The sequence below is a fragment of the Ixodes scapularis genome, unplaced genomic scaffold (genome assembly GCF_016920785.2).
Source record: "Ixodes scapularis isolate PalLabHiFi unplaced genomic scaffold, ASM1692078v2 PGA_scaffold6__148_contigs__length_123643588, whole genome shotgun sequence".
NCBI lineage: Eukaryota > Metazoa > Arthropoda > Arachnida > Ixodida > Ixodidae > Ixodes > Ixodes scapularis.
Genome location: NW_024609881.1, coordinates 88,759,834 through 88,831,922, shown reverse-complemented (window position 1 = coordinate 88,831,922; position 72,089 = coordinate 88,759,834). Strand labels below are relative to the sequence as shown.

At 45.6% G+C, this 72,089-nt stretch overlaps 1 protein-coding gene across 1 annotated transcript; it reads left to right on the top strand.

Annotated features, from left to right (window-relative positions):
* The first annotated feature begins 12,261 nt into the window (after window positions 1–12,261).
* On the top strand, window positions 12,262–61,044 carry LOC115332805. The gene is made up of 5 exons (XM_040209024.1): window positions 12,262–12,460; window positions 23,396–23,562; window positions 58,592–58,674; window positions 59,690–59,767; window positions 60,812–61,044. Exons 1-5 carry the CDS (start codon window positions 12,272–12,274, stop codon window positions 60,949–60,951), a joined length of 657 nt encoding a protein of 218 aa, XP_040064958.1. The 5' UTR covers window positions 12,262–12,271; the 3' UTR covers window positions 60,952–61,044.
* The last annotated feature ends 11,045 nt before the right edge of the window (window positions 61,045–72,089 follow it).

The window sequence follows — 72,089 nt, the reverse complement described above, 5'->3', positions numbered from 1 at the left end:
ATTTTACAGCGGAGCTGTTAAGGGCTAGTTTTTCCAGTATGGTGTCCGTGGGCAAACAAATCTCGACACAAAATTCTGGACAGCTCCCGCCGTCGGTCATAGATGGCGGCGACCTTTCCAGCCTTTCCACCCTGGCATGCCGACTGGCGGCCGGCCATTATTTCATACCCACCATAGTACAGCTTCGCTGGTCTTCCTTCTTCACCAGAGTGGAATGGCTGAAGTTTTCTTTAATCAACGTAAATTGAAGTCTTTTTTTTAATATCTGCTGCCCCTATCGGGAGCCTGATTTGGAGTGCATTGGTATGAAACTTTGAGGGCCTCAAAAAAGGAAGAATTAAGAAGCTTCTTTGCACGAACTTCTTTGCACGAACTTGGGGGCGAATGATAATCTGCAGAAAAGCCAGAATGCGTGGAGTGACGCAGTGACTCACAGGCCACTACATCCAGGAAGAAGGGCCTAACCCCCATTTTCGGGAGGCAGTGGCTTATTTCGCTCGAACACACAATCACGTGTTTTCATAGAACTTTCGAACCAGCGTCTGCATGGGGCTGCACATGCGGAGACGATATTTGCCAAAATCGTGGACATCTTCTCGATAAAATGAAATGAAGCACCAAAAACAAAGAACGGTTTCCATCCGTATTTATCAACGTCGCTCCCCCACCCTTCTTGTATTCTCCCTCCCCCCCCCCCCCCCAAAAAAAAGAGAGACAAAAAGAAAATACTGCGAAGGTATAAAGAAATATTACACCTTTTTAATAAAGTTCAGTTGATAGTGAGCGCTCTGTCTGTCTACGTCTTCTCTTGTCCCTCGTCTTGATCTTGCTGTTTTTAATTCTTCAATATGGCAAAACCAACTAGCCCAAGTCGTCACCCTCCTGCAATACCAGTGTAGGGCACTCTGACTAAAAACCTGGACTAACGACAACAGCATTGTAACTCACGGATCCAAGGCAGTGTGTCATTCATGTTGGGATTACTCCTTTGTATCGTTACCTTTTTTTTTTCTAGTTGGAGTTTATGGCTTAGACGCCGCAGGATTACCGGAGTAGGGGTAGGGGACGAGGGGAGGGGGGGGGGGGTGGCAGGAAGAAACAAGCAAACGTGGAAAGGGTAGAACAAGGGAGACGAGGAAGCGAGAGAAATGCGGAAAGAGCAAAATGGTCGTTCGGATTTCCGCGTCCGGAAGATTTTAAAGGACTTTAAAGAAGTGTTTTTAGACAGGAAGCATTCATGACGCCTAATTAGCGCTTCTCATCGAGACGAGAAGTGCTTAGTCACCGGGTTGAGGCCGATGTTCACAGCCCAGTACAGAAATATAGTAGCGCGCAGATGATGTGCATTGGTGTGCTCCATTGTTTTTACAAAAAAAAAGGTTCGGTTTAGTTGGGATATTCGAATTGTATAGAAGGCAAAACTTTTCGTAAATTATCGGCTCTGGGGATTGAAGCGTCTCTTTTAGAAGCATCCCGTCTTTCAGTGGCTGCCAGAAATGTTATTATCCGAGTAGAAACACCATATATAAAGAATTGCGGTGGCTTTGCTCGGCTAGGCCAGGATGTACGTAGCGTGAGCCAATGCGCAAAAAATGAGAGGCGCTATAAAGCAGCTCCGGTGCAGCGTCAGACTTAGCTACTGGGCAACGGAGGCACACAGCTGGGCACGCGGGGGCGCCAGTGCGTCTGCCGCGGCTATGACGTCACTCCTCTGGAATGCGAAGACCGGCGAGGCGCGCGCGCAGTGGCGGTTCAGCCCGCGGCGGTGGCGGCTCCGGCACGCCAGCTGTGCGCCGTGTGACGTCACTGCTGCTCGCGCTTGCGCAGACCGGCGAGGCGCGCGCGGTGGCGGCGGAGCCCGCGGCGACGGGTCCTCCGCGCCGCCAGCTGTGCGCCATGTGACGTCACTGCACCTCGCGCTTGCGCAGCACGGAGCACGGCTCATTATGCGAGCCACGCGAAACTGCGCAACCTCGGCCAGTGTAGCTTACGCTACAAAAACGGGTAATCCTCAGGGCGGGTTTAAGTGACGGTACGACGCTAATATTGCTATAGCCGAATGAGCTCTCCGGATATAACATAATTAAAAAAAATAAAAGTACACATCGAGAAGAACCCAGGCAGCACACGATATTGCATCAATATTGGCGTCGGAGCGGGGGAAATCGGGTCAATATATTTTTATACTGCCGATATTGGCGCTGGATCGTAAAAGCCAGGCCAGTATTACCGTGATGTGGTCGATGTCGGTGGAGCATCACTTGGGCCGTTCAACGCCATGCCGATTACAGTATCCAGCGCCGTTTTCCGGTAATTTGTCGGGTCTGAACCTCGCTTCTAAAGCGATACTGAATCGCGGTCAATCGCGCCGGCCAAACGCGGCGGCCGCCGCTGTTGCCACGGCCCGCGCCCAGGAAGCGCCAGGCAATCAGCGACTGGAACTGGGTTTTTCCGTACGAACAAATAGAAACAACTCTTTTTGTAGTAAATTTTATTGGAGATTAATACAAAACGGGGAGGGGGGGGGGGGCGTGATGTTTTCTAAAATCTTTAGTTTACAAGGTTTGCGGCACAATTAATATTCTTTTTGTACAACCATGCCTCAGCGGTGATTTCAGGTAGCGCGTCCCGAGCTAGGCGCATCCTAATTTCGGCAGTAATTTGCTGCACGTCGACGTGGGAGTCGCGGGTGCACCCTTGAATCCCCTTCCACCGCACCTGTTTCGGAGCCAAAATGACCGATTAAAGCCAAAATAGAAGTCACCTGCAGTTCCTCGAGTGGCAGGTGTGGGAGATATGGCGGCGTTGCGATCGCTATTAGCTCGGTTCTCGAGAACGGGTCGGTGCCACTTTTCAGAGCAGGCTCTGTGGGAGTTTCCCAACTGTTCGGTTAATTCTATATAGTAACGTTGGCTTGGCCAAACTCCGCTGACACCGCAACGACCGCGGCCATGCATGTTAACCGATATTCGCCCATCTCTGCCCAGAACTCGAATGATATCGCAGATTCTGGCCCATTTTTAGAACGTTAGTTAACCGATATTGGCCCAGTTCTGGGCCGTGGTGGAAAACGGGAAACTGTGCCGATATTCCCCCGACGCTGGCCCAATGTCGGCGTGCTGCCTGAGAAGTCATTGCAGATTAAACATAGTTCTTGTAGATTTAAGTAGCTTTTGGTTTTTAACCGCCCGTACGAATTTTTACCAAAAGATAATAAATAGTTTAAGTAGAAACAAAAGCACACGCACACGCACGCACATATAGGCCAATACGGGAACGCATAAATAATGTAGTCGTATTCCTGGCGCTTAACGCAGAATGTTTATCGACTGGATTTCTTGAAAACGTTTCACACTCGAGTGAAGGTTACGTCGAATGAGTCCTAGAGCTCTTGATGACCCAGCATGAACGGTTTCAATATGGTTATTCCGTGAAAGTCTGATGCAAGTGACGATCTGGTCAGGGTCGATGACATACTGATATGTTAGAACATGAATTTTCTTAGTGAAGAGGATTAGTTTACATTTAGACTTGTTTAACGACATGAGCCGCCAATAGTGTTTGAACCATTCGTTAATTTTTAGAAGGACATCTTTAAGCTGGCCTTAATCGTGGAAACGTGTTACCTTATTTGACTTTTTGACAGCTGTACAATCACTACAAGTAGTTGTTGAGCGAGAGCGCTAGCCACTGAACTAAGTTTGACTCACAGCTGACCGTCACCTGCTGTAGCTTGCGGCTGTACGCGGCGAGTGAAGCTTCGTACAGCTTTCTCAGCCCGCAGTCGACCATCGGAGGCGAGTTATAGTTGCACGCGGCGATCGATCAACTCCTTCGTGCAACACTGTCAAAGCTAGCCTAACATTCGTGCTGCTTAAACTCAGTGAAAGCTATTCTCGGCGTCAACTACTTCGTGCTACATCGTTTCTTCCGCTCTACTCCAATTCGGTCAGAGCTATACTTTGTTTCAACTTAAGTTTACATGGAGCCGACGCTACTACAAGCTAATAGTTGCGGTTCTCGGATCTGTACTTCCCGATTGCTTTCAAATACCATCGCCCTTACTTGAGGATGTCATCTCTCTCCATTAAGAGAAAGTTGCGAATCCGCTTCTGTGTTTGGAATGACATGTCCTTCAGCACGCGATACAGGGTAGTCTCGGAAGAGGACAGCAGCGGGTCGTCTTTTTGAAGACGAGCGGCGATTTCTTCAGCGTCGAAATCTCCCCCCGATGGAAAAAGTTGTGCAAGCAACTTCTCAAGGCTGTTAACGTGCACATTACGTGATTTGACATTTTCTTTCGTTCGTCATCAGATTTCAGGCCCTTCTTGGAAGGAGTATTTACAACTCTGTTCGCACGTTTGAAGCCACGCTTGATCTCCATAGACCGAGCTCTAACTGTTCCCTGTCGCGTCGGCAGTAAAGTTGACGACTTCCACCACATTTTTATTTGGTACTGTTGCCGCATTTAAGAATAAACGTTAAAAACACAATGGCTTGTCTGGCTCGACAGGATATTTGCACTAGGATGACGGCTGCAGTACACCTGGGGGGAAATGCCTTCAGTAGTGAGTGCTAACAAATCGGACCGAGCAGCCGGTGTAGCCATTTAAGTAAGCGAGTGAGAGCGGCTGGCAACGAACATCGATCCTCATATTTTACGGGGGCGTTCAGTTAGGCGGATACACGTGTATGTAGGAAATATCTGGTTTATCCTACTGGGAATGACGAATATATGCCAGCCTAATTAACGATGGCTTCTCTCAGAGCAAACTTTTGTCGGAACTACTTTGGAGCACGGCTTGATATCTGTGACGGCATGTGACCTTTAGGCATTCGACGAGAGGACACATCCACTTTTCCTTGAGGTGAAAACGGGTATTGTTGGTACATGGTGTTGGAACCACGTGGTTCCCTATCTAGGCCTAGTGAGGCAGGTCGTGGTGCGTCACCATGACGGGGCTCGTCCCGTATGTGAAACAAGGCCGAATTCCCATCTGAACGGCTCTCCCTCCCCCTTCTCGGGTAATTTTCTATAGTCACACTTCTCGGGATCTTGATACTTGGACTTGTCCGCCCCTCCGGGGGGCAAACCTAATTCCGCCAACATGGGTGCGTCCATTCTCGAAGGCTATTCGCAACTTTCACGACCTATAGTGGGCGCACTGGCGCCTGTCAAAATGGCTGTCATCTGGATGCTCGTCGCAGAACAGCAGTCCGAAGCTGGGGCTGCGACGCGTAAGTAAATCCAGTTTTGCTATATATGAGCAGTATCAGAGCCTTTTTTTTTCACGTCAGGAAGGTATAGGCGAGCACCTTTATTTTGAAACCGATAATCCAGGAGCTTGGAAGCGCGATTCTCACACCGCGGTACAACCGTCGCTGAAAGTTGCGAATATAAGACGGCCATAACCGACACCAAGGGCGACTTTAGCAGGGGAAGGCTCTGCTTGACAGAGCTTTGCTTTCTTGTTACGACCCTTCCCCTCCAGTGGTACTCTCAATACAGGCAGCGCGGGATCCGTGTGGGGATACTATAAACAGGGACAGCGCCGTTATTTCGGACTTTGTTAGCCCTCGGGAAAATGTGTGGCGTATTCGTCAAGTAAGAGCGTCATTATATCGACCCAAGGAACATCCAGCGTTTCTACGTGGTAACCCAAAAGAAGAAACCCACATCTGGCGCCCCAACGTGATGCCTGTCCGGTCACTTTAATCAAAGCCGCATTTTTGCAATGACAGCGAATTAGACCAAACTCCCGTCTTGGACTTAGTGGCTGGAGAAAGAGAAAAATGCCGGGAACCCGACACCACTCAGCGGCTTTGTTGCCACGTCAGCCACGGACGGACACAACGAACAAGTGTTATTTTAGCCGAGCTTCTCCAACAAAGTTCACTCACAATGCCCGGACTGCAACCGAGCCACTCTTTCTCGGAGCGCGCCAGCCTTAATCGCTGAGCCAAACAGAACCGCGACTTTCGAAATCAACACGGATCCGACGAGATAAGAGACGATGACAAGACAGCAAACAATTGCAGCCTCTTACTGCGTTGATCTCTTCGTCCCATACGCAGCACAAGACAGCTGCTACAAGCGCGGCACACCACTCTGCAGGCCACATGGAGGGAACAGCCCAACAGCCGCACATGCGGAAAGCGATTCTCATAAAAGAAAAAGCTACGCTCGGCGCATATCACCCCCTGCTGGGAAATGCAGCTCAGGTGATCGCGAGCTTCACGGGTGCCCTGCAAACAACAGTCAGGCCCCCGAGAGACTATTTGGAGGACCTGCTAAAATACTAACACGCCATGGGAATGTCAAACAACGAGATACTTGAACATATCGGAAAGGCACGCACGTTTCGCTGTAGATCGGAGAACAACGGTGTGCGCAGATGACACTGGGAACACGTCTCGTCCTTCTTAAGTGTGATTTCCTTTCTTGGCTTTTGATTCAGGCAAATTTTGTATATATACTCGTTGTCAGATCGATTAAAGCTCAATTGCAAATTAGCGCCTTGTTTGTCTTTCGTCTTCTACTCTGTCCGTGTTCCTGTGCAGTTTGTAGACCCGATAAAATGAACTACCAACAAGCCCATTCGTCCAAGCTACTAGGATAAAGTATAGTTCTCGTGGGTTCATGCTAGAGCAAACCAAATGCATTTTACCTTTTTAACCTTGCTTAAGGTCGCAACGTGCGTATGTGGGACAATACGAATAGAATCTTATAGAAGAGAAATCTACGAAGATTTTCATATTTCGCATCACTGTAACGGGGCACTGAAATATTATGGTTTCGTTGTCCTTCAATTAGCTTCTCTCTCATGAGCACCCTTTTAGTTTGGCCAATTAATATGCATTACATTATGAAACAAATGTTTTGTAAATATTTGCTTACTAATGTTTCTTTTCTGTTGTCTCTATTCTTTGCGTATGTTGCTGGTTTTATGCTGGATATTACAGCATTTTAATGCAGTCAATATAGGAAACAGGTTATGGGTTCATGCGATTCTTCAGTATCAAAATTAACTCGTGGGTCAGTTAGAGGACAAGTAGAACAAAGACAAGGAAAAGACTAGTCGAGCTTTTCCCGTCTTCTTTTTTTAATAGCTATGTTTTTTTTTTATTTTAATGTGTTTTCTAAATAATTGATGTATATTTTTTTTGTCAGTCAAAACCTGATTGGAAAAAATTAAACGTTTACAAATCACTAATTCCAACTTAGAGCGAAGCTCTTGAGAAAGAGGAGGGGAGGGCAGGGAGGGGAGGGTAGGCCCCTCCTCCTTCGTACCCTCCTCTCGTCCTCCGCTCCGCGTCTCCTCCTCCCGTCCTCCTCTTCTTCTCCACCACCCTCCTTTCCTCCTTTCCCCTCTCTTTCTCCTCTTCTTTTTCGTCGCCTCCTCTCCACTCCTCCCCCTCAACCCCTCCTCCTCCTGCGTACCCTCCTCCCGTCCTCCTGTGTACTCTCCCCACTCCCTCCTCCGTACCCTCCCCTCCTTCTTCTCCATACCCTACCCTGCTCCCATTATCCCTACTAAATTTAGCTGGAAAATTCATACCACTTTACCTCAACACCAATTTAGTTTCCCTGCTACATTTAGAGGGGAAAATGACGTCACATGACCTCAACCCCAATTCAGTTTCCCCGTTAAATTTAGCGGGGAACTGAAATGACGTCACATGACTTCGTGCCACGTCACCCATAAACAAATTCAGTTTCTCGGCTAGATTTACCCGGAAAATTGACGTCACGTGACCTCTGTACCAATTCAATTTCCAGCTAAATTTGGCGGGGCGGTTGCGCCGACGGAGACGGCGATGGCGAGCAATCTCGCTATATGCGGAAACGGGTGCCTAAGATCTGCGCTCTGAAAAGTCACGGACCACTTCCCTTCTCGGATATTCACTTATCAAAAGCCAGCAGTACTAGACACGCAATACACCTCAAATGTCAGCAGCTGTGCATTATGCGCACACACTCTCCAGACGATCAAACTGCCGACAGCCAGCAGCTTTGTCCGATTGTTCGCGTAACACGAATGCACGTCTTTCTGCCACGGTAGTTCTTCTGAGGGAGGAGGGTGCGCTTGTGCATGAGGATTTCGGTCACACATCTGAAAGATTCAAATGTGGGATCTTAATGCTCAACCTATCAAGAGTGCAGAATGTCCACTTTACGAACCGAAAATTTATAATACCTTACTTTACGACAAAGCGAAAAAAAAAAAAAGAAAAACCTCTCAACAGCACAATTAGAAATTTTATATTCTGAGTTAAAATTTCTTAGGCACAAGCTTGACTAACTCACGTATGCGCAGAAAAAATCGATCAGTTCTCACTGTTGCGTCAACTATAGCAACCACGTTTCGCCTTTAGTTCACAAGTGTGGGAAGACTGATAACATTATGTTGTTGTTTTTTAATTCAAATATGATTTTTTTGCATTTAAGACGAGCACAATTTGATAAAATAAAGTGCATCTGGTGTCACTCTATGTTTGATCGCGTCATGTGGCCCTCGATAGTAACTCGTATCTACTCGAGCAAGACGTTCAGCCGATGTCTAATTAATGGAGGAGACGGGCGTTGCATTAGCGTTCGGCTGGCACTCACGCTTCCTTATTCCGAGAGTTGAATCGAAAGTAGAAACTGTTATGTGGGAACCATTTCAAGCTTTGTCGAAACCTGGACACTTTAGAAATCGCGGGACGACACAACTCCGTCAAAAGTCAGTCGTAAAATATGAAGCGGGTGAAGTCCGACACTCCAATCTGTTTGAATACCACAAAGAAAAAATCATGACTTTCCTCCTCGCTTCCTCTGCTTTCCAGTAGACCTTGGTGCTTGTCAGCCTTGACGTTACACGCCGCCTGCCAATGCTGTCCATCTGTTCCGCCTGGCCCTCGTATGCTTGGCCGTGCCTTAAAGTCTACTCGATTTCACTCCAAAAGCAAATTGGTGTGTATATGGTTATACAGCCGGAAGTTAGTCTGCCTCACTCGGCGTCTGGTGTCTCAGCCATACACGAGCAATTTAGCCACTGCAGTACGACTGGAAGCCTGAGGTCTTTAACGTGCACCACGCAGTAGTAATACACGACCGCACACCGGTACGATGTTCAACCAGATTGAAACGGGCAGGAGTGGAGATTGATCCCAGGATCGCTGGGTTGTGCAGGCGAGCTTAAATTTGCTCCATGTGCTCTGAGCTGGTGTGCACTAGCCCACTCGGCCACCGATCCCCCCGATCTTACTTTAGAGTTTGAGTTTTGTACCTTTGCGTTCAAAAACCTACCCGCGTCCTGCGTCGCTCTATCTGTGTTATCACGTGGCACGAGCGCACCTGAGTAACACGGATCTAGTTGGGTAAGGTTTAGAACACAGCCCTTCCCTTTTTCGATTTCGGATTTTGAAGAGCAGAGGAGCGCTTGAGCGATTGACCCACAGCCAACACAGCATGTGAGTAGCTCTCGGAACTCACGTGATGAGCATGCTCAAAATCCCCGTGAAGGACATGAAGGAAATTTTGGCGGATGGAACTTTGCTACCCAGCAAAAAATACCGACGGAAACGGAACGCCAACGACTTACGGCGCAGTTGTGTCACCTCACGATTTCTGAAATGTCTTGGCTGGACAGGCATTAAGACGTTTTGTGGTAAACAGAAAGGGTTTCATGCCCCTTTAGAGCTGTTTCCTACGAATCTCTTTTTTTTTTTTTTTATTTCTGCGGCCAGGTGTCTTCAACTTAGCCGTTGGGGAAAGGAAGCTGATGAAGATACCGGTATTTCACTGCATGGCGTCACCGGTCAGGGAGCCTGATTTTGTTAGTTTGCCTTCACAGAAGGTGCAAGTGGCGGTTAGGGCGAAATCAAAGATACGACCACTCCAACAAGAAGCGACACCTAGCAAGGGAAAGCATGCAGTAACTCTTGACGCTCCCACAATTTTTCCTTCAAATTGTTCGACGTCGCGAACGAACACGTGTGCTGCTTTGCTTGGCGAAGGCTTGGCCCTCGCACCCGGAAGCTGTTAGGAAACCTTCACGTTGGGTAACCCTTTGAGTGCCACACCCGACTATACCCAGCCGCGTTCCCGTCTGGTTTCAGATAAGGTTTCCTTTGTGCCCCGCAGGGTTACATATGGGAAACACATCTGGACGCTGTTAATTATATAATTTTTTAATTCCGTTCCTTCAGTATATGTTTCGTGTTATTATGAAAAGATAATTTTCATAATAAAACTAAAAGAGAGGCTCGATTTTCGATTTTTTCCTAAATGGAATAATAGCTCTGAAATTTCCTTGTTACTTTATTGAAAACTTTAAAAATTAAAGCTAATAAGACTGCCGTCTAAACTGAGACTGTAAAACTTGTTTGATTTTGCATAAATGTGTTCTTACAAAAATTAAGTTATTCTGACAAGCTTATTTTCGTAGCCGCGCCCTCAAGCTATTCCACACGGTTTCAAACATTTCAATTTACTGATCGCCTTTCTAGCCTCAAAAAATGCCCATCCCATGTGTCCCTGCACATCTTCACTTGATGTATTCTCATGCAGCCCCAGTTCCAGTCTGCTCACGCCCCTCTGCAAGGTCTCTAAGCTCGACTGGGCCTCAAATTCCCTGCATAATACCGCATTGACAAAAGACAACCCTGGCACCATAACTTCTTCCATATTCCCGTAGCAACTTCATATATATTGTAATTCCATAGTGTCCTATGCTTCGTAATTGCTACATTTCTGTTTCTTTAATTTAGCATATTTTCTTCCTGTTCTTCTAGGTATTGTCTTCCCTCATTTAGCCATACTCCTATGTATTTAAACTTCTCTACATGTTCTAATAAAACGTCTTGAATTTTCAGCGGGCCCCCTTCTCATCGTTATAAATCACTATTCCCGATTTGTCGTTACTGAACTTCAGGCCCAGAAAGTATAATTCCTCTCCACTAATCTTAATCAGTGCCTGTAACCTACCCCCGGCTATCTGCTAACAGTACAATGTCGACTGCTTAGAACGTTCCTGGTATAACTTGGTTTAATTTTCCCCCTCTCTTCATATATAACACATCAAAATCCTAATTGCAATCTTCTAATTTGTTTTTCCTTCTAATCAGGTATATCATAAAAAGTATAGTTGATAGGGGAGAATCCTGCCCGAGTCCTTTTTTTTATTTCAGTCGGTTATGTTATTTCTGATTCCAATGTTATCACAACCTTATTATTGGTATATAACTGTCGTAAAAGCTTAACCAATTGTGCGTCTAACTCATACTCTTTCAGCTGGGCAGTTTTCTTCCCTGACTCACAATGCCGTACGAACCTTTAATTTCTAGAAATGCTATTCATAACGGTTTTTCACTCATTTATGACACCTCTATACATTGAGTGATCATGAATAAGCTACCATCTAATCTTCTACCTCTTCGAAACCGGTCCAGTAGCTCACTAAAAATTCGATCTGCTCATTCTACCAGTTTTCTTTTTACTAGCTGCGTCGCCAGTCTGTACAGAACCAAAGTTACTGCTATTCGGTGGTATAATGTTATGCTATCTTCATTTCCCTTGCCTTATATGGTAATCTCATTCTGCATAGTTTCCAAATCATTGGGTACCTCTCACTCATTATTATTTGATCACTTCCCTCTCTTAACTTTAATGAGCTTTTCTGTCTTTCTTCTCGTTTATTTCCCTTTGTTCAATTCCGTCCTCGTATCCGTTATTTCCTCTAACTTAAACGCGCAGTCGCTTTTTATCCTCTTAAAACCTGCCCCAAGAATTTCGAGTTCGGCCCGCTGCTCCCGTCTGGAAACCTTGGGTACGCCTCAGCAATGTCGAGGCGTACCCACGGTTTATAGACTGGCGCCCAAAAAAGCGTTTTTCATCTACAGTGGCCAGACTAGCTCTCAAAGCGCGGCTGCTTGCAAACGTCTATAGTAGCTTTATTGTAGTCTCGTCTGAAGTGAGATATGATAGATATTTTGGTTGGAACTGAACATTTTCCATCGCGCCTATTTTATTCGCGTAAAAAGCAAAATAATTAAAAAATATATAATATTGCCTTCTAAGTCGCTCAGTTTTATTTTTCGTATTCACAACTTGCTTCGTTTTCGGCGACGCCATAGAACAGCTGGCAAGAAACAATTGACTAAGTAGCTGCGTAAAATTCGGATCAGGGAGAGGCGTGATAGGACCGCCTGCCTCTATGCCACCGCATTTTAGTCGTACGTATTTAAGTCGTAGACAAAGGTCAATTCAACTAAAAGAAGCATCAGCATGTTGTCGGTTTGGATGCTGGCGCTGTGCTTATTGCTATCGGGGGGGATATCAGAAGGGGATGAAGATCAGATATTAAGTGAAGAAGCGGAATTACAAGGGATAACTTCGACAACGCCATTGTCTGGGCCTATTTTCAGCTATGCCGAGACAAATCCTCAACTTCAGAAGTATCAAGACGCTTGGAAAGTAAGCTATATTTAGTGGATATCACTTTGTTTTGTTGAAACCTATGAACTGAAAAAAAAAGGTTCCACCACCAAGAAAACAAACACTCCGTTTTCAGTGTTCAATGTCTTGAGGCATTTCATGGAGCTTATCTGAGCACTTGTCTTGATGGCGTGGCCTCAAACGGCCTCAATGGCCTAAAAAATGGGAAGCTTATACCGAATTACTTAATGACTCTCTTTCTCGTAGGAATTCGGGGTGGAGCCTCTTTTGCAGCTCTTATGTCAGAGCATAATATGCACAATATTCACTCAGTGCCTATAAGTATCTTTATGAAACGAGGCCGACACGACATTTTTTTAAATCTGCACTTGGTATATATCTACAATTTTAGTTATATTCTAGGATAACCGGGCGTAATTGAGCATTAAAAATACGATGAAGCTGATGACATCAACTAGAGTGACGACTGAGAAAATAGCCGTTTATTGCTAAGCACCAAGCTAAATCGCTTAATAGCGATTGAAAAGAAAAAAACTCTAGGCCCGTTCGATGATCATGCCTAATTCATTAAACACTAGGTCAATTATAAAGAATGTAGACATAAATCTAGATCTTGCATTCATTGGCCAAAAGGAAAAGTTCCTTTTTACTACCTTTCTTGAGGGATAAATTACAGGCATACTCCTTCATATATAACAACTGTAGCGCCGCGTTGACGTGAGCGCGACTTAGCGGCACCAAATCCAGCCAATATATTTAAAAAAAAATGGTCAAACTGTAGTCTAGCTGGTGTAAGTTGAACATGATAGTAAACCTGAGACTGGGGTAGGATGACGGAAAACGGAAAAAAAGACGGAAATATAGCAGGCAACATCTTGCTTGTCTGGGCTTGCGTAAACGGCGTAATATTCTAGGAAAGCGCATCGCATTCGAACCGCTATATGGAGGTGGATCGAGACGGTAAGGGCGCATTCACACGGCCTGAGTGAGCAGAGGTAGCATAACATTTTGTAAAGGGGATGATTATGGGACGGCGTCCGCTCCGGCATCTGCCATACGTTTGTTGCGGGAGCGGGTGAACAGATCATAACATCCCAAGCAGCACGGATTTTGGCTAAGCATTGGCCAATGGCTGGCGATGGTCTTTTGGCCAATTATTAAAGAGTGGCCCTTCATCGGCCAATGATTGGCCGATGGCTGATGGCCAGTGGGCAGAGGGCAATAGCCAGAGAAAGGCCAGTTGTCGGCCGATGGCTGGCCACTCTCTGGCCACTGGCCAGAGGACTATTGCCAGCCATTCGCCAATGATTAGCCCTATCTCTGCTGCTTGGGATGGCGGCAGGGTAGAGCAGTCTTGGGCGCTTGCGTGCAATTTCTTCCCAAAAGTGGAAGGAAGGCCGTCCGGTTCGTTCTGTGGTACCCGTGCCTGGAGGCATATTGGGACATCCTCGTGGTGTAATCCAACAAAGCAAATCTAGGTTGATAGCTGATCGGCCTACATGAACGTTCCTATCTTTCGGAAGCAGCCGACGACCGTGACCTTTCGCGCTCGATGTTTGACATAACACGGCTTGTCACAGTAAAACGCAGCAGAGCTCACACGATGTTCCATGGCGGCAACCGACGATGACGGCGACACGATGGCGTGCGATATTAGTGGTAAACAACTGTTTTTAATGTGTAGTCAAAAGCGTCGGCCCGGGAGAATAATCGCGCGTAGAGGCACGCACGAATATGGACCAGTTCCAATAGGGCCGTAAGCAAGAAAATCTCCGAGGTGGCATATCCAATTACATGCGTAACAATTGCGGCTTTTTACATTAGCCTAGCCCCTTCCCCCCCCCCCCCCCCCCCTCCATTGTCTGTTTCCACCGCGCAAACCAGGCAACGTAAACAATGGAGTCGCCGCCGCGTGCATCGTTGCGAAGGTGACGCGTTTGTGACTGCTTGAAGAAACATCATGAGCCAGTCCACTCTGTGAAGCTGCATGACTATGGAGGCTTTTTAGCACACGAACTAGACGGGACACAGAATTTTGAACAAAGGTACGAACATATTTATTGTCTTGGTCGGTGGTCATCGTGAAGAAAGTTACGCTCACACATTTATTGTTGTCTTGACCGGTCGTCATATTTTCACGTGGACGACTATTGCCGCCCCGAGGAGTTGGAGCAAACTAGACACTCGCGACGGGATCACCCCCATATGGAAAGTAGACACGCGCAACGGGACCGCAACCCCCGGAGAACGGAAGGAAAGGAAACTAGGAACGCAAGCGGGGGCTTGGAACGATGACAGAGAGGGCAGTACGAGCGTAGACATGGCCGACGCGGGTCGCACAGTGGCAAATCTTTGAGAAACCTTTATTATCTACCTGAGAATCTACTGATCTTGAAAATGGAACCCATTGATAACTAATCTACTGTATAGGCCTACTGCTAAAGTACCCAAGCATCCATGAGAATGCAGGGAATGGTGTTCCACGCGCCGCACGTGTGGGTGTCTGCAGCAGTAACTGTTCTAAAGCAAAAGGCTAAAACAAATGGCATCTTACGCGCGTTCGTTACCGCTTTAATTGGGTAATTATTACAAATCTTTCATACGGGAAGGACGTGCGTGTGCCGCGCCGGCGTCTGCAGCAGTGACTGTTTTAATGCAAAAACCTAAAACAAATGCCATCTTGCACGCGTGTTCGACAACGCTTCATTTTGGTTATTTACTTTGAATTTTTTTATACGCAGAAGGCGTGCGCGTGCGGGCGCGTGCGGCGCGTGCGGCGGTACGATCGTAGAGTTTTTGTTGACTCACATAAAAAAATCCACGGAACCCTAGCAATAAACACCTTCGCTGTAAAAGGTCAATGAGGCACCCCAGATTTGCCTCATGGTTTTACTTTTGGGGAACTTCTAAGCGAGCTTAACGCTGCGAGCAAATTCTGCAACCAATATACATTTTCCATCGACGAGCGACGTATGTAGAGCTGTCTTCGAACAACTGAATGGCAACCAACTTACCTCCGCCCGTCAGAATACATTGACATCGCATCTTAGAAAAAAGGGTCTCCCCCTTAAATTGCCAAACACTCATGTTCCTTAAAGACCGACCAACGAAACCATTTTCCGCAAGTTAGGAAAATGCCCCTCGCTCCCTCCTCTTTTCACTCTCTCCTAAAAATCACGTGACGGCAGAGGCTTCTTTTGTGTCGGCTTTTTCTGTAGGGATAATCCTCAAAAAGCGCGAAACGAGCGGCTAGCTGCGAGCGCCACAACGACTTTGAGACGTCCAGGTGTCTTCCCTCGTTGACGCGGGCACGCGCAATCCGCAGGATTGAGGAAGCCAGCGCGACCGCACTCTTTTTCCCATGAGCTGCAGGTCCGAGGCCGCTCGGTCGGTAGAGATCGAGGGGTCGTGGTATGCTGGGTTCGTTCCAGCAGCCGCTTTCTGGCATCGCGCGGCTGCTGAACCATTCTCGCGTCTGCACACGGATTGGCTTGCACAATAAAGGGTTCAGGTCGTCGATAATACATTTATTTCCGAAACTTATAAATCAAGTGGCTTTCCCTAATCTCTTCATTACTGTTTGAAACACATCTCCTCTCATAGGTAATTGTTCATCCCATTTTGGACTCTTTTGCGTATTTATTCCTCCTTACGTCTGCTTGATGACTGTTTTATAACTTGATAAAGACCTTTAAATATTGGCGCGGGCTTGCGCGATCAACGCTGTCCCGGATTTATTCAAAATTGGAAAGATTGGCGTCAGGAGGGGTTGAAGAAGCAAACCGTAATTTTTTCTTCTAATGAGGACGGCACAATCGTAAGATAGGTCTTTGCTTCACCTGTATCCACAACGCCCCATCGTTTGCACGATCATAATTTCTCAGTGACATGTGTATACCACCTTTTACTCATGGTTACTATAGATGGGGCCCCACAGGCTTTCCCGTTATCAGCGAGTCGACTTTCTAACGACCGGCGACTCTCCTGAGTGAGAATAAATATTATCACCTTCAAACAATATCCACCCCTTTCTCCCCCCCTTTCCCGAGTTGGGGAAATATCAGGCAACTCCGGGAAGCAGCCTGCAGACTGCGCTTTTCGGCTGCTCATTCTCAACACATTCGAACGTGGAAGTAAACACATCACATCAACGACGCCCTGTTTATTTGCAACCTAAATAATGTGGCTCTTCTGTTGGGACCCAATCAATTTCATCATCAATCATTATTTGTTACAACTTCATGGTGATTGTGTGTTCGTAGTGATGCCACAAAGTGGTCGATTCAAAGGGAGAAATAGGTCCTCGTATTTATTTTGCGGAAATACTAGCTCCTGTGACGCTCTAGTGCGTAAGGTCAAAGCACCCGAGGCAGTGCGTAATACTTTAAAACTGTCGTTGATGATGAAATATTTGTGGGAAGCGCGTAAAATTGTTTACACCACGAAGACATACCTAAACACCAGAAAATATTGCAATTGCAAAAAAATACAAAAAAAAAAACAAAAAAAAAAAACGATCAGCCTGTGAAAACCCTTGCTTTCTCCCCCCCCCCCCCCCCTCTCTCTCTCTTCTTTTTTTGCGCCACTACAAAAAAAAAAACGGCCGAGCAACGAAATTGTATCAAAACCTCGCTTCTTGGAGAAAGGACACCAGGATATATGGTTGTGAATAGGAGTATTTCCATTTTCCTTCCACGCGATTAAAAGGCAAGACGCTGGGGGAATTTATGTGCACTTGCATGCTGCATCTAAAAGAAAGTACCAGATTTCTAGTGCATGTCAATCTACATGTAAATTGTTTAATCAGTGTGCACAAGCATTCGCGGCCTGGAGGATGACATGGAAGCATGGCGGAAAGCGGCCTGCTGGAAATAGAAGTCTCTATTGCACTGCACTGGTGTGAAACATTATTACGTATTTTTGTTTTATTTATGTGCGAAAATAAAAACAGCCTTTAGAAACCGAACACTGAGTTTTGAGGAGCGCCGAAGGGATATAAAAAACCGGGACAACCTGAACAATACGAGGCGCCTTGCGTCACTCAGCTTTTCCTGGTTTCTTGTTTTTTCCGGAGCCTTTTAAAAGGGGATGAACAATTATAAACAGATTGACCCGACTTGCCACATTAGAGCAGTTCATTTTCATTATGACAGGCTCTCTTCAAGCATCTTGCATAGTTCAGCTTGTACTGGTCCGTTTTTATTTTCGGTTCCTATCAAAAAGTGATCTCTAAGCCACTGGACCAACCTACAACATTCAAAATTTACGGAAGCGGAGAAGTGGTGGGGAGGGCTAAGCGGGCAAGGGTTGCACGCCTCTCGAACCACCGTCCGTTACATTTGCTTAGTGGCTGGGCTTTGCGAGCAGAATGCGAGCTTGCTCGAGTAACTTGGATCCGTAGGTGGGCGAACGATACGCCTCTGGGTTTTGCGTCACGCCTGCATTTCAAGGGTCAGAATTACTGGTTCCCGACACCAGCACGATTGACGGCCCCGTCTGCGTCTTTGATTGTATATTGATACGGAGAAGAAGGAGAAGAGCGCGACGGCCCGCGGCCGTAGCGCGCTTCTCCTTCTTCTCTGCGTCTTTGATTGTAGATTGACTCATTAGAAGAAGGAGAAGAGCGCGACGGCCCGCGGCCGTAGTGCGTTCTGGCTCGCGCTTTGGCGGGCGGGCAATCAGATTAAAAACCTACCGCTGAAAACCACCCCGTGTACATAGTCGAGAACATGATAAGCATCGAATGGGAGTGAACGTAGACATCTAATGATCCGATACAAAGTTTCGCTTGATTCCTAAACGAATAATGCCATAGCCAAGTACACCTTCACATAAAATTGTTAGACAGAATTGAAGAGAAGATTGTGTGTTTCTTGAAAGAAATTTCGGCCCCCTTCTATCCGGTCGTGGGCGAACCATTCATTTTGTTGCATTTCCACTTCTCCGCTTCCGCAGATTATGAATGTGGTAGTTTGGTCCAGTGGCTTAGAGCTCACGTTTTGAAAGGAACCGAAAGTAAAAACGGACCAGTACAAGCTGGACTATGCTAGACGCTTGAAGACAGCCTGTCGCAATGGAAATGAACTGCTCTAACGTGGTAAGTCGGGTCACTCGGTTCATAATTTTTCATCCCCTTTTGAAAGGCTCCGAACAAACAAGGAACCAGGACAAGCTCAGGTTGTCCCGGTTTTTAATGTCCTTTCGGCGCTCCTCAAAACGCACAGTGTTCGGTTTCTAAACGCTGTTTTTATTTTGGCACGGAAATAAGACAAAAATACGTAATAATTTTTCACACCAGTGCAATGCAATACAGACTTCTATTTTCAGCAAGCTGCTTTCCGCCATGCTTCCATGTCATCCTCCAGGCCTTGAATGTTTGTGCACAGTGATTAAACTATTTACATCTAAAATGACATGCGCTAGAAATCTGGTACTTTCTTTTAGAAGCAGAATGTTAGTGCACATGAATTCTCCCAGCGTCTTGCCTTCTAATCGCGTGGAAGGAAAAGGGAAATATCGCGGGCATGATTCGTGCAGAAGGCTAGATTCAATGGTCGCCCATTATTTCTACAAACTCCCTGGCAGATACACTACCATAGATCCTGGTGTCCTTTCTCCAAGAAGCGAGGTTTTAATAAAACTTCGTTGCTCGGCCGCTTTTTTTTTTTTTTTGTAGTGGCGCGAAAAAAAAAAAAGAAATAGAGAGAGAGGAAAACAACAGTTTTCGCAAGCTGATTTTTTTTTTATTGTTTTTGCAATTGCGATATTTTGTAGTGTTTAGGTATGTCTTCGTGGTGTAAACAATTTTACGCGCTTCCCACAAATATTTCATCATCAACGACAGTTTTAAAGTATTACGCACTGCCTCGGGTGCTTTGACCTTACGCACTAGAGCGTCACAGGAGCGAGTATTTCCGCAAAATAAATACAAGGACCTATTTCTCCCTTTGAATCGACCACTTTGTGGCATCACTACGAACACACATTCACCATGAAGTTGTAACAAATAATGATTGATGATAAAATTGATTGGGTCCCAACAGAAGAGCCACATTATTTAGGTTGCAAATAAACAGGGCGTCGTTGATGTGATGTGTTTACTTCCACGTTCGAATGTGTTGAGAATGAGCAGCCGAAAAGCGCAGTCTGCAGGCTGCTTCCCGGAGTCGCCTGATATTTCCCCAACTCGGGAAAGGGGGGGAGAAAGGGGTGGATGTTTTTTGAAGGTGATAATATTTATTCTCACTCAGGAGAGTCGCCGGTCGTTAAAAAGTCGACTCGCTGATAACGGGAAAGCCTGTGGGGCCCCATCTATAGTAACCATGAGTAAAAGATGGTATACACCTATGTCACTGAGAAATTATGATCGTGCAAACGATGGGGCGTTGTGGATACAGGTGAAGCAAAGACCTATCTTACATTGTGCCGTCCTCATTAGAAGCAAAAATTACGGTTTGCTTCTTCAACCCCTCCTGACGCAAATCTTTCCAATTTTGAATAAATCCGGGACAGCGTTGACCGCGCAAGCCCGCGCCAATATTTAAAGGTCTTTATCAAGTTATAAAACAGTCATTAAGCAGACGTAAGGAGGAATAAATACGCAAAAGAGTCCAAAATGGGGTGAACAGCTACCTATGAGAGGAGATGTGTTTCAAACAGTAATGAAGAGATTAGGGAAAGCCACTTGATTTATAAGTTTCGGAAATAAATGTATTATCGACGACCTGAACCCTTTATTGTGCAAGCCAATCCGTGTGCAGACGCGAGAATGGTTCCAGCAGCCGCGCGATGCCAGAAAGCGGCTGCTGGAACGAACCCAGCATACCACGACCCCTCGATCTCTACCGACCGAGCGGCCTCGGACCTGCAGCTCATGGGAAAAAGAGTTCGGTCGCGTTGGCTTCCTCAATCCTGCGGATTGCGCGTGCCCGCGTCAACGAGGGAAGACACCTGGACGTCTCAAGGTCGTTGTGGCGCTCGCAGCTAGCCGCTCGTTTCGCGCTTTTTGAGGATTATCCCTACAGAAAAAGCCGACACAAAAGAAGCCACTGCCCTCACGTGATTTTTGGGAGAGAGTGAAAGAGGAGGGCGCGAGGGGCATTTTCCTACCGTGCGGAAAATGGTTTCGTTGGTCGGTCTTTAAGAATAGGGGAAACTTTCGTCCCTAAAGCAGGGGGGCAAAGTTCCTCCGTCGTCTGCATCTCAATGTGGTGCCCCGAATCGAGCAACTGGAACTCACTAATGCTTAACGAAGACGCTACATCTCTTGTATGGGAAGAAAGGAGCAGCAAATAAAAACGTGACACGAGCTTTCCACGAATCGCGTTTATTTCCGAAGCCAGCTTCCCCGGCAGGTAAAGAAACTTGCGTTTCGAAAGCAGTCACTAAATATTCTCGCCGTCCTAGCACTGCGATGTTAAAAGGAAACAACCGACACCCAGTTATTTCGTGCACTTTACGTGCTATTCCTTCAGTCTAAAACTTCTTTTTATCGGTTCTACCATCATCCTTTAATGGTAAAATTAAAACTGCAACTATACGTACCTTAATTCATATTTCAAGACTGTCCTGTGCTTCCCCAGAGCGTAATCCCTTTTTGGGAGGAGACAGCAGGACATCGCGAGCGACAGTCCCATTGGCCACTGTACGATAGGGGCTACGGTTCAGACCAGTGTTCCAACATGGCTATCCGCAGGCCAATCGATTGAACCGTAATCGCTCAAGCGGTCCTAAACTCTTTAATGTGAACCAGAATGTCGACCTGCGGCACCCTGCCTCCTCTGATCACGGCCTGACCAGCGGCATCAATACCCAACAGCATCAATGCCGGACAGTTCACGTCATCTCATATTGTTGTTACACCACTGATACGCGAAAACACGGTCACATTCGCGAAAATTCCAGTCTGCGTTCACAACTCACAACACTGCCATCACGATGTTGCTGCTATGTCTGACAACCCGAAATACAAAACCACGTTGATTGCCGGTTGGCACTTGGCATCGGAAAACAGAACCGAACTCAGCACAGAACTCACCCAGCACCCGGCAGCAAACCTTGCCTGTCTTCGACGAACTTTCCGCGGTTTCCATAACGACGTCAACGTCGACACGTCGTATCGGAATCCAGAGGCGTTCACCTTAGCCCAGTGTATATAGCGCAGCAGGTACCGCTCCGGAACTTCGCTGTTTCTAACGTTTTCATTCGCTCGTTTGACTAAATTAGTGGTACAAACGTCAATGCAACCGAGATATTCAGCACGTTTGGGCTGGGAGGCAGAATTACTGCTCATTCACACTGGAATTTCACGCGCACTTGATGTCATCGAGTGTCCGTGCAATTGTACTGGATCTTTATACAACCGCGTACAAAACCGCTTTGCGAACGCAGATCCGCTTCCAGTGTGAATGAGCGGTTACAGGCGGCCTTCGCTGCCGCTGAAGCTCAATTAACTCAACAACGTTTATTGAACAACGTGCACGACGTGCTCGAAAAACGAAACCGAAAGAAGATGAGTCGGGAGGGCGAGAGCTTTCTCCCATCTGCATGGAGAAAAAGAAAAACGTCTCGTTCGTCCCTTCTCGTGTCCGCTCGGGGGCGAGTCAGTAGAAAGGGGGAAATCGCGCAGTTGCAACCTTTTTCCTTCTATATTTTTTTTGTTAGATTGCGTGCTGTTGTTTTGATCTTCGTTCCTTTTTATGAGCCATACTATCGTATACTCTAACAAGAATGGCCACGAGAGACGAAAGACACCCATATAGGTGCTGTATCTGTAGATTGACCGGAAGTTTGCCTTGCAAAATGGCGACAGCTGGAAGCAAAGTCAGTAGAGCGACTGAACGCATTCACAGAAGCTTACTAGAAAAAGGTCCATTACCCGACTCGCATGTGACATGACCTGATGGCTCCAACCATTTTTTAAACTTGTTTATGCTTAGATTTAAAACAAGCTGGAACATTCGCCCTTTTAGTATTTTTTAACCCTTTGGGTTCTGATGTTTCTTGTATATTGTAAAATGTACAGAGCACCACGATGTAGAAATATGCTGGCACAAGTTTTTGCACGCGAAATACCAAAAACAAGGTAACGTGGCGCAGCTAGTGCCGAAAATGCCACTTCGACTTTTATTTACGACACGGCGTGGCGCTACTTTCGCGCTGTACTTGATCTGCATGGTTGTGAAGGGTGACAGGTCGCTTTCATTACAAGGACGATTGGAACCGATAACAGCCTCAAAATAAGGAAGGACGAGTCAAAGTAACTGGACAGACCAACGTTTGGTCTGTCCAGTATATTTGATTCGGCATTTTTCTTTTTGCGTGTTTTTATTTGAGAAAAAAAAAAAACTGAATGCTGTCTATGTTCACAAATTGAACATTATTCTCCTTTCCTTCTGCTATAGCGCTCGTGCGGCTGACTCAGATAGTTATTTTCATTTTGTAATGTTGCACTTGAGTGACCAGTCGCATCTCTGTTTTCAAATACAGAGGAACCTATCGTCCCTATGACATTGTCGGTTCTGAATGTATTAGGATTTTAAATAAAACGCGTTAACTGCACCTCATCTAAGGTTGCAAGACAATTTAGTGCAATATAGCTTTACCAACAAGAGATGAATGAGAAGGCAGGAGAAGAACTGCCAAAAACAGCAAACAAATGATATTTGAATGAAGAATATCACCTACTCTCTTGTACTACTTCCTTCTAAAACTGCTGAAACCAGCTTAGCCGTTTTGGAGATGTTTTAACAAAATTGGCAAGGTCTGTCAGCAAGATAACAAAACCTCAATAAACACGTACGTCTTTTTACCATCAAAACACGTGGTCCAGAGATGTTCATACGGTTTGACTCTCAAGCCTATAGGTATCTTACATCAGTTTAGAAGGACAGTACCTCTCCTAACTTTAAATAAATAACATTAATAGGGGGTTTGTGTTTATTTTTCTACCAGTTTGTCACAAGCAATGAAAGTTTTATAATGAAGTACAGAAACTTCAACACCAACCCGACGGGAGAAAACACGACGATGTGCGTAAGTGCGATCATGATGGAAATGAACGTGACAACTCATTATGTGCTCCATAATATCACCTATTTGAATACGACAAGCAGCAAGATGTAAGTAATGTTTGCGTTTTCATGTTCACTTCACAGTAGTACTGAAAGTGGCCGCCAACGTTGCGCCAAAAAAACTCTTAGCAAAACGCAGGCGGCAACGTTAGTAAAACACTCAGTTGGGAACCTCGCCGTCGAAACCTGGGCCGCTGGCGTCCACCAAGATCGAGCTAAATACGACAACAGCGCCACTCTTTATCATTTGTCTGTACTGTGGTCACCTTGAGCTTATAGAAAGCATGCTTTTGCGTAAAAACAAACAAAAAAGACTCTTTTTGTATGAAATTTATTGGAATTTAGTACAGAATGAAGGGCGCGTAATGTTTTTAAAATCTTTAGTTTGCAAGGTTTTGCGGCACAATGAATATTGTTTTTATACAACCATGCCTTAGCGGTGCTTTCAAGTAGCGCGTCCCGACCTGGGTGCATTTTAACTTCTGTAGTAAGACGCGGCGTGTCCGCTGGGGAGACGGCGGTGGCATCCCTGTAAGTATCTATTTCGGCGCCGAAATGGCCGATTGAAGCCAAAATATACGTAACGTGCGGTTCCTGGAATGGCCGCTGCGGGAGAAATGGTGGCGTTGTGTTCGTCATCAGCTCGGTGCTCGAGGACAAATCGGGGCCGCTTTTTCAAAGCAATGTCCACGCCAGTTTCCCAACTGAGTGGTTTAGTACCGTTGCTAGGCGGACTCTCATGCTTAAGAAAAGTTTGCAGATTTTTATACCAGAATCGCACTTTTTATGTTTTGTTTCGACAGTGAAATATACCTTGTAACACCCGCTATCGACAGGGTTTTCTGCTATCGGGGTTTATTCTACTTTCAGTTTGGGGGTGTCATTTCGGGGTTTACACCTTTTCGCGCAGATACCTTGTTTTTTAGTGTCAATCTTCGGCGTCAGACAAAAGCCTGCTTTTCCTGGGGCTTATGTTGAGCAAAATAAGACACAGGAATGTTAGTCACCGGCCTCAAGGAAACATTATCCCTGACCTACTTCTAAGATGTCCCTATACCCATAACATAAGGAAACGAGGTGCGGTTCGGATGAAGCAGCTTTGCGAAGAGTTCATTGTTCTAAATTAGCATAAAATGTAACTGTAGATAAGGGTTTTTACCCCTATGCTAGGATTTTTCTTATTCAAGGACAGCTCCGATTCGGGGCTGTTTCACCTGATTTCAATATAACCGCAACGCATCTCAATATCCAGAGGTCGATTTTTACCGAATACACTGTGCCCTAGGTTATATCTTAAAATACTCCTACACACACAGCGAAAAAGTACACCCCTGGACGCGTAAACCGTTGTCCCAGGGCGGACTCCCCAAATGGTGTTCGTTTTACACGCAAGGCTCGGTGTATTTCGTTTGCACCCGAGGTGTCGTGTAAAATGAACATCTTTGAACGTGTACTTCGTTCTGCGATCACACGTCTAGGGGTGTTTTTTTACAATGGCGGCCGTTTGACGCAAGACGGGTTCTGCAAGCGAGGCCCAGCGCTTTACACGGCTTTTCGCCGCAGCGAAAGCGTAGTTTGCACGTGTTCGTTCGTAATCGTCCATACGTGCTGAACTACCGCAAGCATTCACCCCCAAGCGCCGACGCCGTATCCATTACGGCGATTACGCGACAGTGGGAGCGACCATCGACTGCATCCAGCAGCGTGTTTCTCCATCGAGCAGGTCACGTTCGCGTGGCGGTTCAGCCGATCGCCGAGGCCTCAAGCCGGTTGCATTGTCACCGACGCCGGGTAATTTCCACAGCAGTTATCTTTTCGCGACCACAGACATGAACTTTATTGAAAAAGCCCGTTTGCCGTGAGCGGCGACGAATAGCTCCGACACCAACCCGACCCGACCCTACCCGACCGGCGTTACCGACGTCCCGCTCACCTCTTTACCGCGAGCAAAGTTGTACGCGACGTTTCGACGTATCCACTCATATGTCGTGTGTACGCAAATTTTGCGGCTTTCCGGGTACGAATCTGCTACCGAAACGGCCAGCGAACGAAGACGAACTGAACGCCGGCGCTATGCGCCATTTAAACATGCGGTTACTTTTCTACTAGACTGTAGCTATGTCAATGTGGTGTGGTTCCTTACACATAAATGGACTGTGTACAAACAAAGCTAAAATAAAATTGGGCGGCTGCTTGCGCCACCTAGTGAGTATGCAGAAAATTACAAAAACGAAGGACATTTCGGCATTTGCGGAAGTGACACACTCGAACACGGACGGCAGCATACCAACACATACATCACAGCACATACCACAAGATCAACATACAAGCATCTACATACACAAACAACGAACAGAGGCACTAACAACCCGACACTCCTACTCAAGTATAATAGAAACCCGCTCGGTATATATAGCAGACTTTTTGTTTCAGACGAAGGTCCGGTGACACCCCCTGTATTTTATATGAAGGTAACGATATTACACAAATATTACTTATATAGTACGGCGACATAAATATAACTTGGGAAGGTACACATTTCTCTTAGTCTAGATTATAGCTAAAAGACACTCTATATTTAAAAAAAAATGTTTCGAGCTAGCCAAAATGTAGCAAAATCTGGTTTCGTTTTCGGAAGTTCAGCGCTCAAGGCTGGAATGCGCTAGCGAAGTGTGTGCTTGCTTCTGTCAAACTATAATCCATTATATGACGCTCTCAAAGCTGCTGGCTGCAGCCCCCGTCTTGGTTTAGGGTTTGATTCACACGCGCTCCCGTGGAAATGAAATTATGCGCGCTCGAGTCGATATTATTGACAGCGTGAAGTATAAACCGAATGTAAACGATTTTGCGAGCGACGAGAAAAGCGACGGCGACCCGCTTCGCTGACGCTCGGTCATTTGTGCGACGACGCAAGCCGCGTGAAAGCGGAACGATGTTTTCTAGAAATCCAAAAACCGAGTGACGCGACGAGCGATAGTAAGAAATCTTCGTAATACGTCGCTGACTCGTCGCTGTCGCCGTCGCTCGCTAAATCGCTCTATGCAGTTCAGCGTTTATACTCACGCTAGTGCCGACCTGCATTACCCGCTGAGCCCAAGCAAGCGATAAGGATATTCAAATATGTCACAACAGTGGCGTGCATTCGCTAAGAAAACATATATCTCAAATTCCTGCAGTTTGACGTCGGGATCCGTTACTTGTTCTGCTGTCACCTTGGCGAAACGGTCACTAAAGAGAAACTAGTCAGTTTGATTTATCAGAGATTATAAAAACCTTATCTAGCCACTGTTATGCACAAAAGCACTCTAGAATAAACTGAACACAATCGGTAACTTAATTTTCCAAGCATAATAATTAAAAAAATCTTAGAAAACAATGTATTTTTAAGGTGTTTCAAATAAAAAAAACTGGAAAAGGAGCCTTATTTCAGCTGCACTATCACGTAAATACTTTGGGAAAAAAATATCTATTGAGAAGTAGGTTTTGCAATCTCTAATTTGCTTCTTTCAACTTTCCAGTTACTTTATGCGTACTTGCAGATTGTATCCTGACAAATCTAGAAACAATTGTATAAAAAGTAACAGTCTATATAAAATTTATAGCTTAATTAAATTCACATTTGTCTGATAATGTTCAATTTTAAATATGAGTTTTATATTTCACATCTATTATTTCAAATGATTGAATTACATGCTGCTTGATGCATGCTGTGCCGCCCCCCCCCCCTCCCCTTTTAAATATATATATCCTGTATATTTGCTGGTTAGTTGTTGTAAACCTCTTAATGTCGTGTTATTTGTTTGTTGTTGTAGGTGTGTGAATGCATATGTTGTACCCTACTCCTACTTGGGCCTTCAATGGCCAGTAGTATCCTCTAAATAAAATTAAAAAACAAGTGAGCAGTAAAAATCTGGAAGACAAAAGTAAGCACAGAACCGTGCAAAAATGCATTCAGTATATGAAACAGATACAGATATGGGCCTCTGGCGGTCCATCGGTTCAGCCTCCACACCCCCTAAAGATGGCAGTGTTGCAATATTACGAAGCAGCGCACAGGTAGACAGTTACCCAAAATCCAAACACAAAAAACTCACATCAGCGCTGTGCGAGTGTATATTTTTCTGTATTTGAATTTTGAGTAATTGGTCTACCTGTGCGCTGGTTCGTAATTATGCCGTACCAACTCGCCCAATCTGCCGTATTAATAGTGTTGCAAAATACTTAGATCAACTATAATGCTAATGACTGCAGTGTATAAAAGCAAGCTACTGGTCGGAACGAGCTTGACGGTACGAGAATAAAGATAATGTTTTCACAGTTAAACTCTGAGTCTGTTGCACCGTCTCTTCCGTCCTCAAGATCGAAAGTGCTACAGATTGGTGACCTGGACATGATGATTGACTCCGAGCACCTGCTATCCAGGGGAATGTTCTTCGTGGCCAAGGGCACGGCAATGGCTCTGCCTTTTCGGACGAAAATGCAGTAGGCACATATTCAACTTTCTCAGCCTCCACATCTGCAGCGCCTCCGCAACCACCTCTGCTCTGTCGCATCTAGCACCGGCACCTCCCAGCAATGGGCTGCGACCACCTTGCTTGCCCCACCGGTTTGGCAAGTGAATATTCATCGACATCTTCACACTGTTCACAAGGCATGTTGCTAGCCGACCAGGTTATCCTCATCGTTGCCATGTCAGGCATTTGCTCTCAGTTCGGTTCCGCATCTTAGGGGATGTTGCATCGGCCCCGCAGTCGGCCGGCGTCCCCCTTTCAGTTCGAGGCTGTACACTCCAAACTGATCGAGCCGGACTGGAAGCACGACAGGGTCGATTTCCCCCGTCTGCTGCCTCATTTCCTGACCTCGGCGTCAACTACCATGCACGGCTTCCAAACGCTCTCTTTCCTGCTCTCTAGTATGTCATCCTGCTTGCGGTACATGTCAACAGCAACGACACCTCTCTGGAGCCGCAATCACTTCAACAAAATCGTGCCATTCCTCACAGTGCAGAGCTGAGGGCGATAGCTCTGCGGCAGTCTATCGGTTCAGCCTTGGCATCGCCAAAGATGACAGTGCTACTCATACTCCTCGCCACGAGCTCAACGACATGAGAATAAACAGAATGTTTTTATTGCTCGGAGTCGGTCGCAGCATCTTTTCCGTCCACAACATCGTATACTCTATAGGTAGTAAGCAAGAGACACACTTCAGATGAAAAGAACAAATGCTCAGATCACACATGCCGCGGGTGTCCAAAATTATCCATCATGTTGAATATTGTTTTTTTTTTTTTAATTCTAACAGAAGACAAACATCATTATCGCGCAATCAAAATGAATACTTACGAAACACCTAAGTGTTCATCGCTGAGCTGCGGCTGAGGCATATATTTATTTAAAAGTGCACCGGTGATAAAACCTTCAGGTTTGGCAACAATACCGAGATTACAACGGTTGTTGTCCATTATAAAATACAAAAGAAATAAAAAATACCGGAAACAATGCAAGGTACAAATCTGCACAACAGGCTTCAGAATTCAACTACTTCGTCGTACTGGAGTTTGTTACAGTAATAACAGCTTTGGATGGGCTGTGAGGACAGCATTCACACTGAACTGGGTGCCTTGGTGACTATAACCAGTGTTGAGGAGTTGCCACTCCAGAGTTGGAACGATTCCGCACTTCCACAACCCTGGAATCGAATGCAAATAAAATGGTGGCAGCACTGGAATGGAATGGGAATGAAATTAGTAGTTACATTTTGCCCAGAATAGAGTAGGAATGGAATAGGCTTTGTTCTAATGCGAGCAGCTTAGATGCCGTCAAAGGGGCTTTCGAAACGGCATTATTGCACTTAGGTAACTGGCGGTTTGGTTATCTGACTGCTTATGTTCCTTCGAGGATGAAAGTGGCAACCCCAGTGAAGCAACCCAAACTGTAGAGTTGTAGGCTGACAAGGGCAATTTACTCGATCTTAATCCAGGGTAAGGGTTTTGTACCTCAGCGTTCCAGAACCTACCCGTGCCCAGCACTTTTCAATCTGTGTTGTCACGTGACACGACCCACCGGAATAACTCGGATCTATTTGGGTAAGATTTGGAACACAGCCAAAGTGTCGTTCCTGGTGCTGCGAGATGCAACCATAAGGCTGTTGGGACCATGTTTGATTACAGCACCAGTTGCAGGCCACCAGGCAGGGACAATGTCACACCGCCCGCACTTCGTTAATACACGTGACTCCTCACTTATTATGTATCTCGTAAAAGTGGAGGACATATACGGTTCTTTTGTGGAAAAGATGGGCGACTTAGTTTTCCTCTCTGTTGTGAGGCTTTTACACCTGGTGGTGCGATCAATATCTGCAGTGCTTCCATACCAATTGCCACTAGTGCTATGTGCGACCAACGCTCAACTTAGTAAAATCAATGATTGCGGGTAGGGTTTTGAATTAAAACTTGTGTTTGGACGAGTTGGTTCATACTGATTTAAAAGGTTAAAAAGCGCAACACAACAAGGACAATAAAGACACGAAGACGACAGGACGGGCGCTACGTCCTGTCCTGTCGTCTTCGTGTCTTTATTGTCCTTGTTGTGTTGCGCTTTTTAACCTTTTAAATCAGGGTTTTGAATTTTGCAGTTGTCTACGCATTTCACAACGCCAGCTTTACGCCGACGTTATTTTCCGGTAACTTAGTACTAGCTGTCAAGTGCCATTTTCACAATTGGGAGCGATTGAGAGGAATAGAACGCAGCAGTTCAGCCATTCCAGGAGTGGGGATGGGCCCAGTTTTTCTTTTCCAGGAGTTCAAAGGAATGGAATTAGTATTAGAAAATTCCAATTCTCTGCAATGGAGTTGGGTGGAATGGGGAATCTTTTCTTTGTTTGCACGCCGCCTAGAATGTTTGAGATGACTCGAGAATCTTGTTTGTTCGAGCTCGGAACCTTCTAGATACCTACGGGCTTACAAAAAGAGCTTCGCATGGCAGCTCGAGTCAGTCGTCCTTTTGTCGCTGTCAAAGTATGTGCGGTCTTTGTTACTTTATGTTTCTCGGCACAAGTTCGCTGCATTTAACATTGATCTGAAGTTTTATTAATCAAGTTTGTTTTTGTTCATGACATATTGGTGGATGTGCAGGGTAACGCAGTCTATGCCCATAAAGCGTACCATCTGTGAACACGATAACTCTGAAGGCGACGATCGTGAAGGCGACGTCCTTGAAATCATCCGAGGACGACTCCAACTGTGACATCAACGACGACCTCAACTATGGCCTCGGAAGTGACTCGGACAATGAACTTGACAAAGCCCCTGGCCACCATACTTAGACGAAAACATCATGACGACTTCTACGCTGATGATGAAACGGACGACAACTCCAAAGACCAAACCTGGCTACAATGTCAACAACCAACCTGACAACGGCCTCGATGACAAACAGTCTTCAACTGTGGTGACGAGACTGATGACGACACTGATGATGACCCAGGCGAAGACTCAAACAATTTCATGGAAGACGATCCCGACTACGGCTTTGACAGTTATCCAAGGACAATCCGGACGATGACTTTAAAGGGCAACTCCGGCCAAAACTCGAAATTAAAGAAATTACTGGTGACACAAAATACGACCCCAGCCAAAATATTACGTCCGTGGGATGCCGCATTCTCAACTAATGCCGATAATAAAAATGTGACCCGCCGCGAGCCGCTGCACCTTAGCGGTCGGCTAGCGGGATGCCGATCACTAAAGCAACATTGGGCCGTGACGTCAGTATCGTTCTTTTTTTCCTCCAAGCGTTACGCGGAGTGCGCTTCTTTGAGCCGCTACCACCGCTACTTGGACTTGTGATTGTCATGTTTAGCCGTTGCTTTTATCTGTAGCCCGTGTAGCTTCAATATAGCCTTTTGTTTATTTGCTTGTGAGGACTCAAAGACTGGTTTTAGCAAGCAACTCGTAGCGCCCAATACTGCCCAGCTGTTCCTCGAAGGATGCCGAGTAGAACTTGTAGTGCTCTGGGCTGCTCAAACAACCCGCTGCACAACCCGGAGGTGCTTTTTCACAAGTTTCCAATGTACCAGAAATTGAAGAAGGTGTGGGTCAACGCTGTTCGACGAGTGGACTTTGGCTTTTACGCGCCCAAGGAAAAAAGAATGCAAAAACAGACATGTACAGCCCTAACGCAGCAGCCCGTGCCGGAAAGCCTCAAAGCTTCGTGTCTGTTACTGACCCGCAGCGCGAAAGCGAGAGGGCCCCCAGTACTGTACTTCACTGGCAGCGCGTCGTAGAGCAACGCCGCTCCATTCACGGAGCCCCGATGACAATTTAGGCCTAGCGACAGAGTACGGAAGACTGCACACACGGCGACAGCCGCTGAGTACGGTACTGAACGAGTTCACTCGTTTTCCAGTCGCTACCTTTTGGGTATACCAGCGACAAGTACGGCATGGCACACGCACGGCAGCGGGGGCCGCCGAGTACGGCACTGTACGAGTTTACGGGTTTTCCAGTCACTAGCTTTTGGGTATACGCACTAACTCTTCCTACATGTGCTGGATAACTACCACATATACAGAATTAAAATAAAATCAGCTTACCTCCTACCTTTAGACAGCTAGCGCAACAGAAGTAGCTGCTGATCAACCTGCGTACTCGTTGAACGAGAACGATCCTGACGTCACGTTCACATAGCGGCTGATTTCTAGTGCTGCCAGGGCCTCGAGCGGCTAGTTTCGGTTTTGTTGGCCGTGCCCCAAACAAAACTTTGAGGCGTCCATATCTTTAAAACTACGCACAATAACGAGAAAAAAATTACACCTTGCAATTCAGGGACGCTGACTGCACTAAAAACAGTCATAATCCCAAAATTGAAAGTATGGTCCGGAGTTGCCCTTTAACGACGACCACGACTACAAACTGGACGGCGACCTTGATGATGAACCCGATGACGATACCTACGGCAAGTGTGGTATCTGTCACGAAGACAAACAGGACGACGACGCCTGGTATGTCATTCAACGGAGGAAGTTTGCCAGCTTGGTCGCATTTTGATGCAAGCCACAACTTCATGACGATGACTGCTACAATCTTTGTCACCACGACGCCCAGTTTCAGCCTGGCTACCCACTGTGAATCTAAACACCAATTCATCGTCGCAGCAAGGAACTGTTAAAGTGGTGCTTCGACCTCAAGGTTATTCGCTACATGAGACCTAAGTTGTAAGTCGTTGGCCAATGGCACATCAACATTGTCACGCTGCCCTCTGCGACCCGTAGGCGATTCATGTCTTCCGACTCAACTGAACTAGGTAGGCTCGGCAGGACTGTGAAAATCTGCTATTTACGAGACTGTATTTTGACCTAGTCTTGTTTAAGCTGTTAATTTAATTTTGTGTTGCATAAAGACGACGAGTCTTTCACAAGAGAGGAGTAATGCCACGTGCAAATAGTCGAGTCAGCAGCGTGATCGACTCACATGCCGCTGACCCCGCCAGCGCATGTCCTTCTTTCTTTAGTTTGCGTGACTGGAATGATGAGACGACTCTAAATTTTTTTTGTTCGAGCTCAGAAACTTCTAGATACCCACGCGCTTACAAAAGTACCTTCGCTTGGCTGCTTGAGGCAGTTGTCCTTTCGACACCATCAAAAGTCGTCGTTAATTTATGTTTCTCAGCACAAGTTCGGCGCATTACACACTGATTTTAAGTTTAACAAATAAGTATGTTCTTATTCGTGACAATATTTAGATGAATTTTGATAATTCAATCTTCTGATATTTCAAACTAAAGTGTGTGGCTTCCAGGGCCCGTTTGCTCAAGCGCTAACCGCGGCTAAAGTTAACCGCAGTACCAAGGAGAGGGATTTTGAAATCACGTGACTGGCTCGGCAGGAATGCAGGGAAACATAGCGGTGCCCCGGTGAGTGAGCGCCGCTCGCTTTGAAACTATGTCGTTGTAGCTGCAATATTGGGCGCGTTAGTTAGCAATGAATGGTGCCAGAGGCTTTCGCTTTCTTTTCCTCATTTAAATCGCAAAGCACGAGAATATGACCTCGCCGCATTTTTTAGATAGTCTTTCGATTCTGGCCATTCCTAAGCCTAAATGAACGCGATAAATGTTAGCATGGCAATGTCTTTGGAAAGTGGATTGCTTTGACTCAATCGGCCGGGTATTAATAGCACACAAAAGCAGACAGCGTCTCAATAGACCATATTAGACCTTTCTCTAAATTTCCCAAGCACCGAGGTGCATGCTAAAAGTGTAGTTACACGCGTTGCACGTGCTGGCATCTGAAGTAGTAACTGTTCTAAAGCAAAAAGTCTAAAACAAATTTTGTCTTGCACGTGCGTTGGTCAAATATTTATTATGATTATTTGCTTCGAATCTTTTATAAGAGGAAGGCCAGTTCGCGCGGACCGCAGAATTATACTTCCAGCGTTCTTCTCGATGCTTGGGTAATTTAGAAAAAGGTCTATAGGGAGGCTGTTTGCTTTTGTGTGCAATCAATACCCGACCGATAGAGTCAAGACAATCCGCTTTCCAAAGATGTTGCTAAGCCGACAATTACCACATTCACTTAGGCTTAGGAATGGCCTGAGTCGAAAGACTATCTAAAGAATGCGGCAAGAGCCTTGCTCATGCTTTGTGATGAAGTGAGGTAAGGCAAAGCGAAAGCCTCCTGCACCATTTGTTGCTGACTAACGCGCCCGGTATTGCAGCTACATCGACATATTAGTTCCAAAGCGTGCGGCGCTCACTCACCGGGGCACCGCCACGCTTCCCCGCATCCCTACCGAGCCAGTCACGTGATTTGAAAATCCCTCTCCTAGGTACTGCGGCTAACTTCAGCCGCGATTAGCGCTTCGAGCAAACGGGCCCTGGAGTTTGAAATAATGAGAACACACACCACAGCGCACTATAGCAAATAACACTCACACCTTACACACGAAAAATAAAGCAAAATTCAAACAAACCGCGCTGACTGACAACTCTTTTTATATAACTTTGTCTTCTTAAACCTCTAGCACCACCGAATTTCCCAATTCACGCGCACCGATCTCCTAGATGCCTAAAAATGTGTAACCAACTCGCCCAAGCTGCTACGTTAACAAAATAATGAGAGTCGACTGTAAAACACCATTTTTGCTAAGCCAAGTAGCAATTTATTTTAGTGTAATTTCTAGAATCTTTTATTCAGACCGAACACTTCTTTTTCAATAAGCTTGTCGGCATAAAATTTAGACTATTTTTTATAGCTTAAACGTAGCAAGCGTTCAAAACAAATACAACCTAGTGCATCAGATACACAGAAAACACAATATTAGCAAATGCTACTTTTATTGAACACATCTGGAGTTTCTGTTGGATACATACAGCGCTGTGAAGAAGTACACCATTCTTATATGAAAATAAGCTTCCCACCAGTGAAATTTCTCAAGTTAAACAGCCTTGTTGTAAGTCAGGCACGTTAAAGAGAACCCTGCCAAAGTTTTCATAGACACTCTTACAAAGTTGTTTCATCCGTACAATAGCGACTTCAAGGTATATGTGTAGAAACTTCCCAAAGTGCAAACATTATGTGAAGAAACTGCATTTCAAAGTTGACGTCCTCGCAACCCCCCCTATCGGTAGCTGCTCTACCGGCAACAATGAAAAGAACTATACAAAGACCGCTGAGGCCACATAATGTAAGACATAGTGTCCAAGATTCGCCATGGACAGCATTGTTGGTAGTTGGACTTGTTTGTGCTCACTCTTTTACCCAGTCTGTCAATTGACAGCTATTTAGAGTGCATGATAGGAACTATTTGTGCTGTAGACATAAAAACATGTACATGTCGCCCCCCCCCCTTCCCCCCTTTGAATCTGGCAGGCGAGACCACGCGAAAATGTTTGAGAGTAGCTGTGTAGAACTGACATGTTCTAACATTCTGATGACACAATTATTTATATTTAAAGGTATGCTTAACCGAAATTCGAAGCTTGCAAAACAACACTGGGGCGGTAGGCGGGACGCTGCAAAACCCCCAAAACATCACACATAGAGCATCATTTCTAACGGATGGCCGTATTTTTGGAAACATGTGGGATTCAACAAGGCCGACGAGACATGTGATGTCGCGATTCTCATTCCCTCTCCTCTAGGCTTCATCCCCTTAAGCAGGTGAACCGAAGCGGGAATGAGAGAAGCGAGGCCGCTTCCCCTCATTCTAAAGTGTACCAGGAGAAGTATGATGTCACATTTCTTGTTTGATTGTGCCCTTTCCTTTCCAAGATTACGGCCATCCGTTTGAGATATTAATGTATGAGTGATGTTTCGGAGTTTGTAGAGCTCCCATTCAAAGCTTCCGCGGCCTTATTTTATGAAATCCAAATTTTGGTCCAGCATCCTTTTAAACAAGCTTTTTTCAAATATTAGCATAATGAACATACAATTGGACAACTTTCTAACTTACAACAGTATCCTCCCGATGATGCCGTACAAAGGTTCTGTCACATGCACCAACCGAGGGGATTGCTGCAAGTCCATCCACACTCTAAAAAAAAACGTGCCAACTAGCACCTTTTAGGGTTCTTTCGCTTGTCCGATGGGCGGCACCCTTAAAGGTGCAGAAAAGAACCCACAAAAAGGGTTCTTTCCAATGAACCCTATTTCGGGGTTCTTTTCGGATCGTTTATTGGTTCTTCCTAATGAACCCTATTTTTGGTTCTTTTCAGAACGCTTCTGGGTTCTATTTAGCGAACCCTATTTCGGGGTTCTTCTAGGATCCTTTTTGGGTTCTTCCTAATCAACCCTATTTCGGGTTCTTTCCCGAACCCTTTTTGGTGCTCTTGATGAACCCCATTTCGGGTTCTTTCCAGAACCCTTTCTGGTGCTCTTAATGAACCCTATTTCGGGTTCTTTCTAGAACCGTTTTCGGTGCTCTTAATAAACCCTATTTAAGGGTTCTTTTCGTATCGTTTATTGGTTCTTCTTAATGAACCCTATTTGGGTTTTCTTCATTCCGGTACGTAATTAACTAGGTGACAGGCAGAAAAGTAAAGATCATGTGCATTCATATACTTTATTGGGGTCGCAAAAATTGATTGTTGTGTTCGCAGTAAAAAAAACTAACAAAATTTGAAACAGTTTTAAGACGAGACGAGTATCACTGTCAGCAATGTGCACACAGCTTCTACTGTCGTTCTGTTGCCGCTCAATGTGACGACACCGTCCAAAGAGATGTCAAATTTATTTTCCTGGAGATGGATTAGTGGCCATCAGTGTCCGGACTTCCTACAACAAAAAACAAGAATATAAACACATGTATTTTCCTCTGCATAATTATGCTGCGAGTTCCTCATTCGCGACGCTTTCAGACCAATTATAATTGTATAGGTTTCGCTAAGCATTTTATTTCTCGTTTAGCCTTACGCTCTAAAACATACCCGCAGATCTGATTTCCTTTAAAACATTTAGTGGGTCAGTCAGTGTGATCTAGAGAGCGCGACCAGCGGATGACGAAGCCTGAAAAGAGGGCTTTGCTCGGAAACATTTTCTGCACGGAGCACCTGAACTATCACGTGACTTAATATGATCCTCATTAAAAAATGAGCGCGCTCTGCTTCTCTCTCCTTTTGCTCCGGACGCTTTGTAGTCGATGGTCAAGACGACCATGTAGCAAGAAACGGCTTGTTACTCTCAGCCTCGTGTGTCAGCCCCCTTCGCTACAACACTGTGTAAAAGCGAAAAATGGCACGCAGCATCAAGTGTTCCCTTTCCAACCAAGAAGTAGTAAAGGAAGAAAATCGGAAGTCATTGAGTTACAATATATGTACAGTACACACATGAAACAATGCCCAACGTGCCACCGCATTTTCTCTGCTCTTAAAAATGCCCGTGCGTCCACTTCCCCTGAGAATACTCGAGGGGCCGATCAATGCAATCTATACGAAGAAAACTCGGCCAATGGAGAAGTTGAAAATTTGTTTCGAGTTAAAAATGAAGTCTTTAACGTGACACTGAGCATGAAGCCAGCACGTGGAACGTCATGCTCAGTGTCATCTCTCGCTTCATTCATATGTCTAAACATGCTTTGGCCTTTTTATTCGCCGAGCTCTCTTCGTGAATTGGTGTGATTGGCTTCTCGAGTGTTCTGCGGGAAAGTAGATGCACAGGAATTTTAAGCATGTTTCAAGAAACATTGGTTCCACCCATTATTAATCCTTCTTTTCCTATAGTCAGTAACAGGTTAAAAAAAATCTACGAGCTGAAGAGGAGGAAGCGGACAGAATCTTGTAGGGGAGAGGAGAAACTTTCTCTCCATTCCAAGCGTCCGCCGGCTTTCTTCTTTTAGATTTTTCTTAACCTGTCATTGACTTTAGTCGCTTATATTTCTTTTAAATTATTTTTAGAAAATAAAGCAAGGATCTGTTTTATATTGCTAGCTCGTATATTGAAAATATAACCCTGACAAGCTTGCATTATCATCTGTGACAATGCACTATACTCTGAGGTGACTTGGGCAACTTTTTTTTTTTGTGGCAATGTAGTCGAAGTTAAAAACGCCCGCGCATCTTGAGCGCCAATCAGGGCTATGCACACGCACTCTTCACTTCAGAAACGCCACAGAAAGTTGTTTCCGAGTATAAGTTAACCCTGTCTTAAACGAATGGCGCCGATAAGCGGTCATGAGTTCGTAATGAGGTAATAAGTTAACCCAGCATATTTATGGTGGACGAAGGTAAACCTCTGCGTCGTCGCAGTCAAACTTGTGATAGGTTACAAAAACACCGACTAAAGTATACCTTCAAGCAGCTCTTCAAGGTTCAGAGTGACGTTTTTTGTTTGCCTTTGGGGAACACCAGTGTAGAAGCTGTAAATGCCTCCATCTTGGCTCTCATGTCCTCCGGATGTCTTTGCCGAACGGCAGTTTAACTTCTTGTAGTAACTGAAAAATAAACAACAAATGGAGAGTGTTGCTGGTTTACAAAAGTACATTTATGCGCTATAGATCAAAAGCCCTTGTCTCATTCACAGGCAATAAAACGGGTAGTAAGAAACTTTGAAAGTCCTGATGACCTGTAAAAATCTCGAAACTTTAAGACTAAATATAAAGAAGACAATATTGAATTACCGTTCCGGGAATCGTCATTGCCGGAAATTCCTCAAGGACTGTGAGGACTCCAGCCTCGCTGAGGATCAATTCTTGGCAAGACTGAAACGTCGGCATCATGCGGTCTTGAATCAGGTCGACGTTCAGGGGCACTTTAGTTATCTCTTCTTTCATGAGCAAGACATGACGGCGAACGCTCACGGCGCCTTCACATTTGTCAGTATCAGCGAATCCCTAAAACAAAAACAAATTGTTACGTTTATGCGCCGTTTACGCATGTAAGCTATTGACATAATAGTTGCAGCACTGAATATAAGACCAAGTAAAACAATTATTTTTATCAAACATACATCCACATTTGTGCAAACACAAAATGCACAAAAAGTTCGCGCCTGTCGATTACCGCACACCACTCTGAGAGCCAATCGTTGCAACCTGTGAAGTCCGCTCAGCGAATGACGACGCGGAACATACGTTTAGACCAAGAAATGCAGTCTGCACTGTTACATTAAGCAATGCAAGCGGGACATTTTGCATGCCTAATGCCACAGCGCAGACTGCGACTTTGGATCTAACCAAATGTTCGGCATCGTTATTAGTTGAGCGGTGCCGTAAACTGCAGTGATTGGTTCTCGAAGTGTCATGTCCCTGGCCGGTCAAAAAACAGAAACGTTTACAGCACTATTTGCTCGCGTTTATTGGGGCCATAAATACGGATACATTAGCTAATTAAAGCCCGGTAGCATAAGTTTTTACATTTACGAAGAGATATCATTGCTCATTTCATTCGCGCTGTAAATTCGAAGTTCTGTTCTTGAGATCTTTCTGGCGGAAAAGCTTGAACTCAGTATTTTGTCATATTATATAAAGTCAGTATTGTAGTAATGAGATCAGTGTTCGCTTCAAAAACGTTTGTCTCTTGTGTAGTTCAACATACGAGACTGTCAAAATAATGTTTTTTTGTTGTTTTTTTTTTGCAACGTGCTTGTTTGGACAACTGCAAGCCAAAATCGCAAAATAACAAATTTCAAACGACAAGTAGCTTAATTAATAAGAGGCCGCCCCCTGTCCTATTTATTATGCCTATGCATCAAACACCCTCTTGCCATATTGAGCGCGTCTGTACTTATAGCAATTTTTAAGAGAAATTACGAATATTGTCTGCTTAAGAAGTTTTACCTTGAAATGATGAACAGGCCGATTGCAGTTCGTTTTCAAAAAGCCACCTGCAGACGTCCCCAATCGTCCATGTGCTCATGTCCGCTGAAATGTTGCAAGTGATGACTAAAAGGAAAGGAAGGAAGGTACGTCCTTCTAGAGCTTCAAACCCAAAGGGAGAGGAGGTCAAGCATTGTTCCGATCCACCACTCGGACGAGCGAGCGCTGGCACTCCCTCGAGCAACGAAGCTAGATCCTGTTGGCTCTAGTGACCTTCAGCGACCCATCCCTGTTCACCGCTAAGCTGACAGCGTGGTGGGAGCTACGTGCTTGCCGAACCAATTAGTCGCCTGGTTTTTATCACCTCACACCTTTCTCTGCGGTTGTGATCACGTGGTGCAAGACAGAAGGTTCACTGGTCGAACGAGCATGACGATTCCACCGAACTGTCAGCCTAGTGGTGAGCAGATTAGCCCCCGAAACGTCGCTTTTGAACACATTATGGCTTATCTTCTGGGGTATCGTTGAGCTGTCCGAACCATGGTTCGCTGGCGAAGATAATATGCACATGTCATCGCTTTTCCGTCCCTGTCTGCCAGGAAACACGGCGATCACATCACCAAGCACGTCCGTCAACCGCCGGTAAAATTGTTGGCAGTTCACTCTCTTGCCCAAAAGAAACACAAAATAAACAAGAGCGAAATTCTCGATTCGGTGTGACACCTTCCGTCAACGGAAACAAGCAACAAATTGTGTTGAGGAACGCGTGTTGGCCTATTTGGTGGCTGAGCGACTTTTGTGACGGCAATACGACAACGCACCTAGATTCGATGATTCAGTGTCCAGTCAGTGACTTGTTTTGTATAGGAATTTACCAAAATAGAGGCCTGGAAAACAAGATTGAATGATAATCGAGCCTATTTCGGAACTGGAAAGAGAAGTAATAATAAAGCAATTAGACAGAGCGAATAGATGTCGTAGACAAATAATTTTTATTCCAATCGGAGCGACCTTCGAACCGTCAATTGCCATTTCTGAACAAATATTAGCCCAGTTAAGCGCCACGTCACGCAAATCCTTGGGCGTGCAGTCGGCGCTTACCCTTTTTACACTAGAAATGGGAATCAAAAACACAAAACCAGCCCGAAAACCGGAACAATGGCCCCGGAAAAAATTGTTCGAATAGTAAACTCGGACAAAATGGTTCAAATATTTTTTTTCTTGCGCCTTATTTTTATTAGCTTTAATTGGGACAATCCCAACTAATAAAAAGATAAATATTCGCATAATGCAATACATTATTTTTGTGAAATAAACATTTCATTACACAAAGAAACTAGTTGTAAATGTGTGCTACGTATGGCTTCACTCAAAACGTCTTCTTGTAGCTCTGTTGAACTATCGAGGGAACTCCTTTAAAGTAAAACATTAAGTTCACAAAATGTAACTGTACCGCATCAATTTAAAACTTCGAGCGGTAGATCGGAAAGAGTTGTATCAAGCAGTAGAATAGATTGTTGGGCTAGTTGGTTGATCGGCATTATGAAAAAAAGTGCAAAATACACGGTACAAAGTCGAAGAAAAACACACAGGAGACAGGTGCCTGCCCTGTGTGTGTGTTTCTCCAACATTGTCACGTCTATATCGAGCTTCTCTTTTTTTTTTTTTTATAGCCTCTACAAAAGTTGCATTATAAGAGCATTGAATGTACTTAATAGAACTTCAGAGTAGCACCTTATTAAAATATGAGTGTCTAAAAATCACTTGGAACCATTCTCTCCGGGATTGCACTTGGGACCATTTTGTTCGGGGCCGTTTCGTCCAGGGCCATTTCGTCCGAGGCCATTTTGTTGTGCATCCTACCATGCCATATTGCTCGCAAAAACTACGAGAACAGCAACGACCACGTTTCAGTGTTTTTTTTTTTTTTTTTTTCCTCATGCCATCCCGTTTTTCGAATTTTTGTTGGGCGACCTCAAAGTAGCGAGCGGGGTTCACCGGCGGACGGAGCACTCATTTTTTACACTGCGTTATTACAAATAAATTTGAACGCACAACATATCGAAGTTCAGTTTTGCTTCACTCAAAACGCACTTATAGAATATGCCTATGGGATTATTTCGGGGTATTCCTCTAGACATAACTGCTCCTTGAAATCGAAAAACCACCATTTACAGGCTGATTTATTTTAGAAGATAAAGATGGGACTGCAACACATCACTTGAACCTTCCGCGCAGCAGGATTTTTGACGCCACTCGCGGATGGGTCCCAACTCTATTTTTGCGGCTTGACGCGAGACGCGAAACAATCAGAGGCGCCGTATTGGGAGACGGGTGGTGTCATGACTCATGACCACAAGCTAGGACAACTGCATTCTATACTAAAAAGAAAAAAAAAAAAAAAACGTTCCTCTGTTCTATTTACTTTTCATTCATACGCGTAGTTATACGTATATTGTTTAAACACAAAAGCAAGTTAAAAAATAGCTCTTGTTACTAAAAAACACGACGCCGCTTAATCACCGTATCACTCATTCAACGCAACGCGCACTTTTTTGTGTGTGTGTTGCTCATTCATCGAAGTTTTGCACCTTTGAAAATTTGTATGCATTTTTTTTTTGGGGTGGGGGGAAATAAAGTACACAATCAATTTCCGCAGGTACAGATTTCTTCAAATAAACTTTAATTGAATGACCCGTTTGGTTTATACAAATGAGTACGAAGGAGTAGCTTTATACTAACATTTCTTACTAAATAAAACACGGCGAGCAGTTACGCTTGCAAGCGAACGCCAGTGTTCAAACCGCTAAAGCAGGTGGCCCGGGAGTCAAAGGCATCGAAGCCTGTTTCATCTGTGGTCCGAGGCGATGATTATCTCGGTTTGGTAAATAACACAACGCGACTTGGTAAATAACTACGACATTCCACCTCTCTAAGCTTTCAAGGACTTGACAGCTCGCACGGGCAGCTTTGTTTCCACAGAATGGCGCACCCAATTTCTCGCGTGCAAAGCCTTTCGAGCCTGGTCATTGTGTCCCTCTATCCGGTAGAAGACTTAAATTACCTTCTTTTTCCAAAGATCGCTTTATCTCTTTCCTGGCTGCAACAAGCACCTTTTCGCTCTTTCCAGGCCGGAAACTAGCTCTGCATTTCTTTTTTTATTTTGAGAGGGGTGCTTTTGGTTGAGAAAGCACGCTTCTAAGGGTTCTTCCCCGAAATCGGTTCTTTTTTAGCGAAAAGAACCCTTTTTTGCTCATTTGGCTCCTTTTTTTCTGAGAGTGCACCCTCAACTTTTAGTCACCTTTGAGCCTGAAGAACTGCTGTATGAGGCCCGTCCAGCCACTGAGCACACAAAGAGAAACACGGGAAATAACACTCAGTGACGAGCAAAGTCTCTGGGCGGAAAGCCCTCCATGACAAATGAGCACTGTTGGGTTACGGCAACGGCGTAACACACAGGTTCTGCTTCTTCGATGCCTTCATTGCTGCGGTGGGTGGTCGTAGCTAGTCGTAGCAGATAGTGTCACGTTTGTTGCTCGTACCAAAACACCAAAGCCGTGTAGTATTCTTGTTGCCGAAGTTCATAAGCCTACGTTCCCGGTCTACACACACTACACAAAGCCAGCCACGAGCAAAGCTAGCTAATCTGCTTCGGCGACAAGCCGCCAGGGCGGTGACACCGCCGCTAAAACTTCTGCCTCGGCTCTTCAAACCAGGGCCACTCAGTGCACAAGCATGACACTTGCTAGGCTGCTCTGCCTGTACTAAGTGACACGCGCCCGCATGTTCCCTCTCATAATTCTTCTGACTGTACGTGCCCCGTATTGTACACGGTCATACTGTGCACATGGCGAAAGTTCCCTTTTGAAAGTGCTCCACGGTCGGCCTAAAATGCTGCGAACACATAGCACATGACCACTCTAGGTGACGACACTTGGGACACTTGCCATCCGTCGTTGTGGCGCAAAGTCGCTTTCTCAGTCGTCCTCACAAGGGGCAAGGAAAGGCAGGCACTGCATAAAAAATCAATACATATTATAACACTGGCTGTGGCAAACTAGTTTCAAAGATGATACAGTCATGTCTTAATATGGACACCTCCGTACTATAAAAATATTTTTTTTCTATAATGTAAGGTGTTTATATGAGAAAATTAAATTTAAAACAAAAATTGGATAACAAGCATAACCAAACAAACAGTTTATTCAGCTAAAAAATAATGAGATGTGAGTTTGCTCTATCGCTTTAGAGCCGTTTAACATGTTGCACTACTGTCGTTTACAAGAACAGATACCCAGGCTGTAAAGTGATGATCGGCTGAATAGCAAAAGATGTTGCACTGTATGCACAAGCCGGATGTAATTGACACTTAGCTGCCGGCAGTTAGGATCCTATAACCTTATGATCGCAGACGGGAATTACATCTGGTGCCTACGGCTGGAATAATGTCTTGCTTCGTAATAGAAAAAGCACCAAAAAAACACAGGATGGAGAAACCGGGTGTCACAAATTCAGGCTTCTCTTCATTTTTTAAAATACTTTTATGATCTTTTTTTTGGACCACTTTAAAGGGACCATGAAATGATTTTAAAATCGAGTTTCATCCACCGCACGTCGTAAAAGGTGTGAAAAGAAACACAAAAACACAAAAATAGGGAGCCCAAAAAAATTATTTGCTATAGAACTTTTAAAAGAAAACTGGACTCTTTTGCGCCTTCCTTCCTTCGCCTGTTCACTACGATGCATACGCAGAATCGGTGCACGTCAGCCGAATCCACATCGCCTATTGGGTAAGAGCCTACCTCACCAGCACCGCGATCGTAAACAATAAATAGCCGGCGAATGTTTCCTAAAAGTTTTGTTAAATAATATTCAGATCCACATTTTGTAGCATAATTAGAGATGTGTGGCGAAAATTGCCAAATTTGATAATGCTGAGAGCCAAGCGCCATCTATCGTGTGGTAAACGAAGCAACTACTGCGCGTGCGCAGTAGGGCAGGGCCGCCAGTTACTTGGGTGACGGCGACCGACGAACATTTATTTTCTTTGTTTTCCTTCCTCTCAAAACTCTGACTGACTGAACGTTTATTTTTCTACGTGTTCTTCCCGCGCGTGCCGACTTCAAGCAGCAAGAAAACAGTACTTAAAACAGACCACGACGAACAAGAACGCTGGATTCACCGACTCCGACGAAGCGTATAGGCCTAGCAGGCATTCCGACTCGGCGCTGCGTTGCTTCGTCGCAAGACCGTCTGCCTACGACCGGCTGGCGTGCTAAATGGAATATGCCCGCGCGACCCTTGTGGACCCTTCCCGTATTATAGTTTGATCACTGACCTCAATTCTAGATTAAGAGGTGAGGAGGTCAATCTCTTCCCCTTGTTTTCCGAGGCAGTGTTGACGAACACTCGTCGAAAAGGGACTCTCGTCGATTCTATCTTCTTGTTTTGTGTGATATAGAGCTGAAATAAACGCCGTATGGATTGCCTTCGTAACACGGTATGTACACTTTGTTATTGGTATGCCATTTTTATTCTGACAGACTGCACGTCACTGTCGACCCCGGTCCAACCTTTCTTTGCCGAGTGTCGCGTCAGTATCGAGTTGCAATCGTAAAAGAACGGTCCCGAAGTGCTTACCAACAGCGCGAATACAAGACTTCCATCAAGCGCGCGCGTCCGCTCCGAGTGTAAGCAGGTATTTACGTGGCTCTTGCTGACACTCGTAGTTCAAACGTATCTTTTTTAACGTCGGCTCGCTCCTGCATCTCCGAGGCCGCGAAAAACGCCATCTACGTCGCTTTGCAAACGACTGACACGGGCCGGCCCTTCTGCCAACAATGACGGGGTGGTGACTAGACTCGCTGCACTTCCCAACATGCATACCGGCGTATGGGACTAGTCCCATGCTGTCGCTGTAGCGCAACATATCTCATTGAATTTCGCTCAGCTGCGATGCGGCGATGAGAGGCGCCGATTCAGGAAATACGTCGGTGACATCAGCGCAGTAAAACCTACCGGCGCACCCCAACTCGTTGCCGCTAACACTCCCATTCTCCTACTGCCGAGAGAACTTCCGGTTCCGGAAACGGTCTACGTCACGGCTTCTTTTGCGGTCAGTTGGAGAGAATGAAAAAGTCGATATTTCAATAATTTTTTGTGTAAAAGTTAATAAACCGAGACGAAAACGGATGCCTGTTCGGCATTCAGTGAACATTGACGGTTTAATGTAAAGGTTATCTGGAAAAAGTAAAAAGGTCATTTCATGGTCCCTTTAAGTGTTGGTACGGTCAAAAAGGGGGAGTGTGGTGCCACTTTTAATCTCAGTTCGTCCCGTCGTAGTTCCTTTCTAAGTCCCCAACGAATTTGCTCGTTTGCGGAATGGGTTTTTGTTAACGGGCGACGTAGATCATCCCAGGTCATAGTTTGTGGCTTTGACCTCGCGGACGGAGGGGTGCATATGCTGGCTCGCGTATGGTGCCGATTTGACATGCAGGGGCGCCGCCGGGATACAAAGATGTTTACGCTGGCTAGCGCGCTTTTTGAAGGCGGCGGCTTTGCTCAGTCTGCCGCCTGTCGTGTTCTATGTATCGGCGATAATTGATGTTTTTGGACTCGTACGGGGGAATGGATGGGCACATATGTTTGGTTGTCTGAAAAATGTAATAGGTTTTGCCATTTGGGTCGTTGCTGTGTAGCTTTGTTTTCCTTGAAAGTTGACTGACCCGAAAGGCGGGGAAACGGGAGGTTGGTCGGTAGACGAGCCTATAAAAGGCCCAAGCAGCACATAAACGTGAAGAAAACGTCGAAAGAACGTCGAAGACGTCTGTAACGTGACGTCGTAAAACGTCGAAGGTCCGGACGTTACCTTCCTTCGACGTCGATAAAACCTTTAAATGTCCGCGAGAAAAGGTGCACAGGAGGTCGAGGGGACGTTCCAAACGACGTTTGTTGCACGTCACATGCACGTCTCAGTGGGCCGTTGCGTCCTCCCTCGACGTTTATGATACGTGTATTTACGACATCCGGACTACCAACGACGTTCACAGAACGTCGAGAAACCTTTCCAAATTACGTTCCCTAGCCGTCGTGGGAAAACGTTGTGCCCCCCCTCCCCCCCACCCAAAAAAAAAAGTATTTTTTTAGTATTATTGCGAAGGCAAGCTGCTATCATGCAAGTACGAAGGAAGTTACTAAAACACAGGTTTGGTACGAACTGTATATTTGGGCATGTTCAGACACGAGATGCAATACGGAGCGCCTCCAAAAGACGTCCCTGGATGGGCCAGCCTCAAAAATATAAAATAACAAACAAATTCACGTAAATAAGTGAACAAGAGACGATGTCACGCGGCGCGGAATGTTCCACCGCTTACCTCGTTCTGCTTCTGATTAATGCGCTGACGCGCATGCTTTAGCCGCCCCATTGCGCGTAGCTGATACTCTCGCTGCGTGCACGGGAATGGTTTCAAAAGGGGGATTCCGTCCGCTGGGCTTTTTTGATTGGGATCGTCGGAGGCGTCTGAAGGGTCTTGATCGGAGGCTGGACTTGACGCGCCGTTATGTGCACTGCCACTTGTTTTCTGGGGGGCGTCATTCATATCCTCACAGGCACCTTGATCCGAGCAGCAGTGCGATTGAACGTGTGAAGCGTTATGGCCTTGAAAAAGGTCCTCGAGCCGTGACTGCATACGACGGCGTTTTTGGCGATCACCGACTTTTTCATGGGGGCGACTTGAACGACTCATCCAATTGCAGCACTTATTTATACTGTATGCAGACTCGGAAAAAAAAAAAAAATCACGGCGACATAGCAGCCTGCCTCGTAGACCCGTAGACGTGACGGCCGGTGCTAGTGACTGGCTTTCGGAAAAAGCTGGACCGGGTCCCAGAGCTGTTCTCTCTGGGCCAATTCGAAGAACAGAACATTCAGTGAAATATTTTGGGAACGACTGAGAAATACGTGCACCCGGAACTTAGGCTTGTCAGTTGTTCGTCCGTCGCTATCTTCCCCCACTTTTCTCTCTCACCCTCTTCTTGCCGAGTTTCCCGACGTATCGCATGGGGCTCTATGGAGTTGCCACTGGCTTCTCCTCTGCCTACCTTTCCCCCTCTCTCTCGCGCCGTGCCGGCTGTTTTTTTTTTTTCTTTTTTTCTTTTTTTTTTGTGTTTTTTTTTTTTCGCCACATAAGTGCAAACTGGGCTTGAACGCTTTTTGGACCGTCATCTGGGCCATTCAGGGGTTGACATCATGAATGTCAATTTCCACAAACCGTTGACAGTATCTACCGGATTTCGTCATTGCCGGGCATTTTATTTTATTTATTTTTTTCAGTCAACTCCAAAAATGCGCAAGTATGCAGTGAAATTGTGCACTGATATAGTGTGTGCTGGCATGCGATTTTCGTTTGGGTACGTCACCAGTGGCAACGAAAGCCAGATCTGTACTGACAGTCACGTGACAAGACTTTGCGCCCCGATCTACCGAAAGCGCTAAGGCGCTGGAAGTTGGTGTTATGGATGAACTGTGATGTTGATGCGAATTTTTTGTTTGTGCGCACGTGAGCATGGGTTACAAAATACGAAAAAAAAATTGACGAACCTTAAAACAATCTCGGGTGGTCGCGGAGCAGTATGGATGCTCCTAGGAAAGGATGCAGGCCTGAAATCACCTGGAGTGGGGATAGTGTAGCGGCGCCCCTGAGGCGCGTGCCAGGGCCCAGGACCCATGGAAGACGACAACGCGCGTTGAAAATGAAAGAATAGTACAATTCGATCCGTTCTAGACGCCATGGGCTTTGCAAATTAAACCCGTAACAATATTTTAAACAAACCAAAATTATAACAAGCACACCTAAAAGGGATGATATTTCCAACATGCTTTCATATTATTTTTTTTTCTTCCGTAAAAATTGAGTTTTGTAAATGCCCTCTTTAGCGTCATCGATTTGCAATTAATAGTATTTTGAAACTCTCTCTCAAAAAACTCTCAAAAATTAAATTTTCTTTGCGGCTCTTGAGCACTGTCACCTTGACCACAGTGATTCTGCGGCTGGAGATTAAGCTGGAAAATCTAAAAACGTCGAACAAAACGTGAGTGGTCGACGTTGCCAGCACGTCTTGTATGACGTTTACGACATTTAGGTGTGAACGCGACGTCACTGAAACGTCACTGACGGGGTAATAATGTAACGTCACCCAGGACTTTATTTTAACTATGAAGACACGTGAGTGTTCGACGTTGCTAAAACGTCTTATCGTGACGTCGTGGTGACGATGACGACGTTAAAGTTGAAACGTGACGTCGCCAGCACGTCACGGACAAGACGATAATGGGACGTCATTTATGAACTTCAGTTCAACGTCAAAGAAACGTGAGCGTTGGACGTTGTGAGAACGTCGTGCATCGACGTCGTGGGAACGTTGACGACGTTTGAGTTGAAATACAACGTCGTCACAACGTCACTGATTGGACTTTAATGGAACGTTATATAAGGACGTCACCTCAACATCGAAAAAACGTGATCGAAGTCATGCGGGACGTCACGGACGTCCGGGAATTTTTCTCGACGTTTCCACGACGTTTTGTGCTGCCTGGGGGGGGGGGGGGTTCGGGAACAAAGAAGGTAGTCCAACCCCAGAGCTGGCCGGGCCGCTGCTTAAAGGAGCTGTGCAACAATTTTTGTACTGTGCACAAATACTGCTTAAAACGGATCCCTAAAGTTAATGACCTATGAAACACGCGTTCGTTTTTCACCCCACGCAATAGAAGTCCCAGAAAAAAATTAAGAAAAACGAGCAGCGTTCACCCCCTCAACTCGCAGCCAGAACAAGCGGCCACGTGATCTGGAGCCGATTATATGCCGCCAGTGTTGATCATAGCCACGCGCTGGGGTTGGCAAAGCGCAGGACACGCGCTGAGTTCCAGACATTGTTATGGCTCGGCTGTTGTCGTCGTTGCAGCGATTGGACACGGGTCACAACCCGAATGCTTCTCGAGCTAGCAATTATCACGAGCCCAAGTCGAGTGCCCACGCAATGCTCGGGTCCAATCTACGAACCGCATTCAAATATCGTCACTTGGGTGTACTGCGATCCCCAAGTTACGTCATCAAATTTTGCAAAGGAGAGATTGAATGAAAATGATCGTTTTTGTCCTTGAAATTACACCGCAACAAAGGAGTTTCTTGGCCAACGACGTTGCGTGTGAGTATCCTTGAGTCCCAGGTGTGCCAGTAAGCTCGTGTAGAGAGAAAAACATTCCAATTGAATATCGTTGCACAGCACCTTTAATGCGGTTACTCCCGGCAGATGAGTCTTGGAACGTGTAATTTTTGCTTCTGCCCTGCCTATCGGGCAAGTGTTTGAGTTTGTTGTGCTGAAGCGTGTGTGGCAGTGTGGTGCGCGGTGTCGACCTCATCAAGCCTCTAATTGGACCGCTGGACTCTGAGACGCCGTTCTTCGGCCGACAACTCCAGACTACGGACTGCTCTGGACTCAGCACCTACCGGAAAGCTAAGCCTGGTTTTCTAGGACTTGTCTACTGCATTCTCTGGCTCTGAAGTACGAATTGTTGAATGTTGGGAAGATTTTTACACAGTGCTACTTTCTGTCGCGACTGTTTTGGGGGATTATCCCATGTGTGTAGCGGTAACGTTCGAGCTCCATCTCGGTTTGCTCTCGTTGTTAGTGTCGGGTTTTCGTCACTGTTCTGTTGGCTTATTCCGGTTTTATGAGCGTCGAGTCTTTTTAGTATTAGTTTCTGGCTCGAAGGGCTCCATAGCCTTGAGCTGGAGTGTGGTTTGTGTTGAGTGCTCTATTGCCGTGTACAGCTTAGTTTTTCACTTTATTAAATCTAATCTTTTGTTTGCTTATCCTCCCTGTGTCATCATCTTTCTCTACTGATTATACAACAGGCGTAGACCTTGCGCTAGTCAATGGTCGAACTTAGCTCTCTTGTTCTTTTCCCGTAATTTCTCGTTTATCCTCAGAGTGGATCATTGAATTGTTTTTATTAATTTGAACCCCACTCCGTGACACGGAAACAGATGGGAAAGCACCACAACGTATTAAACTCGTCGAACATTAAATGTTCTTGAATTATACCTCACCCATACTTGCTATGTGATGAAGCCCAAAGGTTAGTTCAATGCCAATCAATATTAAATGTCTTTAGATGGGCACTTGCTGCCCGATCATGGCCTTTATTGCAAAGCACTGTTCACACATTTGCGAGTCCTGCAGTGCCTTGTGGAATGGTGGGCGATACTTGCCGTTCCGCAAGGCACTGCAAGACAGATCAGGCTCAACTTTTGAATGTCGACGTGCTTACGGAATGCTGCAGCAAACCAATCATTCGCCGAGGGAAAAAGAAAGGAAGCTGCATGCCTCAGTGTGCTCATTGCCAGTGTTTTCTGCTGTGCTATGTACCCTGCTTGTGTGCTGTGATTTGCAAGCCAGCGTGGGATATATTTCCTTGATTTGTTTGTCTGTTCAGCTGTGCGAGGTTGTGATTGAAACAACCAAGAAGTATAGACCGCCATTTTTTTCATCAAGCTAAGGCTTCGCTCATCCGAACCGGGGACGATGACTGCTGTTGTTTACACGATTTTCGACAGCTATGTGGAGTGGCTTTGTGTTTAAAATTGCAATCCTAAGTGCAAAAAGAAGTTACCGCAGACTATATTTTTAAAGGTTGATTTCAACTGGCAGGCTCTGGCTACAACCACCTTAATATTCATTCAACATTGTTTGCATTTCTACTTACCCGTGATCGCTTCATTTGCCAAACACGTTAGTGGCCGGTCACCTTACCAATGAAACTAATGTGCTGGTGTCTCCGGCCAAGAATTCCCTCAGGGCTACATGCAATGCACAATCCAGTTTGTAGTCCGTTGTGACTGAAAGCTTTCACACTGGGGAAACGTTGTTGTCACAAACGCAGTCAAAGAATGCGATAGGATTGAGGGAACAGGGGGATTGTCCAAGTTGACTGATTGCATGAGCATATGTTTCTATCGCCACCGTGTTTGCTCCACGCAGGCGACGGAGAAAACGATATAGAGACTCCTCGCGCTTGCCAAGTTTCTCTAAAACGTCGAAATACGAGACACCCAGCAGCGAAGTGTCGATATTGCCGGAGAGAGCGGCGGGACAACGATCAGCGCAGGATCGCGGCTTCGCCACTCTTATGCGACGGTGTCTTCGGTTTCCGCTCTCTGCAGCTTCCACCGGGACGCTAGCCGTGCCTAATTGTGCTAGCTTTGAGCACCACAGTTCGTAGGGTTCACAGCGCCCGAGCGAAAGCTCGCGCAAAAGAACCGGCGAGCAGTCGAGTCGTTTCCAATCGACGGGGTGGCCAAACGCCGGTTGTGTGAATCGGGCTTAACGCCCGAGCCGGCTTGCTCGAAGCAAATCTAACGTTCTTGAACGGCATGTAATAAACATCTGAGACGTGCTACATTCTATACAAAATTGATAAAAAAAAAAATCAAACACTCACCTTCGACTGCTACGTCCGCCGTACCGCTTCGAGGCAGAAGCAACATGGCGCTCGACGTTTTGAGGTGTTGGGCTGGGGTGTTTTCAGTGTTGCTTACACGCCTAGTCGTGTAAACCGAAATCGAAACACCAATTTTTACTACCCCAAGTAATTTTTTGACGATTTATCACTAGCAGAGCTTGTAAAAATATGCCAACAAGTGAAAATGGGGTGTAAACAGGCGAAATACTACATTTTCGCTAACAGTGTAGTAACGCCGAAAATGAATCATAGATGAAAAAGATAACAGAAAAACTGATAATATAGAAGAGAGCTACTTTTATGTCAATGAAGTAGATATTCGAGAGACCTGAGCTATCATCTTACCGAAGAAAAGCGGTAACAGACAAGCACGTGCGTGTCTCTTTTTTTTTTCTTTCTAGAATTTGTCACAAAGCTTTCCTCTCCTTCACTCTTAAACTGCTTTTCAATTGATAAGTCTTCATTTGTCATAGAGGTAGCAATGGTGCTTTGATATATAAATGGTTGGGAATAATTTTGTCTTAAAGATGACCTGAGGAGCTTTTCGAGATCGCCTAAATATGGCAATTACTCTCCGTGCGGACTTTAAGCATCCTATAAATCTATCAATTATAATAATGCGTGGCCAATTTTTTTTTTATTAAAAACATTAAAAATAGAAGCGAGGTCATCTACGTCGATGGGAAGAGCAAGAGCATTGTACAGCTAGCCAGGACCAACGTTACTGGAACCCCCCCCCCCCCCCCCCCCCCCCCCCCCCAAGCTCAGTTTCTCAGCTCCCTATTCTCGTTAACAAAGAGGTTCGGGCGAGTTGGTTGCTGATGATGTACAGGGGGATCAGCGCACCCGGGAAACAGTCACTCGAGTCAACATACATGCATATACATTTGTTTGTATGTTGACTCGAGTGACTGTTTTGCGGGTGCGCTGTTCCCCCTGTACATATCTGTTCTCGCCTGCAGAGGCGAGTGGCCCAGGTGGCGGTCACGAGAGCTTGCGGCGCTGCATTCGGATCTTGCTTCCCTGTTTTGCGCGTTGTCTGCTACCACTGCATTGAGAGCTTCCTTTTATTTTTATTTTCTTCTTTTTTTTTTCTTTTGCTTTCTTGTGTATAATAGAAAAAACAAAATGATGAAGATGAAGGGCAATACACCACAGAGATCAGAGTCAGCGCATTGTGAGTGTTCTTTCTTTCAGTGTTTGAAATTTATTTTTGTGTGCGTCTGTTTCCTTGCGCTGTGAAGTGTTAGTATCAATCAACAACTCGCCCAAGCTCAAGTATTGCTATTCAAACTTGGCGGGCTAGACAGTCCGGAAGCAAGACTCGACTGCAGCGCTGCTAGTTCTCGTGACCGCCACTGAGCCCACGTCGCAGGCGGAGCTGTGAAACTGAGCTTGCTCCAGTAACGTTGGCTAGGACCATTGTAAGCCAATCGCAAGTGAAGAATCCTAGTGCCTCCACCCGGTGGAACCGCGGAGTGATATTTCGAATGAGTACAGCTCGTTGGCCATTCCCAGCGAGGAATTTGGGTATCGCCGCTTGGTGGAACTTTTTCACAACCCAGATTGATGATACTCCAACTTCCTCTTCTGGTGCAAGCACGTGCAATGCCATGCTTCTATGCACTATACAAATTAAGTCGTAATATCGTGGGTAGCACGTACACTACACGTAGTAAGAAAAACAAAAGCGCCCTTAGCGAGCATGTCACTGCGAATATAGCCCGGACCGTGGCCTGGAAATTCGGCGAGAGTCGTACTCTGGTAACGCCACGTAGCGCACAAAGTGAATCGTGTGTCATCGCAGCCGTCGTTTCATCGCGCCGTGGCTCGCGCTGACCCGACGCCTTTCGTGGAAGTATGGTGCCTGGATCGCGTCTTCGACTGGTGTGTTTAGCGTCCTATCCCGCCCATACATCAAAAGTGGTTCCAAAGTGGCAACAAATGACGTCACAGAAGCCGGAGTGTCATGCTGTTGCCTGTCGCGATCCTGGTGGTCGGCCGTAGAAACGCTGGCGAGAAGCACGAGCAAACGCGAGTGTCACTGTCGTCACGGCGTCCCAGGCGTCCCAACTTCCGGTTGCTGTAGCTTCTGTGAACTGTCACAGTGGAGAGCTACCTGCAGCAGAACAGGCGTCTGTCATTTATACCACAACTGTTGGGATGCCGCCAGGGTCACGACCGGCGACAGCAGGACGCTTCTATGACGTCATCAGGCGGAAATCGAGGGACCACTTTTTTGGCCGGGGTAAACACACCAGTCGGAGACGCGTTCCAGGCACCATTGTGGAAGAGATGCTTCGACGAACAGCCACATGGGTCCACCTCTTACGATACGACGTACACACTTGCACGACGTCATAAAGTTAACAGCAACGACGCGCCAAGCGCGCCGCAAAGGCGCCAGTCCTCCCGTGGGAGCAAACGCACCTGACCGAAAAATTCAGCAGCTTGGAAACACGGAGTGGTAGGTAATACGGCTTTCGTTACGCCGCTGATATAAGGCTTGCATGGACGTCACATCAGCCACCATGGCTCCGAACCATGCTCCGGTGCCCGTTCCTTCTGCAGCATAATTTTGGCACCATCGAATTTGTTCTTGCTGGCAAGCCTCGCAAAGAGAACAAATTCGATGGTGCCAAATGCATGCCGCAGAAGGTACGAGCAGAAGAGCCTGGCACGAAGATTGAAGAAAAAAAAAAAAACGATGATTGAACCCGGCGAACGCGCGCTCGAGAGATGACGTGGCTGACGACCAGGCAGATAACTGCAGCAAAAGACAAACAAAAAACAAAACAAAAGCATGGTGTGCGGTTTTTGCGACGATTATTGCAGTATTGTGTTCCCCTCTCCGCGAAAAAATGGACATTTTTCGACTATTCCTCCCCCCCCCCCCCTCTTATGCTTTTATCATCTACAAAATCTTACACATTTTGTAATAACAGCGTTTTCATTCAAACGAAATCACGCGTTCTTATTGGTCACACCTGCTCCTGGTTGCCAGCACAATGCCCCCCCCCCCCCCCCCCTCGCCGGAGATTACCTTGGTAATTTCGAGTTTTTATTGTTTTTTTAAATAGAAAAATATTCCGCTCATCGGTATGCATTATGGATTTCTAAGATAGTTAGAGCCTGTACAGTTCTCGCCGTATTTACGCGATCTTAAAAATTGGAAGTCATTCCTCTCTGCAAAGGTGGCTGACCAGAGAAGCTGTTTAGAACAGGACACAGACGTGTCACATACTTTTGAACAAAGGTACAAACAGATCTACTCTCTTGATCGGTGGTCATCGTGACAAAAGAAACGCACACACGCGTACCGCCCGCCGCTGACGCTGTCATTCTCGTTGCCGTTCCCGCCGTTGCTCTTCGTAGGCGCGTTGCTCTTCGGGAGTCCGAACTATCCGCGGCCTCCCCAATACGACGAGAGAAAACAAGTGACATTGAAAGTGGAGAACGGAAACTTGCCCTTCTGGTTTTTTATATACATTCGCGTGGACAATTATCGCCACCTCGAGGAGCCGGAGGAAACTAGACACGCGCAACGAACCGAAACCCGGCGGAAAGCAGACACGCGCGACGGGAGCGCCCCCTGGGAGAGCGGAAGGAAAGGAAACTAGGTACGAAAGTGCTTGGAACGACGACAAAAAGAGGGCGGTGATAGCGTAGAACTTTTTATTACGCACATAGCGTAGAACTTTTTATTACGCACTTTTTATTATGCACGTCTCTGTCAGCTGACTGCACCTGGAACGTACACATCAACGACGTTGTTATGAGGGCAGGCAGAGCGTTTGGATTTTTAAAACGAAATTTAAGGAAATCAACTAAAGCTATCGAAGAGCTCGCCTACCTGTCTTATGTACGCCCAGTGCTAGAGTACGCCTGCACCGTGTGGGATCCTTCTCAGCAAAACCACATTGTTGTCTTAGAAAGAATTCAGAGTTGTGCCGCTCGTTTCGTTTTGGTGCGGTACGGCCGTTTTGAGAGTGTAACCGACATGATAAAAGAGCTGGGATGGCCTACATTGGCATTAAGACGAGGAAATTTGCCCTTGAAGTTTTTATACAACATCTATAACAACGAAACTGGCATTAATAGCTCATTTTACTTATTACCACCAAATTATATCTAAAAAAGAAAAGACCACATTCATAAGATTAGAGAATACCGCACCAAAACGGAATTGGGCAAAAATTAGTTTTTTTTTTTTGTTAAAACAATTAAGGAGTGTTGCCCAGTCCGATTGTGGGTGCCGCGAATTCAAAAATTGTTTTTTCAAGTTTATTCGCTCCTGTGATAATGCCTGATGGCGCTGCAGGACAATGATGAATAAAGAATAACGAATGAAAATCTCTAAATTATCCATACTTCAAGGAGAATGCAGAGAATGGTGTTCCACGCGCCGCACGCGCACGCCTTCCCCGTATAAAGATTTGAAGTAAATAACCAGAATAAAGCGTTGACGAACGCGCTGACAAGATGCCATTTGTTTTAGGTTTTTGTTTTAGAACAGTTACTGCTGCATACGCAGGCATGTACGGCGCGGGGATGTGCTGCGACCGTAGAGGTTTAGAGCGCAGCTCTTAAGCGCGATCCAAACCAACGCTTCTTTTTGCGCCTGTAGGTCGTGCGGCTGCGGATGTGACGCATTTCGTGCCGTTTTTGCTGTTTCCGGGCGCGCTTTCTGCGTCAGAACCGTGCGCTTTGGTTTGGACGGGCGAAACTTCGGCACGAGAGCACAAGCAAAGTGCAACTGCGACAGACTGGCCGGCCAGACGGCGAGAGAAAGAGAGAGAGAGAGAGATCGCGTTGTCATGTTGGAAGAGAATAAAAGGGGGGAGGAGAGGGCAGCCAGACGGCGAGAAACGCGGAGCCGGAACTAGCTTGCCCTCCACCGATTGGCCGGGACACAGGAGCGTCCTCTACGTCACCGCGTGTTTTTGTGCGCGTTGAGAAGAAGTTGAAATTATCCAACTTTCTTGTGCGCGCCCGGAAGAAGCGAAGAAGTGGCGCGACGTCACGAAAATACATCACATCCGCAGCCGCACGACCTACAGGCGCAAAAAGAAGCGTTGGTTTGGATCGCGCTTAATGGTACGTTTACACCTGAGAAGAAATCCGCTGCCGCGGGAGCGGATCCGCTCCCGGCGGCGGCGGCGACGAGCGGGTTGCGTTTACATCTGTTTCCTTCGAGCAGTGGCGGCAGCGCCGGCTGCGGCAGCGGTTCCCGTAACGTCTCGTCAATAATGACGAGAAGGCGCGAGAGTTCCCGCCTCGGCTCTCTCTCTCCCGGGCGTTGCTGCTCCCGGAAGAACGCGTACTCGTGACGTAGGGCGTCGCGCCGCGCAAGAATGTCATATCCGGTCAGCGAAACGCCTCGTTCGGCGGCAGAAATAGATCCCGGACCTAAACGGCTCGCCGCCGCGTTTTCCGCCCAGCGTTTTGCCCCAGCGGCAAAAGCTGGGCGGATTCGCTGGCGGATCCGCAAGTGTAAACGTACCATTAGGCGCCCGTTCCGGCTTGAGCGCCGTCGGCGTAACCGTGTGGTCACGTGCCCCCCCCCCCCCCCCCTCCCAGGTCACGCGACCCCCCGAGGTCACGCGACCTCCCCCAGGTCTGGGGGTCACGTGACCCCCCCCCCCCCCCCCCCCCGAGATCACGTGACCCCCGTGAGGGGGGGAGGAGAAAGGAGGAGAGCAGGTGGGGACGAATCCGAATTTTCATTACTCCGAAAAATGATTTTAAGAGACTTTTAACTCTTGTCCCTCGGCCGGCCTCAAACCGGAGCCCTTTCGTTCAGGAGTAGCAGGCAGGATCACGAGGGAGGAGGAGGGAGGAGAGGTATACCCTCTTCTCAGTACCCTACCCTCCTCCTCCTCAAGTGCAGCGGTCCAATTCGGCGTTACAGGGAGTTGTAAACGGCTTTCATTTTTTGGTCACGAACCCGAAAAAATCCACGGAACCCTAGACATAAAGAGCTTCGCTGAAAAACCTCCTCAGGGCAACTTTAATAACAAAATACGGTACCATTTTAGCGCACATGATTGTAAACCTGAGACAGGGGCAGAAAAGAGAACACAACAGAAGGTAGTAAAAGAGGAGGCAACGTCTCAATTTTATTCAGTATTTCGTCGCGTTCTCGACGAAATACTGAATAAATAATTTCTCGGCTGGGCCTTGCTTTGAGTTACAGGAGAAACGTTACTGGGTCGCAACATAACCGACACAATAAAAATGCGATGTATTTGTGACCGTCAAAAAACTAAAATGACAGCATCACTGATATCTGAGATGTTTTTTTGCAGGATGGCCTTCAACAAAACTTATTATGTCATCAGCTCAGATGGGTACAACATCAAGAACGTTCTAAACGGCACAGTTGCTCGCAGTAAGTCACAATCCTGGGAGTCGAAACACATGCTTCCACTCTGCCAAGCTTTTCAATGGTGGCGGTAGTGTTAATGATAGTGACCTTAAAAGAATTGTAGATCCGATCCACTTCACATGAAGATGAAGGACCAGCGAAGATGTTATCTTTATGACAACTTTACGACAAGTTTGCGGCAACAATACGACATCTGTGCGATTCACATATGATTGCAATGAAGACACGTACACAACTTCCTTGTTTAATTGTCTTTATTTAATTCTTAGTGACTAAAGTGATCATTGCCTTATTGTCCCTTATAAGCAAGTTCTAAACCCAATTTTTCGACGCACTCCTCGAGGGCAGTTGCCTCCGATTGAGCTCAAGTCTCTTTATCAGCATCACGGAAGCGAAAGAAAAGAAGGTTAGATCGACGCGTTCTGTCCTCAGCCTTGTCACAGCGCACTCTTAGCTGAGATAAGGCGGTGACCGGAGATAATAACAAGGGATCAGGACCTCACTATCAATAATGCCAAGGAAGGCTGACTCACGCGGGTTGCCCCCTTTTTTTATTTATACTTGCCACGACCATTTGGAAAGAAGGATCCCTGTTTGAACGAGAGTTTTTTTGTTATCAAACATGGACAGGTTTTTTACGGATTCTAGGATATAACAACTTCGCTGTAAAACAATGTACATGTCCTTACTCTTCTAAATATTTTATTTCTCAGGAGAAGGATTTTACAGAATTAATGTCTGGGAAAGCGGAACGACATGGGGAAAACAGCTGAAATGTAATCAACGAATTTCGTATTTTAAAGTAGTTATTTTAAATTGTCAGAATAGTGTCCGGGCCATGTCGACCTACTGAGGAAAAAAAAATTGATTGAGAAAGTAACTGAGTTTTCCGTTAAAAAGATTGAATAAAAAACATCAGGCATGCAAAATGACTTGATTCTTTATTTTTAATTGTTCGTTGAGAATTCATGTTAACAGGCCACTATTACTAATTCTTTCGGCACTTGTTTGTTTCTAGAGAATGAAAGTGAGTTGTATCCGTTTGCATTCGCTGACAAAACATGTGCAGTCATACGGAAGGATAACTGCAGTGATGGTTAGTATCTCGGTTATGTACGTATTCTTACTATCCTTTCAAGTGGTAGTGCAAACCTGAAAAACGGTCACCAAGACGAATGAAACTGAAACTTTTGCTCGAAGGTTGCACTACTCGTGTAATGCAACCTTCGCGTAGTGCGACCGGTAAATCGGTAAAATTCACCGGTAAAATTACACTGATATTTTTCTTGTATATGTGAGAGCTACGACAAGCACCTTTAGATTTAGTCTGGTTGCCATCGTGTTAAAACTAACAGAGATTGGTAGACATACAAAGTGGCGTCCATCCATCTGTGTGGAACTGTTTTGACCTATGCACAGGAATAAACAAAAAAAAAAAAAAAAAAACTGAATAATTCTGGTTGACGCTCCTTCTCACAAGCAAAACCATGAACACTTGTTTGAGGTGAACACCTGAAAGCAGATAGTGCAGTTACGGGCGTTTGTGGTACCAACTGACAGTAGCAGCTTCAACGAGATGATTTTCGCCATTTTCAAGCTTGCGCATATGAAATAATTTTTTTTTTAAGTTTCGTTTTTTTATTGGTTTATAAATGTTAATCGATGGTTTTGAGCGTGCGGCGTCAACCATGTCTTACAAACCACGCAATATAGGACGTCTCAACATCGACAAGAGCTTAAGTTATGAAATAAGGGAAGAGGACAGAAACTTTCTATAATCTCATCTTGGAGGAGTATTTTTTTCTTTATGAAAACGCATGTGCTCAAGACTGGGCTGCGAGGTATCACGTTTATATTTGTTAAATAAATCTGCACATCATTTAGATTCTTAAAAAAAAAGGCATGTGTAAAAATATACACTTAGAACGTTTTAAATAAGACTCTTAATAAATACAAAATAGATATAGTTTAATGAAAGCAAGATTTCCCTCGCTTTACGGAGCACGATGCCAAACAGTCCAGCAACTCAAAAATAAATGTTCAACCTGTCCTTGTTTATGGACATGTTAAATACTAAAATAACCGAAAATCAGTTTGCCAGAAATAATCTTTATAATTCATTGTTCCATTTTTTTTGTAGAATCATTCAAAGCCTGCGAACTTTGGGTGTATAAAACTGTTGTGGAAGAGGAGTTGAGCTGTTGTGACTTTGTATTCGACCTCTTGTGTTCGCGTGGCTATAAGCAAATAACGTATGATTCAGAGCGCTGCAAAGACTAAAGACACTGAAGCGACTGTTGTGGCTCGAGGTTCAACAACGGACGCAGAATTGAGTGCTAAATAAATGGAAATAAACATTTATCTTGCCCCTCTGACTGGTTTATATTTATTGACGCTCTCGGTTATAGGTGGACCGCTTAAGAGTGCTTTGGAAATCACTTAGGGATATAAAGAGTTATTTGAACATTTGCAAGAAGTGCTGCACTTAAGGCAGTAAAACAATATTTCGTCAAACTAAGCACACAAAAAAGTTATAAGAAATTTCTATATTCTGCTAACACTGACACTAAAAGCATTATTTGAAGATGAGCTTACTTTTCCCCAATAAAAGTCGCAAATCTGTTTGACCTACTAATTTCATTGTCGTGCACAAAGCCTGACCCAACAAGCTGGATCTGTCATTTGTGTTTGAGTTTGACCAAATACGCTACGGTTCCTTGCGTTTTAGAACGACCCGCTGCTCGGACGTTGACCGCCATGGCAACCCGTAGTACTATGCAGTCGTAAGCAGTCATAAACAGTCATAAGCATCGTAACGACGACATAATAATGCTTTAACGTAAACTTCCGAACCATGCTTAAAAGGGTCATAAAACGATTTTTCAACCTTTTCCTGCTTAGCTTTCCTACCTAACTTACCAATCGCGCATTGTACCAAACAGTTCAAGAAGACGGAGAGGAGGGATTTTGCTTTCTCTCGTACCCTCGTTTGCGTACCCGAACAGTGCCATTCTTTTCCTAGAAGATTAGCCCGTCGCTCGAAACTCGGACAAAAGTTGCTTTTCCCACCCCGTACCCTCGTAAGCTGAGAGTGCTGTGGAAGCTACGTGCTCCTTGGGCCAGCTATACGTTTGCCACATGGTCGCGCTCCCTCGTGCATACCCAGGCGCTGAGAAGGAGGTCAGGTGATGAAACGGAAGCGGCTGATTGGTTCGGCAACCACATAGCTTCCACTTCACTGTCAGCTTAGGGGTGAAGGGAATAAGTGAGGTCCGGTGTCGTGGGACGTGCGTTTGAGCCAGGGGACGCGCTTTGGGTACTGCTGATGTATCACAGTGAAAAGGAAGAGAGCTTTCGGATGGAAGGAGGTACGAAATAGCCGGCGGTATTTTAAAATTTTCGTACCAAAAAGAAAAATTTGACTTTTGACTTTCTAACTTCTCTCTTTTGGCCCAATAAACGATATGCTATTTGTAAAACACCAATATAAAGTCATTTATCCCAGCCCAAAAGTCGTTTCATAGCCCCTTTAAAGGACACGTGCAAAAAAAAATTTTTAAACAGCTTAGATGGAAAAAGGATACCATAAAACGATTTTACAACGAAGAAAAAAATGTTTAAAGCTATATTTACGGCGCTATACGAATTTGTAGTTTGCGCCCGCGGGAGTCGCCACTGGTCACGTGGTAGGCCTGTGCGCCGCCGCGCTGCGTCGCCGCCGCCACAAAGTCACGCCGCCGCCGCACGCTGAGCATTGTACGACGCCGCTTCAACGCGTTTCTCCACGCTGCCGTCGCCGCCGCCGCACAAGTTCATCTGCTTCGGGGCGCCGCCGCCGTCATCTGACCGGCGCACAGATCTCTGACGTCTGCTTGCACATTTTCAGGAGTTTCCTTTGGGTTCTAAAAGTTGCTTATCAATCTTAGTTTTTTTGTTATGCTTCAAACAAAGATAAATAAGCTACTTTAAGAGGCCATAGGAAGCTTCCGAAAGAGTGCAAGCACCACGTGATAAATAAGGTCCAGTCACGTGATAAATAAGGGCCACTTCTCCGCGGCGCCCGCGGGCGCCGACTACAAATTCGTATAGCGCCATAAATATAGTTCTAAAATTTTTTTCTTCGTCAACATGGAATCAATCATGATTCGTGTGGTCGTTACACAGTTATGGGTTCCAAAATATTTGTTTTGTTTGTTACTTCCGGTTTTTGTATATGTGATTCTGTAGGCAGCCTTCGTCACAGCTCCGAATCTGTCGTATTAAAAACGTTCATCCGTTGGGAAAAGAAATAAGCGCCTTATGAGTTGTGTTTCAATTAACTACCCCGCTGAACCAAAAGCAGTGACTTTCCTTTTTTCAAGTTATTTATGAGAGTAAAAAGTGCACAGGTGCTGTTTTCAAATTTTCAAAGCATCAGTATAATCACTCTGAACCTTTTTCTGAAAACTATTTCTGATCTTTATTTATTTGTGTATATCCCGTTTTCTTCAATGTCTGTTTCTGTAAATTCAGAATCAGAGTTGTGAACTGGAAACGTATCCGCGGTTCATTGCGGACTAAGGAATTTAGGACCCTCGGTTTCATACACTCCAAAATAAAAATTGTTCTTGAAAGGTTCTTTGACGCCCCAAGAAATTTTTCAGCTCCTGAAGAACGGTTTCGCCTTAAGCATTATCGCTTCCTGACGCACTAGAAAGGTACCTGGGCGATAAAAAACCTATCGCATCAAAAAAGGAGCTTAAAAAGAAACCTTTACAGGTTTTTCACGAATGACCCTTTTAGGAGTGCTTGAAATAACTTATTGGGATTAAAAATATGGACGAGCGAAGGACCCCTAATAGTCTTTTTACGACTAGATTGTTTTAGAGCTTGGTTTTAGAGCATGCAATCTAACGCTTTTAAGGCACTTAAATTGCGCGCCAAAGATGTTTCTCAACGTGTCTCGCTGCAATTCCCTAGAGAGGTGCAAGCAGGGTTGGAATTAAACGGTGAAAAAAAAATCAAGAAATTAACTTACCTCGTTCAAAAGAAGAATAAAAAAACATGTTTTAGGCAGTCTACGCCGCCACTTTGCAGACAATGCACGTGAAGTGGGAAGTGATGCGTACTCTGCGTTGAGGGAGTGCCGGCCGATTGTGGTTCTTTCAAAATCGCTTGCTGTAATAACCCGAATCGGCTGACGCTCCCTAGGCTCTCTACGCTCCCTTGACATGGCGTATACGCTATCTGTCGGCAGCACTTCCCACAACGCGCGCTTTATCTGCGAAGTGGCGGCGTAGATTGCCCAGAACATGTTTCTGTTGTTTTTCCTTCTTTACAACGAGGTAAATTTATTTCTTAATTTGTCGAGTTAAAATTTCCACCACCCGCTTGCACCTCGACAGTAGATCGCTGCGCGATACGTTGAGAAATCGATTTTTGCAGGCCGTCCAAATTGCATTAAAAGCGCATGTTTACATGTTGTAAGACAACATATCCTTCTTCAAAGACCCGGCTTCGAAGATATGTTCTAGGCGCAACAAGCATCTTCAAAATTCGCGCGGCCCAGCAAAGTTAACAGGTACACGACATCATGTCAAACTAACAAGAAAACAAAATGGCAAATTTATATTTGTGCAATCTACCATAAACCTTTCAGCACAGGCACTCGCACAAGGTCTTTTTAAGTGGCTTGATAAGAGCTGCAGGAGCTCTGCAATAATGACTTTAAAATATATTGATAAGCGCAATCTCATAATAATATGAGCTTTATTGACATAGAACAAGTTATACGAGAGAATTTGGCACTTTCCAGCTTTACACACACACAAAAAAAGCTATATTTCGCGAGCTTTCATTTAGCTGATTTTCTTTAAAATTTTATTTTCATCGCTACCGACGTTTATAATAATTTTTGTTATACATTTGTTCCTGGTTTATCACTGTAATAAAAGGTGCTTTGAAATGACGGAGGCATTAGAACTACCTTGTTCTAGCGGCATTGTAATGCCCCGGACACAGGTGAAATTCCACATGCTTCAGATATCATTTTGTGGGCAATGGACGCGTTCAGTAGCGGCTCCACTGACAACAAACGACACGTACGAGTAACGATCTTATAAAGAGTTATAAAATAGAGGGTTCCAACGTTTTGGTGCCCCTAAAAAACTGGGAAACACAAACAAAACAAGATTGGCGCTACCGGGATATAAATTTATAGAATAGGGATTTTAACATTTTAAAAACGCAGCGCAGCGTGCTTACTTTTCTCACTTGCAGCGCCAATGGGGTTAACAAGGTGATATAAAAAATATAGATATAAAAAAATGTGAACATATGCGCTCAGTAAGTATTTTTTTCTTTATAAATAATAGTTAAGGCGAAATCAAATCAACCCGACTAAAACAAAAGAATATAAAATCAGTATAAATATTGATAGCTGTTTTTGTCCAAAAACAATCCAATCCGTAGCGCTCCAATTCTGTGCTCATTCTCGGACTGCTTTTGCTGTTCATGTGCCGCGTTGAGCGTCGGTCGCGGAAGATTTCGGCATAAAACTCTGATTTGGATCATAGCTCGGCGACTTAAATTCCTTTCAAGGGTTGTTTTCACGCTACATTTAAAGGCCGACGACCAGTTCGCGCTTTCAACTTTACCCTCGCTTCCTCCTCTCCCCCCTTCTACCCTGTCCACTGTTGCCTGTTTCCCCCTCCCTATGGTGAGAAGGATCTTCTGCCTTGCAGAATCTCGAGTCTGGTCGTCGGCCTTTAACGTGGCACGAACGAAATACATTCAGTCTCGCAGTAGCGAGACGTTGGCATGTCAACGGTTGGCGCGTCTCTTTCGGCTTAGAAACACCGGAGTCGGAAGACAATCTTTAAAATAGGACAAGCGCACCGCTCCTTCTTTGAGATTTGAGCGAGATTAGGCGAAGCGAAATCCGGCTGCATCATTCACTCGTAATGAACGTGGCTAATAGTGCAGCAACCATGACGGCTCCGAAGCGAGCTGAAAGGGCGCCGCTATGTTTGCCGACGCAACCGGGCCCCGAGCAAATAGGGGCCGCACGCTCTTCCTCGAGTTTTGCGTCAAGGGCAAGTGCCAACCCAAAACCCAAAACGCAGTTTATATTCGTCTCATGCGCAGTTGTGAGCCCCTATTTCTTTGGGGCCCCCCAGCTCTGGGAACCCCTATTCTAAAGCGTTATAATGGCAAAGGAGCATGGTCGTAAAGCCAGCTTTTGATTGTTCTGTGCAGCAGTCGATCATCGAACAAAATAAATCCAGGCCACGCCAAACATGAAAACTATTTTTTGAACTTGTGTATTTCATCGTTTTGGAACGGCCAAATAAATGTGGCACCGTCAGTTATTAAAACAATCAAACCTTTTGGCAGACGAGGGCAATAACCGAAACTGCCTTAACGATTATTCATAAAGTTAATTATCAACTTACGAGAAGTGCGGAAGGCACTTTGTGTATTTATTACACAGAGGCCGACGAAGCTGCACTGAGGAGCAATCGCCGCCATTATGCTTTTTTCACATTCAACGAAAAGGCTGACATCAAAACTGCCGGCATGGTAGAAATCACTTATGTTGGGCACAAACTTAGCGCATAAAACTAATATTGGTGTTAATCATTGCCTATCTTAGTAAAATGCAAAACAACGCAAACCTGCTTACGCTGACTGTTGGGAATGCACGCAAGCGGTCAGGACAACGTTTCACGTTTCATACGTTTCATCTGCACTCATTTCCGAACTTCCTGTCAAATTAGTTGCCATAGATACGCAAAGTGAGCCACGTTAGTTGATAAATTCAGTTGCGATGTTCAACGGCGCAAATGTCAGCCGACGGCCGACATTTCCTCGAGCGCTTTTTGATTTAGTTGCACATTTTCGGAAAGCAATCGCGCTCTCGGTGACGAAGTTTTTTGTGCACAGAAAATGTCATTTTATTGGCAGTGCTCAATCGAAAGTTGTAAACAGTTCGTAATGTTTTGTTTACGCGTAATTAGACGTGGTTTATGCGCGCAAGCACACCGAGTTTCTTACACGGCGGAAAAGACCACGCTGTTGCGTCTACATTTGTAAGAAAAAAAAAAGAATTTCCTCACATTATATTTGTGTGGCCATTGTCATAACAAATATTCTCTCATTTATGGAAAAGCTTTTCCTTTGACAAATGTGTGCTACGATTGCACGCCGTGCGGTCGTGTGGTAACTATCGTACAGTGTAGTACCAGCGGTTACGGCGAGGTGCGTAGCAGGCGACATGGTAACTGTGTGCTTGTCAGCACTTCTGAGTTTGGCTCTCTTGAATACTTTCTCTCTCAAGAATAGAAGATCGACCAGGAATGGAGGCAGTCCACTGCCCAAGTAACAAGTGATGCGGTACATTCTGGATAACGTGATTTTCAAAATATTTTTCCAGTGATGCAACGAGGCACACATTAAAGATTGTAACACCCATAATCGTGTAAAAAAATGTAAGAAGGGTGTAAGTTAGGAAATAAAAAAACACCCGCTACGTTACACCAACACCAATTAAATTCTCCGCTAAATTTAGCGGGGAAATTCAGTTTCTAGCAGAAAATTGAATTGGCGTTGCGGTCACATGACGTCAATTTCCCCGCTAAATCTAGCGGAGAAATTGAATTTGTTCATAGGTGACGTGACACCAAGTGATGCGATGACATTTTTCCCGCTAAATTTAGCGGGGAAACTGAATTATAGGAGGAGGAGGAGGACAGGAAAAGGGGAGGAGGAAAGGGTACGCAAGAGGAGGAGGGACATTCATTCCCCTCCTCCTCCTCAAGAGCGGCGCTCCAATTTCGCATTACTGGAATTGTAAAGGTCTTCCATTTTTTCTGTCTACTTCTATCGTTAGTCTATAGAATTAGAATGTATGAATGTATGCCCAGCAAACAAACAAATAAAATACCTCTGTTTCAACGTTGCACTTTTGTATGGTTAAGGATTGGAAACACCAGCAAGTTCCAACTATGGTGGGACCGCCGTGTGGCAATCACGTTCTCTAGTTCTGGGGTGATAGATTTCAACAGAAATATTGTCGCGAACGTTTCTCTTAAATAAAATAATATTGCTAAGGTTTAATGACGCTCATAGCTAACATAATGTGAATCACTTGGGCATCCCAAACCTGTCCGCATTCTGCTGTTCCACGTTGATCACACACATGACAGTCATTTTGAAAGGCGCTGACGTGACCCCTTCAGCTCGTGGAAAATGCGGAAAGCGTTCTAAGTTCGGTCTAGAACTTTGCAATATTTTTTTTAATGACTCTATATGCCTGCACATTATATTAGCTAAGCGATTAACTAATATTGACTAAACATATGGTCACCGACTAATCGGTGAAAATTCGAAAATGTGCACTATATAATATTTATTATCGTAATTAAACATTGCATGCCTAACTAAGGCGAACGAACACGCAAAACGCTTCATTTAGATAGCGTGCCTTTTCGATGCGCGACTACGGTTGTATGGCTTTAGTAGAATCAATAAATCAATAAAAGCACTATTTTTGTCACGTCTATATGCGAACAGTAAGGCAACCTTTCCGTGTTAACTGCGCAATTCATAGATTGCAAAACAGATAGTTGTCGGGAATTTTATGGCAAATGCTGTTTTTGAATCGACGTTCCACGAACGTGCGATGAATCCTGCAGCTGAAACAAGACGCACCCGCATTTAGTTGCGAAAGAGAAAGGCTTTCAACGTGGATTGCAATTTCAAGTTTGAGGAAAGAATGATCATCTATAAAATGTAATAAAACTTTGGTTGGGGCTAGTTGGTTCATATCGATTAAAAGGTTAAAAGGCGCACACACAATTTAAAAATGATGGCTGTTAGACACAGGGTTAACGTCGTCTTCTCAGCCCCGTGCAAACATTCAAAGATATGATCCACGATGACGACAAAACAAAAGTATGTAGTGTGCTCAAAGAAACATGTAACACGACACACCGAATGTGTGACTAAGGTGGTGTATGAAATTTCTTTTAGTTGCGGCCAAGTTTACATCGGTCAGACCGGCCGATGCTTTAATGAAAGAGCGCGCGAACATAAGCTAGCCGTACGCAATAGTTTGGGCGGGCATCTTGCGGAGCACTGCAAACGATGTGGGTGCGAACCTTTGTTTGAGCCCACAAGGTCTATCAAGAAAGGGAATGAAAAAATGGAAAAAAATGGAAAGAGAACTAATCGAGGCTTTCTGTATCCACAAAGCGGCTGACAGCGGCGTAAGCATGCCATCTCTTTATCTGTTAACCAAAGAAATTGTGTTTCTTGAAGGATATGTGAAATGAGAGTTAGGAATTTTTCTCAGTTTCATGTGTTTAGGCGATTGGGATCGAGTTTGACGATGATTCGTGTTTCAATAAATCAGTTGGAAGTTGGCTCCTGTCCGTGTCGTACGTGTCGCTTTTTTCGTCCTGTTTGTTCGCGCCTTTTAACCTATAAAATGTGTAAGATTTTTTTTTTTTCGGATGGCGTTAGCAGGTTCGGTTGCCTCTTACTCATAGCACATGACTGCTAGCGTTGTGTCATTATACTAGCAAGTGTTCCCGTCGGTATATGTCGTGTGCGCTGGCCTGTTTTATTTGTTTTTACTTTGAATTGCGAGAACGCTTGATACGTATCCGACTCAAGCAGCACAGCGATACACGGCCATTGTCGTGCCAGTGTCCGGCGAAAATCGGCCCCAATATTGGTGAAATGTGCGGGTTTGCACCACATCCCGAGATCGGGCAGTTATTAGCGTACCGCCTTTTCGCCACCGGCCAAGTGTCGGCAGGATATTGTGCGAGTACTGTCGGCCAGGTATCGGCCAGATGCCACATACGCGGCTGCTCTGTATCGACCGGACACCGCTTATGGGCCCTCTATGTATCGGAAATATCGGCAGTATTGGCCTGCACGTGAATTGCCGAGGTAGGGCGCGCCTCGCACGCGTACGCGGACAAACGGAACTCCTCTCGATCGCTCCGAGAAGTTTATTTACCCACTATCATTAAACACAGCTTGTTGTCAACACATTTACAAAAGTGATACTTCTCTGCTGCACTCTTAGAACAAAGGGTATCGGTAGTCCTCCCTAAGAAGAGGAACAGTTTTGTAACCTATATGTTCCTTTAGAAAGGGAGAAACTTTCGTCCCTTAAGCAGGGGAGCAATGTTCCTCCATCGCCTACATCTCATTATGGCGGCCCCGAATACAGCAAATCGACCTCATTGAGGCTTAACGAGGACGCTACGTCTCTTGCACGGGACGAGAGGAGCAGCACATAAACGCGTAACACGAGCTTTCCGCGAACTGTGTTTATTTCCAAAGCCCGATTCCCCCCGCAGGTACAGAAACTTGCGTTTCAAAAGCAGTTACTCAGTGTTCTCGTCGACAGCACTGCGATGCTAAACGGAGACAACCGATACCCAGTTACTTTGCGCACTTTACGTCTTATTTTTTCTGTTCCTCGAGTCACAATTCCTTCGTCAACCGCACATCACGGAGAAGGGCAAACTCAATCCGCTAAGTCTAAAGCCGCTCCCAAAAGAACAAACTGGAAGCCGCTGTCTATAGCGTAGCGTGAAAGAAGGTTATATCGTTTGCCGCCAGATGGAAGGGTCATGCAGAGCAATTGCAAGTAGCTAGGCTAGGTGGCGCTAGGTACCGTCCGATACATGTTCTACACATTTTTTTTTTTTATTTCTTTACGCCACGTATGCGCTTCGGGTTCTTGGGAACCTCTATTATACACGCAAATGTAGACGCACTACGCATACTACAAGCATCAGGTGAACATGCATTGAGCGCATACATAGACATGCACATACAAACATCAATACAACGGCACACCAACCCGATCACTACACTCGAGTTCTGCTTTTCCGTCTTTTATACTGGTCGTTTTGAACATACGGAATGTCTCGGTGACTGCCTAAGCAGTAAAAAATATTCCCAGCATGTTGATTTTTTTTCAGCAATGTCATACCTCTGAGTGTTTTGAATGGCTCAGGGGATGAATTTCTTAAAACGAAAACGCTCGATCATGCCGTAATTATTCGAAAGTCAATAAATCAAGCCGCTCCAATGCGGTTCCAAGCCATGAGTTTGTTTCCCCGCACGGCACGTCGTAACCAGTATTTCTATTATACGCTCCGGGCGCTGGTGTTTTGAAAAAACCCGTGGCGCCATCTGTCCGTCGAAATAAAAACTATTGGTATGTTACCGCGGTTACCGCCCTTCCCGACTGCTTTCGCGTTAGGCTTGCCAGGCGTAAAGTGCAGGCGTACCCGGCTGCTTTCGTTATGTCGTCCGCAACAACGCAGTCGAAAAAGCGCACTTCTGTTTATTGCTGTGTTTACGACTGCCACAACAGCTACGGAAACACAGCTGGGAAGCTCCCAGTGGTTGAGTTTTGCCGCTTTCCAGCAAAGCCGTACGAGGCAGAGCGTCGACGGAAATGAGTTGCAGCGGTGCAACGCGCAACGTAAGGAAACCTTTTTTTTTTTTTTTGTCGCTTCTCGGTTTTTGTTTGCTCTCCATGATACAGAATTGTTTCTCGCTGGTACAGTTAGACACTGCATTTTTGTGTACAGCGGAGACGGAGACTCCTGGGAACCCGCGAATGGGCAGGCCAGGATTTGCAGCTGCCACTTCGAAGGAAACAAAAAAAGCTCCATCGCTCAGCACCCCGCTTACATCCCCACGATCTTCCCTTCGTCGTACAAGGCGAGATGCAATGTGACGACAGAGACACAACTGCAAAGATATGCAATGTGACGGCAGAGACACACTGCTCCATGTTTGCACCACCCACGCACGCCAGCCTTGCAGGTGCAGCTCGCGCCCACGATGAGTCTCGGGTGCGCTGAAAGCTGCCGTAGCAAAAAAAAAAAAAAAAAGTGTGTTATGCACGGTTGAACCGAAAAATCAGAACAACAACAAATGAGGAGTGGAGGGGGGGGGGGGGGGGGGGGGTACGCGAAACCGAACCGGGTGGCACGCTCACCTGAAGCCGGACGTTGTAAACAGCAGACTTCATCTGCGCGAGGCATTTCCCTACAACTTCGCTGGGAGCTGTGGAATGAAGGACTTCTTCTTTCACGCCAAACACGTGACGGCCCGCATAAAGTTGCTCCCCTAACTTCAGTGACTTTTCTTTGAAATATTCTGCGATCTCGTCAATCCTTCTGAAGCCGCCAAAGAGCACCGTCGGATCGCACGTGCGAGCCGCCATTTTCAGATGGGAACATACCAATCGTTCTTAGGTCGACCACGGGCGGCGCTGGGGAGCGCAAGCGACGGTGGCGCCGGAGTGGCCGCCCGGAGGGTATAGTGTTTGTTTTTCTATTTGTGCAGTTCGCGCACGGCTGCAATTGCCGTATTGAATTAATCTCTGTAGAGCGGATATT

Coding starts and splice junctions, on each gene's coding strand:
- LOC115332805 (XM_040209024.1), top strand. CDS start 12,272: ATGTTGTCGGTTTGGATGCTGGCGCTGTGCTTATTGCTATCGGGGGGG. Junction 23,563..58,591: donor AATACGACAAGCAGCAAGAT/GTAAGTAATGTT, acceptor GTTTTTTTGCAG/GATGGCCTTCAACAAAACTT. Junction 59,768..60,811: donor GAAGGATAACTGCAGTGATG/GTTAGTATCTCG, acceptor TTTTTTTTGTAG/AATCATTCAAAGCCTGCGAA.